The sequence below is a fragment of the Phacochoerus africanus genome, chromosome 5 (assembly GCF_016906955.1).
Source record: "Phacochoerus africanus isolate WHEZ1 chromosome 5, ROS_Pafr_v1, whole genome shotgun sequence".
NCBI lineage: Eukaryota > Metazoa > Chordata > Mammalia > Artiodactyla > Suidae > Phacochoerus > Phacochoerus africanus.
The window spans coordinates 22,600,451-22,671,409 of record NC_062548.1 but is presented as its reverse complement, the minus strand read 5'-3'; the positions used below and the strand labels follow the sequence as shown (position 1 = coordinate 22,671,409).

The window sequence follows — 70,959 nt, the reverse complement described above, 5'->3', positions numbered from 1 at the left end:
ACAAGTCATAGAAGGAACCTGGATCCCTAAGGCTTCGTCATGCCCCATGGCCTGGAGCCTTCTCTACGTCCCTAGGAATATGAGCAAGTTGACGGTGAGACAAACAGGTCTTTACAACTCAAGCCAAATCGAGCTGGGCTTCTGCTACTTGCAGCTTAAAGCATCCTAAGTGATATCCTAATAACACAACCACTTCCACGTTGCTTGCTAAGTAAGTCCAAACTTAAGACGTGGGGCCGGAGGGGGGCATATGCTGGATGTCACCCATTAGGCTGTCAGCTCCTCGATGCACACATCACATCCTTCCTTTCCTTTTCCTCACATCCAGCAACAAGGCTTCCTGCTGCCTCGACTGCAAGAGGTGCTCAGTTTGGTACAAACACATCAACCCCTCCCCGCTCCAGCCTCTCCCATCCATGTTTGCACATCCATACACAACCCAGGAGGAAGCAGGCATGTGCAGCTGCTCAAGGCAGCAACTCGACACAGCCACACACAAAGGACTCACTAAAGCACACAATTCACTACAAGCCCAGGCTAGGCTGTCCAAGGAGAACAGAGCACACCTGCTCCCTGGTCGAAACAGCGCTTCTCAAACAAGGAGCTGGGACTCATTCATATCCTAAAATCCCGGTAGCTAACTGGAGCTCCACAATTAGTATAAGCAGTGTAAGTGCCCCAGATTCCCCTCTTCTTTTGAAGGTATTTTATTTGGCTAGTCCAGATTCTTGCATTTCCACACACATTTAGATTCGATTGCTAATTTCTTACAGAAAAAGAAAAGACAGCTAGAGTTCTGACTGGGACTAAACAGCTAGTCTTCTGTAATGCTATACTGTAAACGATATTTCAAATTCTCATTTTCCTGTGCATGCACAGCTATTCACAAACACAGGTGTCGCCACAAAGGAGTCCTAGCCAGAAGGTATCATGACCTCTAATAAGGTGAAACCAACGCGATCACCAGCAGCAACAATGGGCAAAGGACTCCAACAGTCCATTCGCAAAAGAAGATGCAGAAATGGCCAATAAGCACCTGAGAACGTACGCACTTGTCACCAGGGAAATGTCACTTAAGACCCAAATGAGATGCTAGTTCACATCCCACTAACAACAGTGAATGAATGTTTAACAAGGATATGGAGCCACTGCAGTTTGGATACATTGCGAGTGGGAAGTGTAAACTGATAGACCACTTTGGAAACTCATCTGGCAGCTAAATACATACCCACCCTATGACTAAGCAATTCCACTCCTAGATATCTATCCAGGAGACATTTCAGACTGCTACTACAATGTTCCCTGCAGCCTGTTCACAATGGCCCAAACACTAGATCCAACTCAAATCTGCACCACCAGGTGAACAGAACCAATCGTGTTCTGTTCACACAACAACACAAAAAGAAGCACGTGATTTGACACGGACCACGATTTCTCTCCCCTGACCAACCTGTCCCTGCCTCCTCTGAGCTGCTCCTCCACTAGACCTCTGCCCGGGCTTAGAAGGATAAAGGCCTGAGCAAACACGAACGCAGCTCAAACCGCTCAAGGCCACATCACCAGGATGACTCCAGTTCCCCCTTAGAGGGCTTGCTTGCTTGCCTGAGAAAACTCCAGGCTGCCAAAAGAACTTTACTCTTTGCTCCAGGTAACACCCTGTTCCCCCAGTAGCAAAGCCAGATGCTTTCACGTGGACCACCCCCCTCTTCCCCATGTTCCGTGCTTTGGCTCTGACTCCAAAGAATCCCTGCTTCCCCCTCCTTCCTCCCTCACTCCCTCTCCTTTAAAACACTCTCTCTACAAACTGGAGTTGAGCTGAGTTCATGCTGGATTCTTTTCTGCATGCAATCACTATTACTGATTAAAATCTAACCTCACAACTTTAACGAGTGTCCAGCTTTGTTCATCGCTGACAACGGGTGTTTTATCTTTCGGACAACGTGTGAAACATGGATGAATCCCCAAGAACATGTTGAGTGAAAGAGACACAAAAAGAGATGCACTGCTGCATGATCCATTTACCTTATACTCGAGAATGGGCAAATCTATTCAGGGTAGCCAAAACCAGAAAATATTGCTTAAGTAAGGGTAAGGAGACTAACTAGAGCTAAAAACGGAACTTGCTGGGTTTTTAGAAATACTTTATATCCTGTTTTGGGCAGTGATACACAAAAACATTCCCACTGTCAACACTCATCAAACCGACCTTCATATTCTGTATAAATGATCTCCCCCTCTCTCCCTCACACCTGCCACCTCTCCCTCTCTCTTCTGTCTTAAGAATACCTGAGCGGGAAGTTCCCGTTTTGGCTCAGCGTGTTAAGAACTCGATATCGGGGAGTTCCTGTTGTGGCTCACTGGTAACAAACCCGACTACGACCCATGAGGACAGGGGTTCAATCCCTGGCCTCGCTCAGTAGGTTAAGGATGCGGCCTGCCATGAGCTGCAGGGTTGGCTCACAGACACAACTCAGATCTGGCTTGGCTTTGGCTGTGGCACAGGCTGGCAGCTACAGCTCCCATTCCACCCCTAGCCTGGGAACTTCCACATGCCACAGGTGTGACCCTCAGAAGACCCAAACCAAAAAAGGAAAAGGAAAGAGAGCTTGACCTTGTCTCTGTGAGGATGCCTGTTTGATCCCTGACATTGCTCAGTGAGTTAAGGATCTGGCCTTGCCACAAGCCTTGGCATAGGAGGCAGATGTGGCTTGGATCCAGTATCGCCATGGGGGTGGCAAAGGCCTCAGGTGCTGCAGCTGATTCCACCCCCCAGCCCTCGGAACTTCCACATGCCACAGGTAGGACCTTAAAACAAACAAACAAACAAACAAACAAAAACAAAAACAAAAAAAAAACCTGAGGAAATTCTAGATGGGGGAAAAAAAAGATGAGGGATGTAGCAAATCCTCCCAGGTCCCTTCCCAGCTCCCAGTCCCTCTTCTTCCCAGGAGGACCCCGATTTTGTCTGAGGCATCCATCTGCACTAGGAGGAAGTCTTACCTCCCCACACTGTGCTCCACTCAGGAGTGGGGCCGTGTGTCCTAACTCTGGCTAAAGAGCTCTTAGTTCACAGAAGTCTTCAGGGCAGGGCTCCCCAGAAAGCTCCTGCTCTCCTGATGAAAGGGGGCACACTCAGACACACACGCCTCTTACTAGTATCCCCTCCTTTGCTTTCCTCCTGGAGCGCAGCTGCTCACACGGTGCTCCAGGAAGCACAGCCTAAAAACAATTCTGACATCCCTGCAACAAATCCGTTTTTAACCTGCAAAGCAAGCTTGCGGAGCCTTGAATCCATTCACAACGGAGCAACTTTCTAATCAGAAGTTTTCAGACAGTGGAGTTCCCTGGTGCCACAGCAGGTTAAGGATTCAGCACGGCCACTGCTGTGGCTCCCGCTCCAGCCCTGCACCAGGCACTGGAGCATGCCATGAGTGTGCCCCCAACCAAAAGAAAAAAAAAAAAAAACAATGTGTGTGACCAGACAAAAAATACTCCGTCTCACTCTTGATTTAGAAAAACAAATCCTCTTCCACCTCACACCAGTCACAACGGCCATCGCCGACTGGGCCATTTTGCTGTACAGCAGAAATTGACCCAACATTGTAAATCAACTATAATAAGAACATGTTTTAAAAAAGAATGGCCATCATGAATAAGTCTCCAAATAACAAATGCTGGGAATGTGTGGAGAAAAGAGAAGCCTCCTACCCTGTTGGTGGGAATGTAAAACTGGGGCAAGCAGTACGGTGGGCCCTCAGAAAACTAAACTCAGAACTACCATATGCTCCAGCAATTCTACTCACAAAACCTGCATTCAAAAAGATCCATGCACCCCTATGCTCACTGCAGCCCCAGTCCCACGCGCCAACACAGGGAAACCACCCAGAGGTCCACTGACAGATGAATGCATCAAAAAGACATGGCACACCATACACAATAGAAAACTACGGAGCATAGGAAAGAACAAAATAATGCCACCTGCAGGCAACATGGATGCAACCAGGAATTACCATACCAAGTGAAATCAGAAAGACAAATACCACAGACATCACTTCTAGGTAGAGTCTACAATACGGCACAAATGAACCCACCTATAAAACAGACACTCTGTGGTTGCCAAGGGAAGGCGGGAGGGAGTGGGATGGACTGGGAGTTTGGAGGTAGTAGATGCACACTCCTACACTTAAAATAGATCAGCAATGCGGTCCTGCTGTGTAACGCAGGGAACCCCGTCCAGGCTCTTGGCACAGACCATGATGGAAGATAGGACGAGAAAGGCAACATAGGCAGGACTGGGTCACTGGACTGGATGGTAGAAATGGGCACATCGTAAATCAACTCTACTTTAAGGAAAACATTATCATCCACCTGCCAGTATTGTTACACACAAAAGCAGTACATCCCATCAGAAGAGTTCTAACTTCTGGATTGTAGGCGGGATGATGGAGAGGAGGAGGAGGAGGAGGACAAAGGGGGTGGGGATGATAACAAGGACTCATTCTGAACACCTACTATGTGCCAAGCACTGTGGGAAGGGCTCCACCTTTAATCTCTCAGCTACCCTCTGAGACAGATAACGGTATTTATCTTGCACAGGAGGGCTCCTTACCAAAGGATGCAGCAAATTCAAGCAGAAATTACAGACCTAACTCAGGAGCTAACTGGCTTTTGAAACATGATTTGTAGGGACCTTAGACAGCTGTAACTCAGCGGGGCAGGAACCACCTGACTCGCAGCTACAGCAGTGACTTCAAACAAATAATATTCAGGCTGCGGGGAAATCAAAACCACCAATAAGAGGAGTTCCCGCTGTGGCGCAATGGGGTCAGGGACACCCCCACAGTTCCAGGAGGCAGGTTTAATCCCCAACCCCACACAGAGTGTTAAAGGAAACTGGCGTTGCCAAAGCTGTGATCACAACCATCTGATCTGATCTAGGCTTAGGAACTCCATGGGCCACAGGGTGACCAAAAATAACCCACTGATTAATTATTTTAAAAAACTAGCAATACGCAGTCATCGAAGGCTTCGCTTAGGGCCAGATCCTGTGCTAACCTTTGCATGGATCATCTCATTGGATTCTCACATGCAAAGGGCACGCTACCATTATTACCCCCAGTTCATTTTGTTTTATTTTATCACATGTTATTTTATTTTGTCCACACCTGTGGCAGGCAGAGATTCCCAGGCTGGGGATGAAACCCGAGCCACAGCTGTGACAACTCCACATCCTTAACAGCTGGGCCCACCACGAACTCCTCTTAGAGCCATTCTACAGACGAGGAGGAAACAGAGGCAGCAAGAGATAAAATAGGCCTACCATTCTGCAAGGAGTCCCCAGTCAACAAGATGACTCTGTGACAAGCCGTAACGGTTTAACATGTTCCCCTGAAGCTGCAGAAGAACCACAGAACTTGAACGTCACTGGTCCTGGACAATGTCCACAGTCACTCACCTGACGACTCTCACCATCTCTTTGCCTGGTTTGTTCACATAAGAGAAAACCCGGGGCAAACAAGCTTGGATGCAATGCATCCAGGGGGCAAACAGGTCCGGGTTTTATGGCCCAGAAACCTATGTCAGAAGCTTCTGATTCGGCATCTTCAGGATCCAGAGCAGGCCCTGAGCACCTCTGCACTTCTTTTCAAAGTCCCACAGGCTATGCCGATCGGGCACTCAGGCCTGGCAACGAGATTCCCCGCAGTGGCCAAACCCTACCTTCCCCCACAATGGGAAGCGGTTCTCAGGACACGCGGGGCCTTGCAAACTGAGGCAGAGAAGAGCTCAAATTATGACAACTCTCCAACAGAGGGTCAAGGAAAGGCAGGCCCGCATTACACTATTTCTCCGCACTGTTGAGTCCGAACTATTTTATACCAAACTTGCCCTGTTTTAAAGTAAGCAACGTAGCCAAAATTGTTACCAGCAACTTTTTTTCTCTCTTTTTTTCGCCGAGCCAGCAGCATGTGGGGGTTCCCAGGCCAGGGACTGAACCCCCTGTCACAGCAGTGACCTGAACCACAGCAGTGACAAGGCCATATTCTTAACCCACTGCACCCCCAGGGAACTCTACCCAACAAATATTACAATAAACCAATCTTGCCAACACAAACGGCCAGTCCCTTAGGTGGCCCCAGCTTCCAGGAACGTCATTCAGTTGCTCTAACAGTCCACACTCCCTCCTGGCTCTGCCACAACACCCTCCTACATCCCTGTTTCCTTTCACCCTCCTGTCTTTGCTCTCTTCCTTCCTTCCTTTCTGCTTTAGGTCTTCTCTTCTCACACAAACATCATCCACTCAATTACAAACTCCAAGAGCACGTTGTTTTCTCAGCACTCAGCACAAAACTGTAACTACGGTTGCTATCCCGGTAATTGTTTGCTTTCCTGGCCTTTCCAACTGGAGTGAGTTCAGACACCACCTCAAACTTGCTTGTTACCGGTTCTCCATCACAAAACACCACAACTCGCCAACTGAAGGGCCTGGAACAAATTAAACTCTGAATTGTTGTTGAACGACAGGACGAGTGGAGGACACTCAAGTGTCATGCTTTCTTTTTCACGCCTTCAGATCCATGACACACACCTGTGCTCACACGCACACCCACCCCCCCTCACCACCACACACACACATAGCCTCCACCACACTCCTAATTCTAAACTCCCTTAGCAAAACCCAGAGCTCTGGAGAATACAGGCTCGCATGCAAATATGTGGCCCTGGACAGGCCATTCCCTCCCTTAACTAGCCTGGGTTTCAGGAGCACGACGGGGATCATGACAACTCCCAGGGGAATCTAACTTATACAAGAGCAAGAACCTGCATTTCTCCTCCGAACCCATCAAGGCCGCAGTTTATGACTTGCTTTCAAGTGTGTGTCCAGACCAAGTCCGCGCCCACTTGTTCCACTGCCTTATCCCAGTCAAGGCATCCCCAGGCTTGTACTGTGTCAGGCACACAACAAACGTTACATATTATTAGTGAAGTAAATGAGTCCCTGCTCTGAGCAGGGGTCACAGATGGCCCACAAGGGAACGCGTACCTTTTGGGTAAAAGCCCACTCGGAGACACAGGCCCGCCTCCCACCTAGGCCCCACCACCCAGGGGAAACCGGCCCCTAACCCCGCGCCGCGCCAGGTACCGCTTGCACAAAGAAGCTTCTTCGCAACTGCCACGCACGCCCTCGTCCTCCGCGTCCGGAGGGGAGGAAGACAGGCGGTAAAGACGGCCCTCCTCAGGCTAGTGGCCATGGGCGTGGAGGGTGCGGAGGGCTGCATCCACCGGGGGCATGGAAAAGGCTCGAGGGACGCCTGGTGAAGAAGCGAGCCGCAGAGAAGGCAGGCGAGAGGAGCAGGGCTGCACCTGGCTCCCGCTGGCGCGGCTCAGTGACGCCACCCCTCCACAGCTGCGCCAGCAACCTACCAGGTCTTCGTTTCTCCACGGAGGGGCTCCTTGGACAATTTCCCCGCCCCCTCAGCCCAGGGAGGCGCCCATTGGAGAACTCCTTTGGCCCGCCACACACAACCCGGTAGGTCAGGCGGCGAGGGGGGGCGGGACCTGAATGGGACGCAATGTAGCACTGCAAGCCCTTCTGGGATCGAACTCCTAGCGCTTGGGAAGCCAGCGGGTTACTCAGGGCAGGTTATGAGCTTTAGAAGTGCAGTTAACTCAGGGCGGGAAGAGCTGGCAGGATCCTCAGCGTCGGGGCAAGGGCAGAGAAAGCATCTGCAAAAACAGTGCAGTGATGGATGCAGTCGGAGCTGGCTCATTCAGCGGGAAGAAGGCAGGGGACCTGCCACACCAGCAGAAGAGGGCTTCCTAAACATCTGCTGGGAGGACATATCTATTTTCCCCAAACTGAATCCTTTGTGGATGACATCTGTAAAATACAATAAAAGATTCTTTGCAGAGTTCCTGAGTGGCTCAACAGAGATGAAGGACTGGTGGCTGCGGATTTGATCACTGGCCTCACTCAGTGGGTGACAGATCCTCCAATGTCATAAGCATGGCAAAAGTCACAGATGTTGTTGGTTTGGTGTGGCTGTGGCACATATGCTTCAGCTGCAGCTCCAGTTAGACCCCTAGCACAGGCACTTCCAGATGCCACACGTGTGGTCATGTGAAGAAAAAGGAAAAAAAAATGATTGATAGAAAAATAACATGGGAAAAGACATGCAGAATACAATACCGAACTTTCGGGGGGGGGATTTTTTTTGGTTTTTTTCCTTTTTTTTTTTTTTCTTTTTTTTTGTTCACCATTTAAGGGCCTCACCCTCTGCCTATGGAAGTTCCCAGACTTTGGATTGAATTGGAGATACACCTCCTGGGCCTACACCCACAGCCACAGCAATGCCAGATCCCAGCCTCATCTTTGACCTTGGCCTATGCCACAGCTTATGCAATGCCAGATCCTGAACCCACTGAGCAAGGCCAGGGATCAAACCCATGTCCTCATGGATACTAATGGGATTCATTTTTGCTGAGCCGTGTGAGCCACTCCAAGCCCAACTTACTTTTTAGTAGATTCACCAGACATAAAATCCCTCTGCCCACCTGCGGTAAAAGTGTCCAAATTCTACTCTCAAATGTCATTCTACAAATGGTCACCGTTGAGCAGCAGGCCTTCCTAACAGACAGACTCTGTCTTCCCATACCCCTTCAGTGTTTCCCAGCTCCTCTGTCCCAGCTCCCCTGACTCCAGAGCTTAACAAGGTCAGTCATTAGGCCACCACTGGCTTGTGTCTCCCCTCCCCATGTGATGCCACCTTATCCACACAGAGGCTCTAAGCCAGACAGGATGGGAGTGAGGGGAACATGGTAAAAAGTATGGCTTTCTTTGCTCTGACATCCATCTGCCCAATTTCCTAGATCACCAAATGGTATTTTTTCATGTGCCCTCATGATGTTGAGTTTCGCTTATTTATTTACTTATTTGTTTATATATTTATGTATTTATTTATTGCTTTTGAGGGTCACACCTGAGCATTCCGAAGTTCCCAGGCTAGGGGAGGAAGCAGAGCTATAGCTGCCAGCCTACACCACAGCCACACCAACATGGGACCTGAGACATATCTGTGATCTACACCACAGTTCAAGGCCATGCCAGCTCTTAACCCAGTGAGTGAGGCCAGGGATTGAGCCCCAGTCCTCATGGATACGAGTCGGGTTCATTACCACTGAGTCATGACTGGAAGTGCAATTTTGAGTTTGCCTAAAATACTGAGTAGATTTCACTAAAGCCTCAAAAAAGTACATCTCCAAGAGGAACATCTAGATCAGATATTTTCACAGAAACCGTTGTGTTTTCCTAAGTAGCAGTATAGGACATTGTATTTTTCTTAAGCTCATTAGTTCCAGTCTTAAGAACTGTACTCATTTGGTTAGGGCACCTGTTTTTTTTTTTTTTTTCAATAATAGAAAGGGAGGGAATTCAAAGTCATTAATTTTCCTGGAAGCCTCCAGATAAATGCTGACCCTGAAGAAGGGCAAAGTGTGTCTTGCTCTCCTAGCACAGTGGGCTCTGAGGGATTACTTCAGTGTCACGAGTGATCCGTTTGCTTCTCTGTGTTTCTAGGATATTTTGCTCACATCCACAGCGTCAGTCAGCTTATCAAGGTGTTTCTAGACAGGATGCAACTGTCAAATTCTAAACCTTGGGGCTGGCATGGATACCACCTTGGAGCTTAAATTTCTCCTCTTCTCTCCCAAGTGGTTTAAGCTTTTGAAATTACCTGGCTCAGAAACTTATATATATATAAACATGGTGCATGTCAGCCTGTCCCACCCCTGTTTGAGGCCACCCACCCCCAACACACACCCTCAGCCCTGTCCTTGAACTCACCAGGGCCCTAGTGGAGACATGGGGGTTGTTTCCACCTTTTGCTGCTACAACCAGGGTTCGAGTCACAATCTTTGGGCACGTTTTTCTCTGTGTCTATGGCAACATAGCAGGACAAAAAGTTCTACCAGTGAAGGAACTGCTGACACAAGGAACATGTGTGTTTGTCATGAGGACTATAATGCAAGGTTTTATTGTCCTCATAATAGTCTTCGGTAAGATTTGGTGATTTGCAGGGCTGGGTAATGGTTGTATGATGCAAAGCCCCTTTGGAGTCATTATCTCATGGCTTTCCTCCACTGCACCATTAGGGTTCAAGGGCAGGTGTAATGACCCTCACAGGAAAGAAAGCCTGGGGGTAATTAGTGGCAGAAGCCAAACACCAAGGTTCTGGTGTTTGCTTCCTGGGCTGGAAGTTTATGGCCAAAACTTCTCCCTACAGGTATCATACTCACTGCATTTTCCCTTCCTTCCTTCCTCCTTTCTCTCTTTCTTTCTTTCTACAGACTTTTCTTAGTCCTTCTATCAGCTTAGACACTTGACCATAATGGCTACATGCACTTCTCCAGATTTCTTGCAGACTTAGACCAAGAGAAATGGTATAGTGTAGAGGCATGTAGGCATAACTCGCCCTGCAGTAGCTATTCTGTCCCTCATCAGCTCACCGGATAAGAAGGTCTTTGTCCATCAGAGACCCCTGCCAGATGGGGCTGGAGAGTACAGAGAGCAGGTCCAGTCCTAGGAGGGCAATGCTCTGTGGGTCCCTGGGGCCTCCAAATGGTGGGAGCAGGGAGGTGCAGCCCCTCCTCATCCAGAGGGTCTCAGGGACCAAGCAAGGGCCCAGAGCCAGGTGCCCAGCCTTATTCTTTATCCCAGCCTGGGACCCTCTGGCTCAGTGAACTCCCCTGCCCACATTCTGGTTGGCCAGCAGCTTCATGTGGTGGAAATGCTTCTTCTTGGCTGAGGCCCACCAGGCCTCTGCTGTGCAGAATAGGGGCATGGGGGAGGTGGGGTTAGTGCCTGGAGCTCCTACATCAATCACTGGCCAAGGTGGCAGTGGGGGCTCCCCAGCACATGGCCCAAACCTTGTCAGTTCACTTGCAGCTCACCTCTTGCACTGACCATCCGACCAGGAGAAACTGGCACTGTGAGGCCACTAGCCAGGATACTGCAAGCCCGACCCTCACCTGGAGCCCCTCAATCCCCCAGTAGGTTTGCTTGACTCCCAAAGCTTAGAGGATCAAAGCCAATGGGCCACTCACTAGATGACCTCCATGTCCTTCACTCAGCAATTGCCTGTTCCAGTGATATTTAACTCACTTCCCGGGTGACATCTCAAACGCAAAGTGAAAAAAGCAGACACAAATATGTAGATGGTGGGAAACCCATACATGACGCCCAAGAACCGCCAAAACTCCTCCGTGGGACTAGACCCCCAAGTAGGGTCAGATGGGGGAGGAGGGCAGACTTGGAAGTGGAGAGGTGCTTTGGGGTGATGGAAAGAGTCAATGTCTTTATAAGGGTCCACACTGATGCGCAGGTGTAGACTTCTGTCAAAATGCACTGACTTTACTCTTTACAGGGATGCAGGTCACTGTGTGCCTTTGACATTGACTTAAAAAACGCTGTGGTGTGAGACTCACAAGCTGCAGGACAGGGAGGGCCATATGATTCCACTTAGTAAAAAAGGGAAAGGGAATTAATAGCTACAGAGTATACTGTATAAAATAGAGAAACAGCAAGTTCCTACTGTGTAGAACAGGGAACTATACTCAGTAGTTTGAAATAACCTGTAAGAGAAAATACCCTGAAACAGGATTTCTACCTGAGTGTGTGGGGACATATATCTATGTATAGAACACAAATCACATTTCTGTACACCTGAAACTAACACAACATTCTAAATCAACTGGACTCCTGTTTTATCCAATTAAGTCAAACTTAAAAAAACAAAGGCAAGGAGTATTTTCTGTGAACACACACTCAGAGATGGCGCCTTCAACAGGGCTGGGATGCTGGACGCAGGTCCAGGGAATCCAAGCAGCACAGTGGCACCAGGAGAACCACACAGGTGGGGAAAAGGCCCAGGCCCTGGGCTAGAAAGTCATGGGGGTGAGCCTGGGGGCAGGGGTGGGGGGACAGGTCCCTGGAGTCAGGCCCTTGGTGAGGTCTCAGGCCAGAACCTCGTTGCCTAGAAACCACTCATTGTGATTGGATTCTTAGCCTTGCGCTGGCAACAGTGCAGGGACATTTTGCGGGACTGTCCGACGGCAAGGGACACTTTGTACGAGTGGACCAGGTCTGTTCCATGACCCGCTGTAATGGCCACCTGGTTTGGGACCCTTGGCTCCGGCTTAGGGAATTCCCTGGGGCAGCTGGGTGGTAGTGTGGCCTCCCTCACAGGCCACATCTCAAATGCGACAAAAGTGGTGTTGGGCAAGGGAAGTGAGCGGGGACCTCAAGACGTACCTCAATCCATGAAGAAGGAAGGTACGTCTTCTTCCTTGAAATCGGGGGATGAGGGGAAAGAGGGTGCTATTGTAAGTGTCGAGAACAAGGTTCTTCCACAGACAACATCATGGAAAGACGTAGCCAAAGATCAGCCAGCACAGTCTGCTGCTGACAATGAGATCATAACACTAGACAGTTTCAACAAGAACAATAGTGCCATGGAAGAGAACTTGAACCCTGAAAAACCAGCCCAAGGTATCGATTTGGAGATACAATGTCTTCCGAGGAACTTATCCTCTGAAGCCTCCAGCCAAGAGAACACACAGGTTCATCTCCAAGTACAAGCATGTGCTTGGGAAAGAGACCAAATCTTAGCTGTTTTAGAGGAGAAAACTCGAGAAAACAGCAATCTGAAGAGAGAAAACTTCCACATGATGGATGTACTTGTTGCCAAAGAAGTAGACCTGGTCAGACTTCAAGAGGCAAATACAAAACTCTGCACTCAATTTGAGAACAGTGGTCAGCACATGTTTCAAGATACGCTTCAGCATTTATCCCACCTCATTCGAGAAAAAGACATTGAAATCGATGCTTTAAATCAGAAATGTCAGACGTTGCTGACAATCCTGCAAACCTCCAGGGACGGGGATGAGGTGACCGGAGTTGGTAGGAGTCAGGTGGAGGAGCTGCTATGGCAACGGGATCAGTTCCAACAACAAGTGAAGAGGATGCAAGAGTGGAAAGAGCACGTGATGACCTCGGTGCAGAATATGCAGCAGGAGGCAACCCATCTCCAGAGAGAGCTGCAACAACTTCACGTACAGGATTTAATTCACAAGGATAAGAATGCTAAACAAGCCAAGTACACGGACCCGATCCAAGACTGGGAAGGCAATGAAATCAGACTGAAAAACATGGGGAAGCAAGTAGCACAACTTCAGCTCAGCCTAGAGCAGCTCTGCCATTCCAGAGATCTTTCTGAAGGGGAGTTTGACTTTACTGTACCACAGCCCTCCACCCAATCTCTCCCTTCCGAGTCAGCGGACTCTCTCAAGGACAGGAAATCCGATGTGTTGACTGAGTCTTCTCAATTGCTCGAACAAGACGGAGGAGACTTAAGAAAAGTATTGGAGGAGAAAGATGCCATGATTAGAACCCTCCAGGAAGATAAGCAGAGACTGGCTGATTCCATCGCAGCCAGCGCCGACCTTGAAAGGAAACGACGAGAAGAGACAGATTCAGAAATGAAGCAGCTCTGGAATAAACAGGATGAATTCCAAATGTTACTGAAGGAAAAAGAGCTCATCATCCAAGCAAAAACCAATGATATCCTTTCTTTGAGTGACAGGTGCACGAGTGAAGTGCGTGAAAATGAACTTTTGAGGCAGGCCGTGATCAACCTCAGGGAAAGGGTTGTCCATTTGGAAGCCGATGTGTGTACACTGCAAGAGGAAAAGGGAAAAAGAGTAGAAAAGTGTAAGGAGCGGGAAATGGAAACTCAAGCACTGCAAGAGACCAATGTGCAGCTCTCCATGATGCTGAGAGAAAAGGACTCAGAGATTGTCACCATCAAGGAGAGGGCCCTTGCTCTGGAGCATCTTCTGAAAGAGCAAGAGCACGGCAACACAGAGCAACTGAGCCAGATTTTAAATGCCCTGACAGCCACACAGGAGAAGACCGTTTTGACTCAGAGAGAGAGAGACGAAGCCATGCTGCTCTTGAAAAGGAAACAATTGGAAAACGCTGCCCTCCAGAGCCAGGTTCAACACTTCCATGAAAAAGAACTCAGTTTCAAGAAGGACCTGGAGAGATTGAGTCACCAGGCTGTCCACTCGGAAAAGTCCTATAAACTCCAAACATTGATGGCCGAGGAGAGAGCTGCTCAACTGGATATGAGAGTCAGCACCTTGGAGGAAAAGCTCCTTCTGTCCTCCAGGGCCCTGGAAGAGGCCAGCCAGCAAGCGAGCTGGCAGAGAGAATCCCTGAAGGAGCAACTGCATGTCATCTGCAAGCAGAGCGAGGACACTCAGCTGCAGCTTTCTCTCTCCCAACAGCAAGAGAAGCAAGCTGTACAAGCCCTAGCGAACATGAAGATGGTCCTGGCTGAATGGATGGCAAAGGCAGACCACCTCGAAGGCCAACTCCTATCGGCTCACAAACTTCAGGAGAAAGCACAGGCGGCTTTGCATGGGAAGGAAGACCAAATCAGAGATCTGAAGAAGCAAACCGCAGTCCAACAGGAAGTGCTGGATAACCTCCAAGAGAAAGTGATGAACTTAAGAAGTGACGCAGAAGGCAAAGTCGATAAAAGCCTCATGAAGAATCTCTTCATGGGCTATTTTCAAACACCCAAAGCACAGCGCCCTGAAGTGTTCCAGATAATCGGAAGCACTCTGGGCATCAAGAGGGAAACCATGCAGGTGCTTCTGAATGAAGAGAAAAGCAGTGGTCCCAGATGGATGACCAGGTGGCTGGGATCCAAAAGTGGCCCCGGGACACCTCTGGAACCAAATCAGCAATCAGCAATGCCCAAGACGTCGTTCTCAGAACTTTTTGTTAAATATCTAGACACAGAATCTCATCACACTTTGCCACTACTCAAACCCTCTGCTTCTCGTGTGAAACGTTCAAATGCAACAGGAAGGAAACAACCAGCTCAGAACATCCGACGCCATCTTCAAACTACCCTTGGATCCACACCCAAAAAACCAGAGGTGAAAGTTGGCTCTCTGTCTCTCTCTCTGGTTAACCCTCCAGGACCTGAGCCTGGTGGGTCCGGGCATCTTCTTTTAAATGCTATTACTGATGTGGCGCCCACATACCCACCTTTGCTGCTGCCAACTGGCAAGAATGCTGGCGCTGGGCTGAAAGACCTTTCCAAGCAACGGACGGTTCTCCAGCCAGAGAAGAAGCCAGCCCTTCAAAGAAACCACAACATGGCCTTTTAGGAAAAGCCATGCACTGTTCCCCCCCCCCCTTCAGTTTTTCTCCGTTAAATAAACATATAAATTCCTTCAAAAAGTGTGTTTTAAGGACTTTGACACCGTCATCCCAATTAATACAGTGGGTATTTACTTCTTTATTCATTTATTTTGGCATTTAGGGCCACACCCAAAGTGTATGCATGTTCCCAGGCCAGGGGTCTAATCGGAGCTACTGCTGCCGGCCTATGCCACAGCACAGCAACGTGGGATGTGAGCTGGGTCTGAGCCCTACACCACAGTGGACAGCAACGCTGGATCTCTTAACCCACTGAGCGAGGCTGGGGATCACACCTGCATCCTCCTGGGTACTGGTTGGGTTTGTTACCACTGAGCTACAGCAGGAACTCCCCATGCAGTGGTTCCTTCTTCTGTGAGAGGGTGATGGTGGGATTCCAGGCTGTGAGCAAAGGGTACTTCCAATAGTATTTCTAATCCTATCATTTTGTGTTTGGACTGCACCCAGGGCAGAGAGCTCATCTATGCCACCCATAGCAGTGACAACGCAAGTTCCTTAACCTTCGGGGCCACCAGGGAACTCCATGCCTTCATTGTTTAAAATGAGTAGGTATTGATGTATTCCATAGGGAGTGAAAACTCTAACTTGTGTTAACGTTCCAAATGATAAAATACACACGTGCACACTCCTTGTACAAGAAAAAAAGGTGAAAAGCACAAAAGTACAAGATGGGTGCTGGAAACTATCCATTCAGCCTTTTTCCAAGACCTCAATCCATTTATTTTCCATCCTGCTTTTGCTTTAGCCTCTTTCCTAAGCGGAAGGCTGCCCACATCTCTACAAGCAAACACTTCTCATTGTCCTCATGCAGCAGCAGATATGTTCAGATATGTTCTCTCGGGGACCATGGTCTGATATGTGTCTTCTCCTGTACCCTGTGGTCTCAGGGGAAGCTCCTCCACTCCCCTGACTTGACTTTCACGTGGATGCCAATGACCTGAATGCCCACCTCCCACCTCACCCTTCTCCTGACTCCACACTGATTTATCAGAGTGTCTGCTGGATGCCTCTACCAGGTTCTTCTCAGGTTTCTCAAAATCCACATGGCCTAAGGGAGCTCAGGACCCTCCCTTGGAACTTGCTTCCTCCTCCTTCATCCTTTTGTCATCTCAAAACCTCTGTCCATCTTGTCACCCAAGCAAGAGCCCTCAGAGCCACGATGGCTCTCTGTCTCCCCCACTCTATATCCCATCAACCACCAAATCCACCTCATTTCCTTCCCTTCCTGCCTCTTCCATGGACCAGAAGAGTGGACTCCTCCCTGCTCTGGCTGGTTCCATCCCTGGGCTTCCCTGAGTCCACATTGCTCACTGCTAAGAGAGTGAAACTGCTCACATGGAGATCTGATGTTACTTCCCTGCTTGAAGTGGCTGTCGGGTCCCCACTGCCTTGAGTCCCAGCTTGAATCCAGTAACCAGGGCCTTTGGAGCCTTTCTGCCTGCTTGTCATCCCCACACAGGCCACCCTCCAGCCACATATGACTTCTTGCAAACTCAAACAGACTCTTACCCCAATAACTGCCAGTCAAATCATATCAGGACCATGCCTTCCAAAAAGTGAGGATCAGGAATGTGCAATTTCTCTCCTCTTCACCTCTTGGGGCAGGAGTATTTCCACACAAAACTTATGGGGAGGGCCAAACACTAAATGGATGAGCCCCATGGCATTTTCATAGTCTAGGGGAAGACACGGTGACACTATGCAGGGCCACACGGAGTCTTCCCTTGGGCCTGGACTGAACAAGCAGGTCCTGGAGTGGGCCGACTTTGGAGTCATAAGACAGTGGAGGTGACTCTGGTTCCCAGCAGGAGGGTGTGGTTTGCTTGTTTGAAGAATTTCCCAGTCTGGCAGGGAACTGGAGGTCCTCCTTGGGGACTTGGGGATAAGTTGTGCCTGGTCTCTGGGGTATGGAGGGTGGTTGGACTAGGGGCCCTTACCTGTGGGAGCAGAGGGAGGGCGTTTGGGCCATTGGAGGCCCTCTGATTTTACCAAGTGTCAAGGCAAGACTTCCCACTGAATCTGGATTTCAGGGGTTATACCCCAAAGACTCTGAGATACCTTGACACCAATGTGAACCTTGGTGATGATACAGCCTTTAGGCAGGAGGTGAAGTCCTGCCCCAGGAAGTGAAGCTGGCACTTGACCGAGAGGGAGAGGGGGTCTTCAACCACATGAAGTGTCTGAGCCCTAAGTGATGTTCACTCCGTGGATTCCAGAGGCTCTGGGGGAGGGCTGACATCATCAGGCTCAGTGGCACCTGACCATGGACTGAAGAAATGGGAAGCCAGGCCACCTACAGGTAGGATGTGCCAGAGGGCCCGGATTCAGCTCTGTCCTCTAGCAAGGAGGCCTTAACGATCACACTGAGCTTGTGGGGTGTGGCCTCCATGACTCAAGGAGTACTGGGCAGCTGGGTATTGGAAGCTCAGGATCTGTGAGAGAGACTCTATTTCAGCAAAGCCTAGGGCATGGCGAGCAATTCCTGCTCTGATGATATGTGAGGCAGGGCCAAGAGGGGGAGTTTCTTGCATCAGAAGCCCACAGATATCTGACGGACATCACAGGTGGTCCAGAGACCCAGGAAGCAGGAGAGGAAGCTGCTAATACCTCTTCATGGAAGCCATCTCCAAAGGCACTAAGGGGAGCCCCTGTTGATTTCAATCTAGGCAGATTCCAGGGCCAGTTGTTAGAAGGGCCCGACCCAAGGGGGGCTAATTTAAAGTAATAGCATAGGAGTTCCCACTATGCCCAAGTGGGCCATGAACCTGACCTGATCTCCTTGAGGATGTGGGTTTAATCCCTGGACCTGCTCAGTGGGTTATGCATCTGGCATTGCTTCAAGGTGCAGAGTAGGCTGCAGATGCAGCTCGTCTATAGTGTCACTATGACTCTGCCAAGGGATGGAGGCAGCACAGGACACAGGCAATGTCACCAACTTAGCTGTACCGTAGTGGCTCAGGAGGCAATCAGGGGGCCATTTTTCAGTCTTCTTGGGTTTGTGACATCCTGCCTTTGCCAGAACAGCATGAGGGGTGACTTCCAGGCCTGTGCTGGGGGTAGTTTCCTAAAGAGAGTCCACCTGCTTACACAATGCAGCCAGTGATGGAAATCAGGATAGATGCAGTGACCAAAGTCCTAGCCTCACACCTGGGAAATGGAACTCAAGCACCCACGACTCAGGATGTTGGGTTGTCACTGGTCTCAGGCAGGATCCTCGGGGGACCTCCTGTTAGACACAAGGCACACTGATGTCACCTTGCTTTGGGACAAAGTGAATTGAGAGAAGCTTCTGGAGTTCCCAGGAGGTTCAGGGGATTCAGAATCAGTCATTATCACGGCAGTGGCTTTGGTCACTGCTGTGGTGGGGGTTCCATCTCTGGCCCAGCAATTTCCATGTGCTATAGGAAAACAAAACAAAAGAAGACACAATAGGTTTTGCCTAAGTGGCAAGAATGAGCCATTCGGGTGGGACAGATGGCAACAGCCATTGGAGACAAGAGATCATGAGCTAAAGCCCAAGCTGGCCAGCCAATGGCACTCACATCCCAGATAGTAATGCCTGCCTTGCAAACCCGTTAACTAGCAAAGGAGTGGGTAGTTAACAGCTGACCCGGTATCCTCACTTGAGGTCAGGGCATCCTGTTTGTGAAGCCAATTGCTTTTCTCATCTCTCCTTCAGTCTATCCGAGAAAGGTTCCCACTTAGAGTTGTGGGGTTGGCTGAACACAGGACCCTGGACACCAAAAGATGGGATGGACAGCAGCTTACAAGTCACACGGACTCGCAGCCCAGGGGAGGACACTACACAGCATGCAGGGCTATCAATGAGCTCTTGTTCCTTCATTGAATACTCAGCCAGCATTTGATAACTGATCTTGCCCCACCATATGAGTGCTGGGTTTTTGTTGTTTCTTCATGTTCCCTGTGTGTGTGTAACCCTTGGTTCTTCAAGTTTGAGAACATCCATTCCCTGCTTCTGAGAGATAGTGAAATAGAGAATACAAACAGAATTTTATTTAGAAGATTATTTATAGTAAGTCTAGCATAAAGTCTATGCGATGAACATCTTGCAAATGCGTAATCGTGAAACAGATACAAATGAACTCACATCACCTTGAGAAATTATGGACGTGTCTATGGACTTCTTCCCCATTCTTTTTCACTCCAGTGTGCTACCTTCTCCACTGCCTAAAGGGCACACATAGCCTAATATCTGATTTACCCCTAGGTCCTACACTAGTCTGTAATATTATTTGACCATCTATACGTGTTTTTCTAAATAACATTACTTCTGCTTTGATTGAATTTTACAAACATGTTTTTTTTTTTTTTTTCACTGAGCATTATGATTTGCAATTCAACTACGGATGCTTTGAAGTGGTAGCTCTAGTTCACTCGTTTTCACTGCTGCACAGTTTTCACGGTATCCCTTTTCCACACGTTACTTTCTTCATAACATTTCCGAGGTGACTTTGCGTGCAAAGCTCTTCCCCCAGTTCCTGCCACAGAGTCAGCACTCAGTAAACATATACTCGACGGCATCACTGCACTTGTTTTTGCAGATGGCTTCTCTGCCCTTTGCCTCAACGCTGAGGATTATGCCAGCTCTTCCGCCCTGAGTTAACTGCACTTCTAAAAGCTCATAACCTGCCCTGAGTAACCCGCTGGCGTCCCAAAGCGCTAGGACTTCGATTCCCAGAAGGGCTTGCGGTGCTCCCTTGCGTCCATTTCAGGTCCCGCCCCCTCGCCACCTGACCTTCCGGGTTGTGTGGGCGGGGCCAAAGGAGTTCTCCAATGGGCGCCTCCCTGGGCTGAGGGGGCGGGGAAATTGTCCAAGGAGCCTGTCGGACGAAGAAGCCGAGACGCTGGAAGGTTGCTGGCGCAGCTGCGGAGGGTGGCGTCACTGAGCCGCGCCAGCGGAGCCGGTTGCAGCCCTGCTCCTCTCGCCTGCTTTCTCCGGGGTCGCTTCTTCACCAGGCGTCTCTCGAGCCTTTTCCATGTCCCCGGTGGACGGAGCCCTCCGCACCCTCCACGCCCATGGCCACTAGCCTGAGGAGGCCGTCTTTCACCGGCTGTTCTTCCTCCCCTCCGGACGCGGACGACGAGGGCGTGCGCGGCACTTGCGAAGATGCTTCTCTGTGCAAGCGGTACCTGGCGCGGCGCGGGGTTAGGGGCCGGTTTCCCCTGGGTGGTGGGGCCTAGGTGGGAGGCGGGCCTGTGTCTCGGGAGTGGGCTTTTACCCAAGAGGTACGCGTTCCCTTGTGGGCCATCTGTGAACCCCTGCTCAGAGCGGGGACTCATTTACTTCACTAATAATATGTGACGTGTGCTGTGTGCCTGGCACAGCACAAGCCTGGGGATACCTTGACTGGGATAAGGCAGTGAACAAGGTGGACGCGGACTTGGCCTGGACACACACTTGAAGCAAGTCATAACTGCGGCCTTGATGGGTTCGGAGGAGAAATGCAGGTTCTTGCTCTTGTATAAGTTAGATTCCCTGGGACTTGTTATGATCCCCCGTCGTGCTCCTGAAACTCAGGCTAGTTAAGGGGGGGAATGGCCTGTCCAGGGCCACATATTTGCATGCGGAGCCTGTATTCTCCAGAGCTCTGGGTTTTGCTAAGGGAGTCTAGAATTAGGAGTGTGGTGGAGGCTATGTGTGTGTGGGGGGGGGGGGGGTGTGTGTGTGCGTAGTGAGCACAGGGGTGTCATGGCCCTGAAGGCGTGAAAAAGAAGGCATGACGCTTGAGTGTCCTCCATTCATCCAGTCATTCAACAACAATTGAGAGTTTTGGCGAGTTGGTGGTGTTTTGTGATGGAGAACCGGTAATGAGCAAGTTTGAGGTGGTGTCTGAACGCACTCCAGTTGGAAAGGCCAGGAGGCAAACAATTACCGGGATAGCAACATAGTTAAGAGTTTTGTGCTGAGTGCTGAGAAAAACAACGTGCTCTTGGAGTTTATAATTGAGTGGATGATGTTTGAGTTGAGAAGACCTAAAGCAAGAAAGGAAGGAAGGAAGAAAGCAAAGAAAGGAGGGTGAAAGGAAACAGGGATGTAGGAGGGTGTTGTGGCAGAGCCAGGAGGGAGTGTGGACTGTTAGAGCAACTGAATGACGTTCCTGGAAGCTGGGGCCACCTAAGGGACTGCCGTTTGTGTTGCCAATATTGGTTTATGTGATATTTGTTGGTAGAGTTCCCTGGGGGTGCAGTGGGTTAAGAACATGGCCTTGTCACTGCTGTGGTTCGGGTCACTGCTGTGACAGGGGTTCAGTCCCTGGCGTGGGAACCCCCACATGCTGCCGGCTCGGCGAAAAAAGAGAAAAAAAAATTGTGGGTAACAGTTTTGGCTACATTGCTTACTTTAAAACAGGGCAAGTTTGGTATAAAATAGTTCAGACTCAACAGTGCAGAGAAATAGTGTAATGCGGGCCTGCCTTTCCTTGACCCTCTGTTGGAGAGTTGTCATAATTTGAGCTCTTCTCTGCCTCAGTTTGCAAGGCCCGCGTGTCCTGAGACCGCTTCCCATTGTGGGGAAGGTAGGGTTTGGCACTGCGGGGAATCTCGTTGCCAGGCCTGAGTGCCCATCGGCATAGCCTGTGGGACTTTGAAAAGAAGTGCAGAGGTGCTCAGGGCCTGCTCTGGATCCTGAAGATGCCGAATCAGAATCTTCTGACATAGGTTCTGGGGCCATAAAACCCGGACCTGTTTGCCCCCTGGATGCATTTCATCCAAGCTTTGTTTGCCCCGGGTTTTCTCTTATGTGAACAAACCAGGCAAAGAGATGGTGAGAGTCGTCAGGTGAGTGACTGTGGACATTGTCCAGGACCAGTGGCGTTCAAGTTCTGTGGTTCTTCTGCAGCTTCAGGGGAACACGTTAAACCGTTACGGCTTGTCACAGAGTCATCTTGTTGACTGGGGACTCCTTGCAGAATGGTAGGCCTATTTATTCTCTTTCTGCCTCTGTTTCCTCGTCTGTAGAATGGCTCTAAGAGGAGTTCCGTGGTGGCCCAGCTGTTAAGGATGTGGAGTTGTCACAGCTGTGGCTCGGGTTTCATCCCCAGCCTGGGAATCTCTGCCTGCCACAGGTGTGGACAAAATAAAATAACATGTGATAAAATAAAACAAAATAAACTGGGGGTAATAATGGTAACATGCCCTTTGCATGTGAGAATCGAATGAGATGATCCATGCAAAGGTTAGCACAGGACCTGGCCCTAAGCGAAGCCTTCGATAACTGCGTATTGCTAGTTTTTTAAAATAATTAATCAGTGGGTTATTTTTGGTCACCCTGTGGCCCATGGAGTTCCTAAGCCTAGGATCAGATCAGATGGTTGTGATCACAGCTTTGGCAATGCCAGTTCCTTTAACACTCTGTGTGGGGTTGGGGACTAAACCTGCCTCCTGGAACTGTGGGGGTGTCCCTGACCCCATTGCGCCACAGCGGGAACTCCTCTTATTGGTGGTTTTGATTTCCCCGCAGCCTGAATATTATTTGTTTGAAGTCACTGCTGTAGCTGCGAGTCAGGTGGTTCCTGCCCCCCTGAGTTACAGCTGTCTAAGGTCCCTACAAATCATGTTTCAAAAGCCAGTTAGCCCCTGAGTTAGGTCTGTAATTTCTGCTTGAATTTGCTGCATCCTTTGGTAAGGAGCCCTCCTGTGCAAGATAAATACCGTTATCTGTCTCAGAGGGTAGCTGAGATTAAAGGTGGAGCCCTTCCCACAGTGCTTGGCACATAGTAGGTGTTCAGAATGAGTCCTTGTTATCATCCCCACCCCCTTTGTCCTCCTCCTCCTCCTCCTCTCCATCATCCCGCCTACAATCCAGAAGTTAGAACTCTTCTGATGGGATGTACTGCTTTTGTGTGTAACAATACTGGCAGGTGGATGATAATGTTTTCCTTAAAGTAGAGTTGATTTACGATGTGCCCATTTCTACCATCCAGTCCAGTGACCCAGTCCTGCCTATGTTGCCTTTCTCGTCCTATCTTCCATCATGGTCTGTGCCAAGAGCCTGGACAGGGTTCCCTGTGTTACACAGCAGGACCGCATTGCTGATCTATTTTAAGTGTAGGAGTGTGCATCTACTACCTCCAAAGTCCCAGTCCATCCCACTCCCTCCCGCCTTCCCTTGGCAACCACAGAGTGTCTGTTTTATAGGTGGGCTCATTTGTGCCGTATTGTAGACTCTACCTAGAAGTGATGTGTGTGGTATTTCTCTTTCTGATTTCACTTGGTATGGTAATTCCTGGTTGCATCCATGTTGCCTGCAGGTGGCATTATTTTGTTCTTTCCTATGGTTCCGTAGTATTCTATTGTGTATATGTGCCATGTCTTTTTGATGCATTCATCTGTCAGTGGACCTCTGGGTGGTTTCCCTGTGTTGGCTGGTGGGACTGGGGCTGCAGTGAGCATAGGGGTGCATGGATCTTTTTGAATGCAGGTTTTGTGAGTAGAATTGCTGGAGCATATGGTAGTTCTGAATTTAGTTTTCTGAGGACCCACCGTACTGCTTGCCCCAGTTTTACATTCCCACCAATAGGGTAGGAGGCTTCTCTTTTCTCCACACATTCCCCAGCATTTGTTATTTGGAGACTTATTCATGATGGCCATTCTTTTTTTAAAACATGTTCTTATTATAGTTGATTTACAATGTTGGGTCAATTTCTGCTGTACAGCAAAATGGCCCAGTCGGCGATGACCGTTGTGACTGGTGTGAGGTGGAAGAGGATTTGTTTTTCTTTCTTTTTTTTTTTAATTTATTTATTTATTTATTTATTTTTTATTTGTTGTTGATGTTGTTGTTATTGCTGTTGTTGTTGCTATTTCTTGGGCCGCTCCCTCGGCATATGGAGTTTCCCAGGCTAGGGGTCCAATCGGAGCTGTAGCCACTGGCCTACGCCAGAGCCACAGCAACGCGGGATCCGAGCCGCGTCTGCAACCTAGACCACAGCTCACGGCAACACCGGATCGTTAACCCACTGAGCAAGGGCAGGGACCGAACCCGCAACCTCATTGTTCCTAGTCGGATTCGTTAACCACTGCGCCACGACGGGAACTCCATGTTTTGTTTGTTTGTTTGTTTTGTTTTTTAAGGTCATACCTGTGGCATGTGGAAGTTCCGAGGCTGGGGGTGGAATCAGCTGCAGCACCTGAGGCCTTTGCCACCCCCATGGCGATACTGGATCCAAGCCACATCTGCCTCCTATGCCAAGGCTTGTGGCAAGGCCAGATCCTTAACTCACTGAGCAATGTCAGGGATCAAACAGGCATCCTCACGGAGACAAGGTCAAGCTCTCTTTCCTTTTCCTTTTTTTCGTTTTAGGTCTTCTGAGGGTCACACCTGTGGCATGTGGAAGTTCCCAGGCTAGGGGTGGAATGGGAGCTGTAGCTGCCAGCCTGTGCCACAGCCAAAGCCAAGCCAGATCTGAGTTGTGTCTGTGAGCCACACTGCAGCTCATGGCAAGGCCGCATCCTTAACCTACTGAGCGAGGCCAGGGATTGAACCCCTGTCCTCATGGGTCCTAGTCGGGTTTGTTACCAGTGAGCCACAACAGGAACTCCCCGATGTCGAGTTCTTAACACGCTGAGCCAAAACGGGAACTTCCCGCTCAGGTATTCTTAAGACAGAAGAGAGAGGGAGAGGTGGCAGGTGTGAGGGAGAGAGGGGGAGATCATTTATACAGAATATGAAGGTTCGGTTTGATGAGTGTTGACAGTGGAATGTTTTTGTGTATCACTGCCCAAAACAGGATATAAAGTATTTCTAAAACCCAGCAAGTTCCGTTTTTAGCTCTAGTTAGTCTCCTTACCCTTACTTAGCAAATATTTTCTGGTTTTGGCTACCCTGAATAGATTTGCCCATTCTCGAGTATAAGATAAATGGAGTCATGCAGCGTGCGTTCTTTTTGTGTCTCTTTCACTCAACATGTTCTTGGGGATTCATCCATGTTTCACACGTTGTCGAAGATAAAACACCCGTTGTCAGCGATGAACAAAGCTGGACACTCGTTAAAGTTGTGAGGTTAGATTTTAATCAGTAATAGTGATTGCAATGCAGAAAAGAATCCAGCATGAACTCAGCTCAACTCCAGTTTGTAGAGAGAGTGTTTTAAAGGGAGAGTGAGGGAGGAAGGAGGGGGAAGCAGGGATTCTTTGGAGTCAGAGCCAAAGCACGGAACATGGGGAAGAGGGGGTTGGTCCACGTGAAAGCATCTGGCTTTGCTAACTGGGGGACAGGGTGTTACCTGGAGCAAAGAGTAAGTTCTTTTGGCAGGCTGGAGTTTTCTCAGGCAAGCAAGCAAGCCCTCTAAGGGGAACTGGAGTCATCCTGGTGATGTGGCCTTGAGCGGTTTTGAGCTGCATTCGTGTTTGCTCAGGCCTTTATCTTCTAAGCCCGGGCAGAGGTCTAGTGGAGGAGCAGCTCAGAGGAGGCAGGGGACAGGTTGGTCAAGGAGAGAATCGTGGTCCGTGTCAAATCACGTGCTTCTTTTTGTGTTGTTGTGTGAACAGAACACGATTGGTTCTGTTCACCTGGTGGTGCAGATTTGAGTTGGATCTAGTGTTTGGCCATTGTGAACAGGCTGCAGGGAACATTGTAGTAGCAGTCTGAAATGTCTCCTGGATAGATATCTAGGAGTGGAATTGCTTAGTCATAGGGTGGGTATGTATTTAGCTGCCAGATGAGTTTCCAAAGTGGTCTATCAGTTTACACTTCCCACTCGCAATGTATCCAAACTGCAGTGGCTCCATATCCTTGTTAAACATTCATTCACTGTTGTTAGTGGATGTGAACTAGCATCTCATTTGGGTCTTAAGTGACATTTCCCTGGTGACAAGTGCGTACTTCTCAGGTGCTTATTGGCCATTTCTGCATCTTCTTTTGCGAATGGACTGTTGGAGTCCTTTGCCCATTGTTGCTGCTGGTGATCGCGTTGGTTTCACCTTATTAGAGGTCATGATACCTTCTGGCTAGGACTCCTTTGTGCGACACCTGTGTTGTGAATAGCTGTGCATGCACAGGAAAATGAGAATTTGAAATATCATTTACAGTATAGCATTACAGAAGACTAGCTGTTTAAGTCCTAGTCAGAACTCTAGCTGTCTTTTCTTTTTCTGTAAGAAATTAGCAAATCGAATCTAAATGTGTGTGGAAATGCAAAGAATCTGGACTAGCCAAATAAAATACCTTCAAAAGAAGAGGGAATCTGGGGCACTTACACTGCTTATACTAATTGTGGAGCTCCAGTTAAGCTGCCGGGATTTTAGGATATGAATGAGTCCCAGCTCCTTGTTTGAGAAGCGCTGTTTCAGACCAGGGAGCAGGTGTGCTCTGTTCTCCTTGGACAGCCTAGCCTGGGCTTGTAGTGAATTGTGTGCTTTAGTGAGTCCTTTGTGTGTGGCTGTGTCGAGTTGCTGCCTTGAGCAGCTGCACATGCCTGCTTCCTCCTGGGTGTGTATGGATGTGCAAACATGGATGGGAGAGGCTGGAGCGGGGAGGGGTTGATGTGTTTGTACCAAACTGAGCACCTCTTGCAGTCCAGGCAGCAGGAAGCCTTGTTGCTGGATGTGAGGAAAAGGAAAGGAAGGATGTGATGTGTGCATCGAGGAGCTGACAGCCTAATGGGTGACATCCAGCATATGCCCCCCTCCGGCCCCACGTCTTAAGTTTGGACTTACTTAGCAAGCAACGTGGAAGTGGTTGTGTTATTAGGATATCACTTAGGATGCTTTAAGCTGCAAGTAGCAGAAGCCCAGCTCGATTTGGCTTGAGTTGTAAAGACCTGTTTGTCTCACCGTCAACTTGCTCATATTCGTAGGGACGTAGAGAAGGCTCCAGGCCATGGGGCATGACGAAGCCTTAGGGATCCAGGTTCCTTCTATGACTTGTCATTTGTCCTCAGGCTGGTTCCACTCATGGTGGCAGGAGACTTTCAGGGGCCAGCTGGGCCTCAGCTCCCCAGGTTGGAACACTCTCGCTTTAAATCCTGGTAGTGTAGAGGAGGATAGAGTTTGGGCTTCTTTAGCATTTCCCAAGTTGTAGCTGCTTTGTGTAAGTGTTCCTGGTTTCCCTCCTTGGACCTGCTTAAGGGTCCAAATCCGGAGAAATTCCTTGGGAGTTATTAGTGATGTTGGCCCACTATTTTGGGATCTCCCTTCCCCTGGAAACCACACTCTTGGTGGATGAAATGGCTGTGATCAGCTCTGGCCAGCGCGTTTGCTGAGTGAGTACACGGTTGCAGGTCTTCTGAGTGGTGTAGGACGTGGGGTTACTTGATGTTCCGGGTCCTGGGAATGGAATGTGTGATCTGAGGGAAGAAACGAGCATGGTGGGCACTGTGAGGGGCAGCGTCTGGGAATAGAAAGGTGGATGGAGAAGGCTGTTTATGCTGGTGCTGGGGCACTAGGTGGGACTTGGCCTTTGAGGTGAATACATTATTTCTTGTGGCTCCTTTACTTGGGTCCTGGGAACTTGGCCGTGGAACCTGGCCTGACCTACTCTCCTCACCTGCTTCTTTTTCCATTGTTTCCAGATTTGCGGTGAGCATTGGCTACTGGCAGGACCCTTACATCCAGCATTTGGTGAGACTGTCTAAAGAGAGGAAGGCCCCCGAAATTAACAGAGGCAAGTGACCCTCTCCCTCCCCCGCATCTGCTCATCAGCTGAGAGGTCTGAGGTTTTAGGGATTAGGGATTCCTTCTTGGTTGTTATTGCTGTTGTTGTCGTTGTTTTTTAAGTGCCTGCACCCTCAGCATGTACGCTAGGCATCAAACCTTTACCACAGCAGTGACCTGAGCCACAGCAGTGATAATGCCAGATCCTTAACCTGTTGAGCCACCAGGGAGCTCCTAGGGATTCAGTCTGAAAAAGAGAGTGCTTTCGTGCACACTTTCCAACTTCCTCACCAGCATGGTGCCTTAGGAAATTGTATTTTTTGGCCATACCATCAGCACATGGAAGTTCCTGGGCCAGGTATTGAACCCGCACCACAGCAGTGACAGCAATGGATCCAAGATGTTAGGCCGCCCGGGAACTCCTTTCTTAGGAAACGTAATCTTTGTCCGTCTGATATATGATAAATGTGCACTCTTTTTGTTTTCTATTTCTCTTGGGGTGAGGTTGAAAATGATTTTTATATGCTTAGAAGCCATTGATCTGTCTTTTACTCTGAACTGTCCACATAAGGGATTATTGTTGTCGTTGTTGCCACCTTGTTAAAATGTTCATAACACTCTCAGGTTCTGCAAGTAATGTCTTTCTTTTTCCTTTTCTAGGGCCACACCTGGCATATGGGCGTTCCTGGCTAGGGGTCAAATCAGAGCTGCAGCTGCCAGTCTACACCACAGCCATAGCAATGCCAGATCCGAGCCTTGTCTGCAGTGTACCCCGCAGCTCTCAGCAGATCCTTAACCCACTGAGTGAGGCCAGGAATCCAGTCCGCATCCTGATGGATCCTAGTCAGGTTCTTAACCTGCTGAGCCACAACAGGAAGTCCTCGGCATGTAATTTCCATCAGTGAAACGGAAGGATTTGAGACAGGAGTGTGACTTTGTTTCAGCCGGGTTGAGAAACTGACCCAGGAGTGTAGTTCCTGGGTGTGCAGGGTCGCTTGGCCCTCATGATGGGTCCTGTAGGTCAGTGGTGTATTAAATGCAGAGAAACTTCTCAATGGTGACTCCTGAGAAGAAGGGTGTGGTATTTACTTTGAGCTTCGGGTGAATCCAGGCATCAGTTAGGTTGGGCAAGGCCTGGCTACGAGGCCTGCATCCTCCCGCCTGGGCTCTGGAGGCAGATTGCCTCATGAATGGTCCAGAGGCAGGGACCCTCCATGGCCAGTGGCTGAGTGCCCCCTTCCTTCGTCCTCTCCTGGGTTTGCATCTGGAGATCGGGGACCTGGAGCCCAGCAGGAGAGGGCTTCCCAAACATCTGCCCTGAGGACGTATTCCTGTCCCCAGAGGGAATCCATTGTGGATGAGGTTCTGTAAAATACAGCGAGAGATGCTTTGAAGGGTTCCCGTTGTGGCTCAGTGGATTAAGGACCTGCTGTAGACTCTAGGAGGATGTGGGTTCAGTCCCTGGCCTCAGTCAGTGGGTTATGGCTCGGGTATTGGCCAAAGCTGGAGTGTAGGTCACACATGTGTCAGGGTTGCGGTGTGGCGGTGGCTGTGGCATAGGTTGGCAGCTTCATCTCTGATCTGATCCCTAGCCTGGAAACTTCGAGATGCAGCTGCAGAAAGAAAAAAGAAGAAACAAAGACTTGCTAGCAAAATGTCATGAAAAGACATGCAGAATAGAAGCCTAACTTATTAGTAGCTTCAGCAGATATAAAATCCCTCTGTCAAGTGCAGTACAAGTTTCCAAATGCTGCTCTCAAGTTTTACTCTTGACGTGGTGACAGTTGAGCAGCAGGCCTTCCGAACAGGCAGAAGTCTGTCTTCCTGTCCCCCTTCGGTGTTTCCCAGCTCCTCTGTCCCAGCTCCCCCTGCCCCAGAGCTGAACAAGGCCAGTCTCGTTAGGCCGCCACTGGCTTGTGTCCCCCCTCCCGCCTGTGATGCCACGTTATCCACACAGAGGCTCTAAGCCAGACAGGGCGGGAGCGAGGGGACCGCGATAAGAAGTGTGGCTTTCTGTGCTCTGACGTCCATCTGCCCAATTTCCTGAGCCCAAAACATTATTTTCCATGTGCTCTCACAAATTTGATTTTTATCACAGGACTGAGTCCCTTTCACTAGAGCCCGAAAAAGCACATTTCCAAAAGGACCGTTTAGATCAGATGTTTTGCCAGAAAACATTTTTCCTAAGTAGCAATATAGGCCATCTTATTTTTCTTAAGCTGGTTAATTCCACCCTTAAGGAGCTCATACTTGTTTTGGTTCCAGTAGTTTTTTTCGTTCCTTGTTGTTGTTGTTGTTGTTGTTGTTGTTTTGCTTTTTCTATGGCTGCACGTGGAAGTTCCCAGGCCAGGGGCCCAATCGGAGCCACAGCCGCCGGCCTACGCCAGAGCCACAGCAATGCCAGATCCGAGTCGCGTCTGCGACCCACAGCACAGCTCACGGGATCCCTGTCCCACTGAGCGAGGCCAGGTATTGAACCCACAACCTCATGGTTCCCAGTCGGATTCGCCAACCACTGGGCCATGATGGAACTCCTGTTGTTTTTTTTTTTTTTTTTTTTTTTAGGGAGAAAGGAAGGAGATTTGAACATCATTTCTCCCAGAAAGTCTCCAGATAAATGCTGACCCTGAAGAAGGATAGCGTGTGTCTTGCTCTCCTAGTGCAGTGGGCTCTGCAGGGATTACTTCCTGGGTCACCGAGTGATCGTTTGCATCTCTGTCTGTCTCTAGGATATTTTGCTCGTGTCCACGGCGTCAGTCAGCTTATCAAGGCATTTCTACGGAAGACAGGATGCAACTGTCAAATTCTAAACCTTGGGGCTGGGATGGATACCACCTTCTGGAGGTTAAAGGTACATGAAAATGTCCCCTCTTCTCTCTCCAGGGGATTAAACTTCGTTTTGCGAAATTACCTGGTTAGGAAACTTGAAAAATATGTATGTATATTGAAATGTATATACAAAAAGGAGGCAGTGTCACCCTGTCTCCACCCTATTTGAGATTCCCCACCCCCAACACCACCCATCAGCCTGGTACTGGATCCCAGCAGGGCCCTAGGGGAGACATGTGGGTTGGTTCTCACCTTTTGCTCTTAAGCCGCCCTGTTAAACGGGGTTATAACACACATCTTTGGGTGCATTTCCCTCGGTGTCTGGGGCACTACATCAAGAGAAGAAATTCTGTGCCAGTGGGAGGAACTGCTGAGACCAGGAATGTGCGTTTGTCCTTTGGACAGTAATGCAAGGTTTTTGGTCATCATAACAGTCTTCCCTAATATTTGGCGCCTTGCAGGGCTGGGTAGTGATTCCACGATGCAGAGCCCCTTTGGAGTCATCTGCCAACTTGTTTCCTCCACTGCACCATTAGGGTTGAAGGGCAGGTGTAATGACACTCCCAGGAAAGCAGCCCTGGGGCCGGTTAGTGGCAGAACCAGGATAAGGTTCTGGTGTTTGATTCCTGGGCTGGAATTGTATCACCAAACCTTTTCCCTGTAGATATGTCACTAATTGCATTTTCTTTCTTTCTCTCTCTTTCCTTCTTCCTTCCTTTGTGTGTGTGTGTGTGTGTGTGTGTGTGTGTGTGTGTACAGATTTTTCTTGGTTCTGTCAGGTCTGTGACGTAACAGTAACAGCCACATGCACTTCTCCAGATTTCTTGCAGACTTAGACCAAGAGAGACTGTAGAGTGGAGAGGCACGTAGGCGTGACCTGACCCACAGTATCTGTTTTGTCCCTCAGGAGCTCACTGGATAGGAAGGTCTTTGGTCATCAGCGCTCCCAACCTTTTCCTTCCTTGAGAATCCGTAGCCTCGACGTGGCCCTAGTGTTTACCGTTTGCCTCTGCATTCTTCCTTCTGGAGGAGATAACTAGCACGTAGGAAGTGCTTTTACACAGAGGACCTCCTGAATTAACCCGAGAGCTGTTGTGGTGCGGAGGGGGGGCAGCGGCCAGGCACTTACACATATGCGGGAAGTGGGGCTTTGAAGGTTTGTGTCTTCCCCCAAATTAGACAGCCCTCGGTACTGGGACGTGAAGCAAACGCTGCCCTCTGCCCATCAAACTGTGGATTCCCTTCTTTTTCCTCTGCCCTCAGCCCTGGGGTTGTTAGGGGTGGGGTGGGGTGGGGTGGTCTTTTCTGTGTCTCAGCTGTGTCTCTACGTCGTGCCCCTGGTGTGGTGGAAGCATCTGGAACAGAATGCGGTGTAAGAGTGTGTGCACTGCTGGTGTTAAGAGGGCCTGCTGGAGAGCTCCTGCCTATGGCTGACACCCTATGGATGTGTTCATGTGGTTTGCTTTCCTACCCCCATCTTGGAGGTGGGTTAATAACTCTAAGCGTGAGACTTTAATTTCTGAGCAAGGTACATCGGGGCAAGGTGCCCCTTCCAAGAAAAAGCTTGTCAGAGACAAGGGGAATAGCTTAGGGCCTCAGAGTCCTTTGTGGAACTTTTTTCTTTTGTTTGATGATTATTTTAATCTGAGATGTGTTTTTTTGTGTTGTTTTAGGACGCTATCCACAGCATATGGAAGATCCAAGGCTAAGGTTTGAATCAGAGCTACAGCTGCCGTTCTATACTACAGCCACAGCAGTGTGGGATACAAGCCACTTATGTGACCTCCACCATAGCTCATGGCAATGCCAGATCTTTAACCCACTGAGGGAGGCTAGGGATGGAACCTACGTCCTCACGGTTCCTGGTTGGGTTTGTTCACCAGTGAGCCACCAAGGGAAATCTTGAGGTTTGGCTTTTTTTTTTTAATTTAAAGTTTCTCCCCCTGTCTCTCCCTTGCTGTCTCTTTTTTTAAATATTATGCTGGCTTGCTCTTTTATTTTTCTTTCTTTCTTTATTTTTGTCTTTTTGCCTTTTCTATGGCCGCTCCCGTGGCATATGGAGGTTCCCAGACTAGGGGTCTAATTGGAGCTGCAGCCGCTGGCCTACGCCAGAGCCACAGCAGTGCAGGATCCAAGCCAAGTCTGCGACCTACACCATAGCTCATGGCAATGCCGGATCCTTAACCAACGGAGCAAGGCCAGGGATCGAACCTGCAACCTCATGGTTCCTAGTCAGATTCATCAACACTGTGCCATGACAGGAACTCCTGGCTTGCTGTTTTAGAGGAGAGGCAGCACAGGCCAAATCCAGCCCACCCTGTATTTTTGTAAATCATGTTTTATTGGAATGTGGCCACTCCCATTTACGTACACCTTATCTGTGGCTGCTTTAGCACTCGGACTGCAGGGCTGAGTAGCTTCCACAGAGACACCCCCCCCCCAGCCTACACAGCTGAAATGCTTTCTAGTTCTTTCCAGAACGTTTGCTAAGCCCTGTCTTAGAGCTTTATATCTCTATAAAAGGGCAGGGAAAGTCTGTCCGTCGGTCCAGTTGCCTCACACTTCTTCCCCCTGGGGTGGCCCCCCAGCTGCACCTGGAGAGGCTTAGCCCAGAGTCACAGGCTTTCAGGGACCATGACCTTGAGAGCTTGTTCTATCAGATCCCAGGGGTCCAAGACTGGAGTTCCCATTGTGGCGCAGCGGAAATGAATCTGACTAGGAACCATGAGGTTGCGGATTTGATCCCTGGCCTCCTTCAGTGGGTTAAGGATCTGGCGTTGCTGTGGCTCTGGCACAGGCTGGCAGCAACAGCTCCGATTAGACCCCTAGCCTGGGAGCCTCCATATGCTGTGGGTGCGGCCCCATAAAAACAAAAGCCAAAAAAAAAAAAAATGTTGACCAGGAGCCCAAGACTGCCAGTTCAAGACCCCCATTTCCAGGCAGCAACAAGAATGGGGCAAAGAATAAAGGGTGAGTGAAACCCTTTAAGGGGCCTCAGTTCTCGTGTCCCTTGAAGAACATTTCTGTGCAGCCATTTGTGCAGCCAAAGGATCCAGAGCCCAGGGGATGCAGTCTCTGCTTGGGGGCCTTTGAAGCGGGTGACCACCTTGGGTCTTTGTCTCAGGGCCACCCTTCCTGGTGGCTGTTCCTGGCCGCCCCCTGGTGGCTGTGCTTGGCCTTGGCTGCCTTCCCAGCCTCAGGTGCCCTGCCAGCTCCTCAGAGGGGAGAGTCAGAGGAGCCGGAGAGAATCACTGAATCCGATGTTGAGGCATCCCTTGCCACAGCCTTTTTGCCCCTTTCTCAGGGCTGACAAAGAGGACGTCTGCATCTGAGCAGCTCCAGGGGTGCCTTTTGGAGGCTTCCTTCCACAGGGATCCCCCCCTCAGAGCTCTGATGAGGAGCAAGTGTGCACGTGCCCGGGCAGGCCCCTCAAACCGTTAGGCATCCTGTGTGGGATGTAGGATGCTGTGCTGTCCTTCTCGGGGTCTTTGGGGTCTCCTGGAGTTTTAGACCCTTCTTAAGGCTCCATCCCTTGTGAGTGAAAGCTCTTGAAAGGTGTTACAGGATTTCTTCTGTCGGCCAGGTTGTGGAGCACGAGGTTCCTTGCTAAGTGTTAGAGCTGTGGGGGCTGCTGCAGGCAGAAAGGGGTGGTGTTTCAGTCTCCACAGCTGGTGAGGGGGCTGAGGAGGAGAGGATAAGTTTGGGAATAGGCAGTGGGGCTGAGCAGTTTTTTGAAAATTGCAATGTATATGATATGTAATTTTATTTTTATTTTTTCTACATAATTTTATATTTGAATAGAATTGATTTACAACGTTGTGTTAGTTTCAAATGTATAAGACAGTGATTCAGTTATTTGTGTGTGCATATATATATATTTTTTTTTAATATTTTTTTCCCTTATAGCTTATTCCAAAATATTCAGTATAGTTCCCTGTGCTATAGAGGAGGTCCGTGTTGGTTATCTGTTTTACAGGTATTGGAGTGTATCTGTTAATCCCAAACTCCTGATTTGTCCCTCGCCATCCCCTTTCCCCCTTGGTAACCATAGGTGTTTTGCTGTGTCTATGGGTCTACTCCTGTGTTATGTTTGAGGCCATTTGTATCTTTTGTGTTTTTAGCTTCCACAGAGAAGCGATAGCCTATGATTGGACGTATTGTGTTAGTTTCAGGTGTATTACACAGGGATCTGACATTTGCATACATTCAGGGCTGAGTGACTGATTGGACAGGGAGGAGACGGGAGAGTTCTGTCATGACCAGCAGGGTTCTAGATGTGGGTGTGGCCAACGACCAAGCTAGGAAAAGCAGTAGGGGAAGCAGTGCCATGTGTGTGTGTCTGTGTCTGTGTTATTGGGTGTGTGTTAGTGTCACACTTTTGTTAACTGAGGTCACAGGGGAAAATTACTGTGCGTCCCTAGCCAGGACCTGCGTCTACGTACCTGTGTCTGTAAATGGTAGAGGCACACACATGATGCCCTAGTCTGTGTGTCCCTCTCCTATTTCCTCATTAATCCTCACAACCCCATGAGGTGTTACCAGTTTCTCTCCTTTTCCAATGAGGAAACTCTGGCCCAGGAAGTTCGTGACTTTCCCAAGGCCTCCCAGCAAACAAGTGGTGGAGCTGGGATTTGAACCCTGTCTCCCCAGGCCCAGCGAGCCTGCTCTTTCCCGCCTCTCTGTTCTCCACCATTCTGGAAAGAAATCCGTGTATCACAAAATAATACTCACCTCATTCCCTGGATGCTTTTGGATATGTGCCGTTTCTCTGTTACCCCAACTGCTGGTCACAATCCCCCACATTGATGTCTTGACTCTAACAGGTCTCAAGCTGCCTTCTGGGAAATCCTGTGATGTCCTGCTTCCAAACCAGCTTTCAGCCCCTCCCTTCGTCCCTGCCAGTGGCCACTTACCCGATTCAGGCTCCTCATCGCTTCTTACCTGGATCACTGCAATAACCTCCTTTTCCCCTCCATCCATTGTTTATGCTGAGACCAAAGTAATTTGGAAAGTACATTTCTAACCATATCATTCCCCTGATTTAAAATCCTTAAGTCCCCCCATTGCTCTTGGGGGTCTAGTACTTGGTCCATGAAGATGATCGCTAAAGATGTGAGTTTAAATAACTGTATAAGGATTTCTGTGTGTGTTTTTTTCAGGATGAAGATCTTCTACCAAGTAAATATTTTGAAATAGACTTTCCAATGATCGTCACGAGAAAACTGCATAGCATCAAGTAAGTGTGGCTTTGGCCGGAAGCCAGAGCCCAGTGAAATCAGAACCAGCTCCTGGGAGTTCTCGTCATGTTGCAGCGGATACAAATCCGACTAGGAACCATGAGGTTTCGGGTTTGATCCCTGGCCTCGCTCAGTGGGTTAAGGATGTGTGAGCTGTGGAGTTGCAGACGCAGCTTGGATCTGGCGTTGCTATGACTGTGGTGTAGGCCAGCAGCTGTAGCTCCAGTTGGACCCCTAGCCTGAGAATGCCTCGAGTGTGGCCTAAAAACCCAAAAAAAGAAAAAAGAACCAGCTCCTGGTAGGGTGAATGCAGGAGACCTAGGCACTGCCTTCCTTTCCTGGCCTCCTCCCTCTCTCCCTGGCCCTGGACCCTCATTGCAGTGTGTCCAGAAGTCTTCAAAATGAAATAGACCCTCTCCTGGGACCTTTCTGTCCAAGAATGTAATTTCTCTATCATTGAAGCAAATGACCTGTCGTAGTTTAGTGATCTGAATTTTTATGTGTATTTGGCTACGTCTTCACCTCCAGGGCACAGAAAGGTGCCTGGCTCAGACTAGTTGTGTTGTAAATATTTTTGAATGAATCCGTGGGGGGCTGAGGTGAATCAGTGATCATATCTGAGATACTGGGGGGGTTTGCATTCTGAGTCTAGTCTTCAAGGAGTTTGCCAAGCTCTAAGTGGTGAGGTTGCTGCTCTTTGCCGAGAGCTTTCCTGCCGAGTCCCGTGGTACGTGCCTCATTTGCATTGTCTCACTCAGTCCTCAGAGCCCACTCGTGGAGTAAGTGCTGTCATTAGCCCCTTTTACAGTGAGAAAACTGAGGCTCAAAGAAGTGCAGTGAATTTGCCTCTGGTCACCTGGCTAGAAAGGGGATGGAGGAGAGAATTAAACACTGACCTCCAGACCAAGGTTAAGGTTTCCCAATAGTTGTTTTTTTTTTCTTCTTCCTTTCTTTCTTTCTTTTTTTTTTTTTTTGTACCCTTGCAGCACATGGAAGTTCCTGGGCTACAGGTCGAAAAGGAGCTGCAGCTAAGGCCTACGCCACAGCCATGGGAATGTGGGATCCAAGCTGTATCTGCAAAGTGCACCTCAGCTTGCAGCAACAGCAACGTTGGATCCTCAACCTACTGAGCAAGGCCAGGACTAGAACCCACATCCTCACGGACACAGGGTCGGGTTCTTAACCTGCTGAGCCCCAATGGGGAGCTCCGGTTTCCCCAAAATTTAACCTACGGTCACTCCCCCCTTTTTTATATTAGTCGTCTCAGTAAAATTCTAATTCTCATATTTCACAGAGTTTTTAATAAACATTAAGCTTCAGCTTGCTCTTTAGAGATGTCTGATTCTCACACACTGGAGGTGATTTTCAAGCTTTGTTTTTTTTTCCAGTTTGTCCTGTGACAGTAAGCTTTTTACCCTTTCCAAATATAAAATCGTATCATTTACCAGATAGGCTTTGTGGATGCTAGATGGTAACTCTGATGCTCCGTGAACTACAGTGTGTGACTCAACTTGTCTGAACTCTGAGAGAAAGCAGAGCAAGTAGCCTCTGCATTTAAGGCCAGGGCTGGTTTCCTGGGGTGAATAACGCGTTGGCCTTTGTGTACGGTTGTTGGAATATTGAACTTGGCTGGCCAACTTCTGATTTTTTGCATATTCTTATTAGGGAACTTATCACAAAAGTGTTTCAAAACTTTAGGTGTCTAGTAAGAATCAGTTTATTTGTAAGACGTCTTAAAAGTTTTGTTTGAGAAGAGGGCAGGGCACTAGTGATGGCTTGAAAACCACTAGGACGTTTGGAAAATTCTTCCGGCCTGTCTGTAGCTATATCTAATTAATTATTTCATGATCTCCTTGTAATCTGATATCAGATTCTCAGGGTAAAGCTTCGCTGACCTAACCCGAGATGTGTATCCCCTGGATTTTACTGCGTGTGCCCAGGGTCAAATATAATTAAACAGAAGCCCCTGCAGAGTGGATGGTTCTTTGAACAGTAGTGATATCTACTTACCGTGTCTGAGGTGGGTGTCTGCATTTTTGCAGTAAGGGCGTTAACTTGACTCATCCTTCTTTTTCTCATCTTCCTGTAGATTGAAACCTCTTCTTTCAAAACCCATTTTAGACCTACATTCAGAGGACACACTTCAAATGGGCAAGTATCCTTAACCTCAGTATACAGCATGGGCTATGTAACAATTTTTGCTCTTTTTCCCCTCTTCTTTTTAAAGATGCTGTGTGTGTGCATGCACGAATACACATGTTCTTCTGCTGATGCATTTTTCACATCCACTGCAGTTACTATGAAAGATTTTTAAACAGGTTTTGGTGTGATTCTTCTTAGATGTCCATACACAATCCTAAATCTTTTTTTTTCTTCTTCTTCTTTTTTGGCCACACTTGCAGCATATGGATCAAATACAAGCTGCAGCTGGGACCTATGTCCCAGCTGCAGCAACACCAGATCCTTAATCCACTGTGCTGGATTGGGAATCAAGCTGATCCCTCCTCAGAGACAGGCTGGATCATTAATCCACTGCTCCACAGTGGGAACTCCAATCCTAAAACTTTTTGTTGTTGTTGTTGTTGTTGCTATTTCTTGGGCCGCTCCCGCGGCATATGGAGGTTCCCAGGCTAGGGGTTGAATCGGAGCTGTAGCCACCGGCCTATGCCAGAGCCACAGCAACGCGGGATCCGAGCCGTGTCTGCAACCTACACCACAGCTCACGGCAACGCCAGATCGTTAACCCACTGAGCAAGGGCAGGGACCGAACCCGCAACCTCATGGTTCCTAGTCAGATTCGTTAACCACTGCGCCACAACAGGAACTCCAATCCTAAAACTTTTAAAATAGAATTTAAGTTGGGAGTTCCTATTGTGGCTCAGGGGTAAGGAACCTGACTAGTATCCATGAGGATATGGGATTGATCCCTAGCCTCACTCAGTGGGTTGCCATGAGCGGTGGTTTAGGTCATACATGTGGCTGAGATCTGGTATTGCTGTGGCTGTGGTGTAGGCTGGCAGCTGCAGCTCTGATTCAACCCCTAGCCTGGGAACTTCCATGTGCTGTGGGTGTGGCCCTAAAAAAAAAAAAAAAAGAATTTAAGTTAGTTGCCAAATTTCGAAAGTAGGGGTTTTTTTAAAGTCTTTTTTTTTTTTGTCTTTTTGCTATTTCTTGGGCTGCTCCCGTGGCATATGGAGGTTCCCAGGCTAGGGGTCGAATCGGAGCTGTAGCCACCGGCCTACGCCAGAGCCACAGCAACGCAGGATCCGAGCCCCGTCTGCAACCTACACCACAGCTCACGGCAACGCGGGATCGTTAACCCACTGAGCAAGGCCAGGGATGGAACCCGCAACCTCATGGTTCCTAGTCGGATTCGTTAACCACTGCGCCATGACGGGAACTCCCTTTTTTGTTTTTTTAATTAATGTATAGTTGATTTTCAGTGTTGTGCCAATTGCTGTATAGCAAAGTGACTGAGTCATACATGTGTATGTACATTCTTTTTTTAACTGTAAATACAAGGTTTATTTTTTATTCTTTTTTTTGTCCTTTTTTTAGGGCTGCACCCATGGCACATAGAGGCTCCCAGGCTAGGGGTCGAATCGGAGCTGTAGCTGCCAGCCTATGCCAGAGCCACAGCAATGCCAGATCCAAACCGTGTCTGCGACCTACACCACAGCTCACAGCAACATCGGATCCCTAACCCACTGAACAAGGCCAGGGATCAAACCTGCAACCTCATGATTCCTAGTCGGATTCGTTTCTGCTGCACCACAATGGGAACTCCAAGATTTACTTTTTAAAATGTAAATGAGACTTTTATACCAAAAACTTCATTTGTTTATGCCGCTGCCTACACAAACATTTCTCTCTTTTTTTTTTTCTAATGGCTGCAGATGCAGCATATGGAATTTCCTGGCCTGAGCCAAGTCTGACCTACACCACAGCTCACAGCAAAGCCAGATCCTTAACCCACTCAGTGAGGCCAGGGCTCCAACCCACATCCTCCTGGATACTACTTGGGTTCATTTCCCCTGAGCCACAATGGGAACTCTTTGTTTTTTGTTCTTTGTTTTCTGTTTTTTTTTTTTTTTTTTTTTTTTTATTACTTTTCAGGGCTACACCTTCGGCATATGAAGGTTCCCAGGCTAGGGGTCGAATCGGAGCTGTAGCTGCCAGCCTACCCACAGCCACAGGAACTCAGGATCCAAACCGAATCTTTTACTTACACCACAGCTCATGACAACATCAGATCTTTAACCCACTGAGTGAGGCCAGGGATCAAACCCGCATCCTCATGGATCCTAGTCGGGTTTGTTAACCACTGAGCCATGAAGGGAACTCTCGGGAACTCATTTTTTAAAATTTTCTATTAAGATATAGTTGATTTATACTGTTCCTTCAATTTTAGCAAAGTCACTCAGTCATTCATATATATATATATATATATATGTACATACATATACACTTTTTTTTTTTTTTGGCCTTTTTAGGGCCACATCCATGGCATATGAGGTTCCCAGGCTAAGGGTTGTATTGGAGCTGTAGCTGCCAGCCTATGCCACAGCCACAGCAATGCCAGATCCAAGCCACATCTTCGACCTCTACCACAGCTTGCAGTAATGCTGGATCCTTAACCCACTGAGCAAGGCCAGGGATCGAACCCACAACCTCATGGTTCCTGGTTGGCTTTGTTTCCGCTGCGCCACAAGGGGAACTCCTGTTTATCCATTCTAAATGGAAACATCTACTGACCCCAAACTCCCAGTCCATCCTACTCCTTCCCCCTCCTCCTCGGCAACCCCAAGTCTGATCCCTATGTCCATGAGTCTGTTTCTGCTCTGTAGATAGGTTCATTTTTGCCCTATTTTAGATTCCACATGTGAGTGATATCATATGGTATTTGTTCTTCTCTTTCTAACCTTAGTAGGATACTTCACTTAGTAGGATAATCTCTGGTTGCACAGATGAAATTCTTAATTTTCCGGTTTTGTTTGGAAATCTCAGCTCTAGCTCCTACACTACCTTAATCCAGCAGTGGCTGCCTCATTTGGAGGGGTTGTGCCTTCTCCAGTTCTGTCCCTGCCACTCACTTTGGACTTAAACCCGACATGTTTCCTGGTTTATGTCACCTCTCTGGTCCCTGCAGTCAAGTTTTCCCCTCAAATTTTGGTTGTGAGTGTTTTTACAACACTTTCCTCATTTCTTAGCCTTTCAAATTATGGTAAAACTCTCCCAGAATCTTCCATTGTTTTCAGTCTCTGTTGGAGAAGTTCAAGGGCCTTAATTAGTAATTCAGGTTAGAAAACCTGCTCAGAGCTCTCCTTACGGCACAGTGGGATTGGCAGCGGTGTCTCTACCTCTGGGATGCAGGTTTGGTTCCTGGCCTGGCACAGTGGGTTAAGGATCTGGTGGTGGTGCAGCTGCAGCGTAGGTCACAGCCAAGGCTCGGATCTGATCCTTGGCCTGGGAACCCCGTGTGCTGCAGGGTGGCCGGAAAAGAAAAAAAAAGAAAGAAAATGTGCTCCGAGAGAATGGCCTTCGTGAATAGTCGACGCAGCTATCACAGCAAACATCATAGGAGGTTAGAGAAGCCTCCTCTCTTGCACAACCGCAGGGCTTCAGTCATCCTCCTCGTGATCAGATTCCCAAGAAAGTCCACAGAAAATAATATCTCCCCCTTCCTTTGACTCTCTCATACAGACTGTAGCTAGAAGCCATTCAGACTTTGCCCTTTGCTGGCCTATTTGCTTTCTCCACAGTTTTGCTACCATAATTTTCTGTATATTTGGTTAACACTTGTGTCAGAATGATGTGTATATTTATAATGAACAAGCCAGTACTTTACTAGGACTTTGATCCATCAGTGATGTAGAAATATACAAAGGAGAAAGTAAAGACCTTCCATAATCCCCTCCAACCCAAGAAAACCAGTATTCAGAGTATTTTCCACTGCAGATGAACAGCATACCCAGGGAAAGGTAAGTATCACATAGTACACATATGAATATAATCCAGTGCCTGGCGCATAAGAGTTTCAATAAATTTTCGTTGAATGAATGCATGTACACCTTGAATAAATATATGTTGTAGTTTAACATGTATTTGTTGAATGGATAAATCTGTACTTCTGTGTATAAATATAGCTTTATATATAATTTTAATAATGTGAATAATTTATGCATGTTACTTGTGACTGGCTCTTTTCATGTCCTAGCAAATCATGGTTATCATTTCTCGTCAGCATATATAATAAGCCTGCTTCGTTTTTTTTCTGATTGCTTTATAGTACTTCTTTGCGTGGAAATTCCATTTTATTCAATCTACTCCCTACTGATGGTCCTTTAGATTGCTGCCTTTTTTTGTTTCTGTCTTCAACAATTTGTAGAAAACATGTGTATATAGGCATATTTGCAGGAATTATTAGCTTAATGAAGTGTAGATTATGAATTTTTTTTTCCTTTTATGGCCACACACCTGTGACTTATGGAAGTTCCTGGGCTGGAGCTCAAGTCGGAGCTGTAGCTGCAGCCTATGCCACAGCCAGACCAACACCAAATCTGAGCCATATCTGCAACCTACACTGCAGCATTCAGCAATGCTGGACCCTTAACCCAATGAGCAAGGCCAGGGATTGACCCTGCGTTTTCATGGATACTAGTCGGGTTCATAACCTGCTGAGCCACAATGGGAACTCCTCTGCTGGAATATTTGAAAGGAAATGTTATTTTATTTGTGAATACTTTAGTACGTAAACATTTTTAAAATTTATTTTATTGAAGTATAGTCGATTTACAGTGTTTTTTTGCTGTACAGCAAGGTGATTCAGTTATTATATATGTATATATAAACAGATATATATTCTTTTTTTTTTTTTGTCTTTTTGCATTTTCTAGGGCTGCTCTCATGGCATATGGAGGTTCCCAGGCTAGGGGTTGAATCGGAGCCGTAGCTACCAGCCTATGCCAGAGCCACAGCAATGTGGGATCCGAGCCGCGTCTGCAACCTACACCACAGCTCATGGCAATGCCGGATCCTTAACCCACTGAGCAAGGGCAGGGATCGAACCCGCAACCTCATGGTTCCTAGTCGGATTCATTAACCACTGCGCCATGAAGGGAACTCCTATATATTCTTTTTCATACTCTTTTCCCTTATAGTTTATCACAGGATATTGAATATAGTTCCCTGTGCTCTACAGTAGGACCTTGATGTTTATCCATTCTGTAGATAAGAGTTTGCATCTACTAACCCCAAACTTCTAGTTTATCCCTCTTCCAGCCCCTACCCTCTTGGCAAAAATGAACTATTTTCTTTTAAACATAGTACCTCACAAACCAGCAAGACCTTTACAGAGCAGCCAGCCATGTTTAAATAGGCTTCCTCTTTGACCTTGAAATTCCACTCACTGTAACCTAGCCCAAGTGGATACTCCATGGTGTATGTAGAAGGATGTCCTTGCAGCGCCTGAGATAGAGTGACCTTGAAATGCTGCATGTCTAACAGTGAGTAGTTGGCCAAGGTGTTTTATCCACTCCCTGGAGCACTGTGAGGTCATCCCAGAGAGTGATGTCCCTGACACCTGTTGTTAAATAGGAAAAGCTCTCAAAAGAAGTATCGAGTGGCCCCATTTTCTTTTTTTTTTTTTGTGTGTGTTTGGAGAGAGAGGATGTGTCTGTCTTATGCCCACAGAGGAAGAGCTAGAAAGCTATACACTAAAATGCTAACAGTTATGCCTGGAAAATGTGATTTTTTACTTAATTTTCACCCTCTTCTTACCTGTTTGTTTTTTTTTTCCATAATGAGCGTATATTTTTATAATGAAGCAAAACAATAGATTTACTTTAGTTTTGAAAAAGCCACATCTATTGAAATTATCATCTCTTCTCCCTTAATTTTTCATGAAATTGTAATTTCTTCCACTTACAGATGGGCACACATTGGATTCAACGAGATATGCCATCATTGGAGCCGATCTCCGAGATATTCCTGAACTGGAAGAGAAACTAAAGAAATGTAACATGAATACACAGTGAGACTTTTTTATTAGCCTCTTATATTTGTGATTTCTTGCTAATATGAAATAAGGCCAGTTGGAAGTACAGGGTGATACTCGTACCATTTTGTTTCCCTGTAATCTTTATCATTGTCATTGCTATTAAGCTTAGTTTTCTGAACTTTTTTAAAAGCAAGCTTCCTCGAGTCTGCTTTCCTATGAGAATCACCTGTGTTGCTTTTGTAAAATATGCCCTAATATTAATACCTAATGTTATAAAGGGAAGATAGTTATATGCACAGAAACATATAATCGTGACATTAAAGAAAGGATTGGCATCCTGAATACATAAAGAATAGCTTTTTTTCTTTTTTTTAAAGCCCCATAGACAAATGGGCAAAAGAGAGATGTCAGGCAGCTCAAAGAAGAAACTGGCTAGCATATGAAAATGCTATTGAACTTCAGTAGTTATCAGATGAAATATTTTACTCCCACCAAGTTGGCAAAAATGTAAAAGTCTGACATAATATCAAGGATTGGCAAGGATTTGGGGGGAAGGGCATGGTCACGTACACTGGGTGGAAGTGGCTTTGGTACAGTCCTTGCCAGGAGCAATCTGGAACAATCTAGTAGAATTGTAACTGTCTGTACCATGGGAAATTGCAGGTCACCATTGGGCACGTCCCCCCCAAAGGTCTGCACGTATGTACAAGGAGGATGATCGTTGCAGCCTCTGCTTTTAGTCTCAGAAAATTGGGAACAGCTTAAATGTCCATCAGAGGGAGAATGGATGAATGTAAAATGCAAGACTTTGGGGAGAACCCAGAAGCTTAATGTTGAGTTTCTAAAAATGAAATTTCAAAGTAATGTGCAGAGTGAGATACTAAATGTGTAAAAGCAAACTCCCCAAACACTGTATTTTCATGATTACCTATAAACATTACAGAAGTATTTTTAAAATGGGTCAGAAAGATTCACACCAAATTCCTGAAGGGGGGGTACCTTTGAGGAGCAGAGGAAGGGAGTTAGGTGTGTGGGGTTTTTTATGTTATTTTTTGGAGGGCTGCACTGGTGGCTTATGGAAGTTGCTGGGCTAGGGGTCCAGTTGGAGCTGTAGCTGCCGGTCTGCACCGTAGCCACAGCAATGCCAGATCTGAGCCGTGTCTGTGACCTACACTGCAGCTCACAGCAACGCTGGATCCTTAACCCACTGAGTGAGGCCAGGGATCGAACCCAAATCCCCATAGATACTAGTTGTGTTCATTACTACTGAGCCACAGTGGGAACTCCTGAGGTGTGTGGTTTTAGCACAGTGATGCTGGTCAAAATAGATTGGAGTTAAAGAGCATGGTCATTTTGGCACTATTCACAATAGCCAAGACATGGAAACAACCCAGATGTCCATCAACAGATGATTAGATTAGGAAGATGTGGTATATATACACAATGGAATACTACTCAGCCGAAAAAAAGAACAAAATAATGCCCTTTGCAGCAACATGGTTGAAACTAGAGACTCTCATCCTGAGTGAAATGAGCCAGAAAGAGAAAGACAAATACCATATGATATCACATATATCTGGAATCTAATATAGGGCACAAATGAACCTTTCCACAGAAAAGAATATCATGGACTTGGAGAACAGACTTGTGGTTGCCAAAGGGGATGGGGAGGGAGTGGGGTGGACTGGGAGCTTGGGGTTAATAGATGCAGACTGTTGCCTTTGGAGTGGATCAGCAAGGAGATCCTGCTTTAGCACTGGGAACTCTGTCTAGTCACTTTTGATAGAGCATGATAATGTGAGAAAAAAGAATGTATACATGTATGTGTGACCGGGTCGCCATGCTGTACAGTAGAAAAAACATGCGTTGGGGAAGTAACAATTGGGAGGAAAAGGCACATCTCCATGGTGTATTCTAAGTGAAATGACACTTTTTGGGAATTTTCTCATGTCACAGTGGTTTAAGGATCTGGTGTTGTCACTGCCTCCAGCATCTTGGGTTCAATCTCTGGCCCAGGAACTTCCACGTGCCATGGGTGTAGGAAAAAAGACGACACTTTCAGGAATATCTGAAGTAACTCAAGGGAGAGGTTTGAAAGGAAGGCAAGGGACAGGGAAATGAGGGAAGTCCATCAGAAAGAGAAAGACAAATACCATATGATATCACATCTGGAATCTAATATATGGCACAAATTTTAAAGAATAGACTGAAGGCAAAGAATCAGTGGCAACAATGAAAGCAATTAGCAACTAGGGGAATCCTTGCTGGAGGAGAGTGGACTGGGGTGAACCAGCCTTTGAGGGAAGGAAAACACGCTCCTCTCATCCCCAGCATTCTTTTAAGAGGGAAAGAAAGCAGGTAAGGACGGGTGCAAATACAGATAAGCTTTGGGCGATGGAGGGGAGGGAAGCATGGGGGGTTAAAGCATGACCTTCCTAACACATCCATGTGAGTATGGCTGTTAATCTCTCTCTCTCTCTCTTTTTTGGTCTTTTTGCCATTTCTTGGGCTGCTCCCGCGGCATATGGAGGTTCCCAGGCTAGGGGTCGAATCAGAGCTGTAGCCACCGGCCTATGCCAGAGCCAGAGCAACACAGGATCTGAGCCATGTCTGCGACCTACACCACAGCTCACAGCAATGCTGGGTCCTTAACCTACTGAGCAAGGCCAGGGATCGAACCCGCAACCTCATAGTTCCTAGTCAGATTCATTAACCACTGAGCCATGACGGGAACTCCTAATCTCTCTATTTTGAAGTTCATGCTTACATATTTAGTCTAGAATCATCAACCAGGTCGTCATTCTTAGGATTTATATCTCCACAAGCTCAGAGGTCAGGGACAGCTCTCCTTGACCCAGTGCTGTCCCTCCAGCTTTATTGTCTGAGTTCGTCCCACGGCGTGTTCAGAGAATAAGGGCTGTAATACTGTGTCACAGGTATTTATGTGCTTTTTTCCTTTGGGGAGATGCTTCAGTGGTTCACACATTGTAGTGGGTAGTGTGCTTCCTTTTAGCAGAAGGCAAGTCTTGACTTTCCAGGACAACACTGGCTCTGTCGGGGGCACGTGGGTGCGTGAAGGACAGCAGGAGGGGCCTGGACTCCTTCCAGAACAAGGATAGCACATTGTCCTGGGATCTCACCCTGGGTTCCCGTCTCTTCTTTCCAGTTGTTTCATGAGGGACGGTTTTGTTTTTTTGTTATTTTTAAAAATCTCTTTGGGCCTTTGTTTCTTCTTTTACGAACTGGCCTAAAAACTGATCTCATGAGGTGATTTTTTTTTTTTTTCCTCTCTCCATGCTGGCTTTAGGCCTCTATTCAGATAATTTGTCCTTTTTTAAATTTATGCTAGAGTTGATTGACAATGTTAATTTCTGCCATACAGCAGAGTGATTCAGATGTACATATGTACACATGCTCTTTCATACTCTTTTCCATTATGGTTTATCATGGGATGCTGAATATAGTTCCCTGTGCTCTGTGGTAGGGACTCATGAGGTGGTTTAGAAGTAACACGTGTGAAAACAGTTGAACAGAAGTCGGCACGTAACAGGCCCTGAGTCAGTTGCATCTTGACTCTGACTCTGGCTGTGAAAAGCGAAGGTTCTGGTACATGTGCTGAAAGATGAAGGATAATCAGGTAAAAATCGGGCTAGCTCTTGTTAGGGACGTTGGCCTCTCGCTTTTGGAGAGCTACAAAATGGGCCAAAAACAATTGATGTAACAAGTTTCAGAACTGTGTATTTTTCCTTGTGGCTTCATTTGTGTTTTCTGTTTTCCTTTGTGGGCCGTCTTGTCTTTGCTTTTCTTTCACTTATAATTTGGAAAGTATGACTCCTGTTTTTAATATTGCTCACGGCTGCCTCTTACAAAAAAGATGGTAGAAATGTCTAACTTTTCATTTTCAAATAATTCAAATCTACCAAAAAAAGTGCAAAAAGAATATAAAAATATCCCGTATAGCCTTCTTTGCCTGGCTCCCCAATACGGTAATATCTTACGTAAATAATGGTTCATTTTTGCATTAAAAAGATTCTTGTTTGAAACGGTGTTTCTTTATTTACCAACCTATCAGATGAGGTTTTGGAACTATTTTTCTTTTTCTTATTTTTTTTTTTCTCTTTTTAGCTATTTCTTGGGCCGCTCCCACGGCATATGGAGGTTCCCAGGCTAGGAGTCCAATCGGAGCTGTAGCCACCGGCCTGCGCCAGAGCCACAGCAACTCGGGATCCGAGCCGCGTCTGCAACCTACACCACAGCTCATGGCAACGCCGGATCGTTAACCCACTGAGCAAGGGCAGGGACCGAACCCGCAACCCCATGGTTCCTAGTCGGATTCGTTAACCACTGCGCCACGACGGGAACTCCAGGAACTATTTTTCATTCATTCACTTTTTCTAATCATTTTTGTTGGTATAGTCTCGAGTTTTAGACTGACAGGATGTTACTTTTAAAAAGCACTTTAATGTTTTTCTTTCTGATTTTCAACTTTGAAACTCAAACTTAGACTTAATTCTTTTTCCTTTGGGTTATTGTCCTCGGTTTCTTTGTGCCGTATCAGGTTGAGACTAGAGAGCCTTTTGGAGATGTATTTTTTTTTTGTCTTTTTTGTTGTTGTTGTTGTTGTTGTTGCTATTTCTTGGGCCGCTCCCGCGGCATATGGAGGTTCCCAGGCTAGGGGATGAATCGGAGCTGTAGCCACCGGCCTACGCCAGAGCCACAGCAACGTGGGATCCGAGCCGCGTCTGCAACCTACACCACAGCTCCTGGCAACGCCGGATCGTTAACCCACTGAGCAAGGGCAGGGACCGAACCCGCAACCTCATGGTTCCTAGTCGGATTCGTTAACCACTGCGCCACGACGGGAACTCCCTGGAGATGTATTTTTAAAATAAAGTTATGTAACATTTCACTGTCAAAAAAATAACAACAAAAAAAGAAAATCCAGACATGCAAAACAGGGGGATAGTTGGTTCTGTCAGGTCAGAGCCAGAGTTTACCTGTGGATGGCCTTTCTCTCGACTGGCAGACAACATGTGTCCACACAATGAATCCACCTGGGCCGGTTTTAATTCTGATGGGAGCATACACTAGACCTTGACCTTGGACCTCTGTACATCTCAGTTTCCTCCTTTGAAAAGGGAGACTAATAACAGAACCAAGAAAATGTTAGCAGGTGATGGTGTTGAAAACCTTTTTTTTTTTTTTTTTGTGCCTTTTCTAGGGCTGCTCCCATGGCATATTGAGGTTCCCAGGCTAGAGGTTGAATCGGAGCTGTAGCCACCGGCCTACGCCTGGTGTAGCAACTTGGGATCCAAGCTGTGTCTGCAACCTGCAGCACAGCCCATGGCAATGCCGAATCCTTAACCCACTGAGCAAGGGCAGGGACCAAACCCGCAACCTCATGGTTCCTAGTCGGATTCATTAACCACTGCACCACAACGGGAACTCCCAGTTGAAAACCATTTTTTAAAAAAACTCTGAGCAGGGAGTTCTCACTGTGGCTCAGCAGAAGCGAATCGGACTAGTGTCCATGAGGGCGCAGGTTCAATCCCTGGCCTTGCTCAGTGGGTTAAGGATCCCATGAGCTGTGGTGTAGGTCACAGACAAGGCTCGGATTGGCATTGCTGTGGCTGGCTATAGCGTAGACCAGCAGCTACAGCTCTGATTCAGCCCCTAGCCTGGGAACCTCCGTATGCCATGGGTGTGGCCCTAAAAAGACCAAAAAAAAAAAAAAAGTCTCTGAGCAGTCTCGTTCATTTCTGTAGTTTTAGCTGTTGCTAGTGGTTCCCTTGGTTCCTAGAAGAGCAAATATAAAAAATAATTCCTAGTCCTACTACTCAGAGGTAACTACCTTCACAAATTTTATATCAAAAAGTAAATATTTTTTCTTTAAAATGTGATCATGCTATGCACATGATTTTAGAACTTTTAAAAGAATCAAATCTGTCTGTATGTATATGTATATATATATCATGTACTGGCAGTCAATTATTTATTCACTCCATCAAGTAGTTGTGGATCTACTGTGTACACTAAAGTCACGAATAAAACAGCTTATATCATGGTGTAGGAAAAAGAGACATTAAATAGCTAATTACAGTTGACTAATTATTCTTGAGGTACCTGCTTTGAAAAAGTGTAGGGGGAGCACATAAAGAGGCCATTCTTGTTTTTTTTTTGTTTGTTTTGTCTTTTTGCCTTTTCTAGGGCCGCACCCGCAGCATATGGAGGTTCCCAGGCTAGGGGTCGAATCAGAGCTGTAGCTGCCAGCCTATGCCAGAGCCATAGCAACACCGGATCTGAGCCGACTCTGTGACCTACATCACAGCTCACGGCAACCCCGGATCCTTAACCCACTGAGCAAGGCCAGGGACCGAACCTGCAACCTCATGATTCCTAGTCAGATTTGTTAACCACTGAGCCACGACAGGAACACCCCTAGACGCCATACTTGAATCTGAGGACCAACCTTGGATAGTGTTCATGTCAACAAATGCAGTTCTTTTTTTTTTTTTTTTTTGGTTACACCCACGGCATGTGGAAGTTGCTGGGCCAGGGATTGAACCCATGCCTCAGTTAGGACCTGCGCCACAGCTGTAACAACAGCAGATCCTTAACCTACTGCACCGCAGGGAACTTCCAATACAGTTCTAACACATCACCCTTACAAGCTGCTGAGCCGTCCTTTGGATGGATGTGCCATGTTCTTTCCAAGTAATTTCTTGTTGAGCATTCGAGTTTACACAATTTATTCTAAGACTGCCACCAATAAAAACAGACAAAAACAACCCACTTGCTTTGTGGGAGAAACTGGAACCAGCCATGAGGACCATCGATACATAGGGGCAGAGAGTGAAAAGAGGATCCAGTGAAGAATTCGGAGAAGGTCTAGTAATTACTGAGCCAGGAGTAAACCAATGGTGCTTACATAATGTGGGGATGCCAGGGCTTCCTTTCAAAGATGAGGGCTTTTAGGGAGTTCCTGTCATGGCTTAGTGATTAATGAATCCGACTAGGAACCATAAGGTTGTGGGTTCGATCCCTGGCCTTGCTCAGTGGGTCAAGGATCTGGCGTTGCCGTGGGCTGTGGTGTAGGTCGAAGATGCGGTTCGGATTCTGTGTTGGCTGTGGCTCTAGCGTACCAGCAGCTACAGCTCCGATTGGACCCCTAGCCTGGGAACCTCCGTATGCCAAAGGAAGTGGCCCTAGAAAAGGCAAAAAGACAAAGATTAGGGCTTTTAGATAGTTCTGTATGCGTTTATTGCTTTTCCTAGTTCACAATTTGTTCATTACTTTGGGTCTGTAAATCAGAGTGCCTACTAACTAATAATGTAATTTCCTGACTGTTCATGTTGTTTTCATTTTTTTCCTCTTTTTCTTTCTGTTTTGGCCACCCTGCTGCATATGGAGTTCTCCGGACGGGGGTCAGATCCAAGCCGCAACTGCGACCTATCCCACAGCTGCAGCTGTACCGAATCGTTTAACCCACCGTGCCAGGCTGGGGATCGAACTTTTGTCCTGGCGCTTCAGAGACGCTGCCCATTCTGTTGTGCCATATCGGAAACTCCTGTTTTCAATTCTTGATAGTAAAAGCTTTTATAAGAATTAGATTCTCGGAGTTCCCGTAGTGGCGCAGTGGTTAACGAATCCGACTAGGAATCATGAGGTTGCGGGTTCGATCCCTGGCCTTGCTCAGCGGGTTAAGGATCTGGCATTGCCGTGAGCTGTGGTGTAGGTCGCAGACGCAGCTCGGATCCCGTGTTGCTGCGGCTCTGGCATAGGCTGGTGGCTACAGCTCCAATTAGACCCCTAGCCTGGGAACCTCCATATGCCGAGGAAGTGGCCCAAGAAATAGCAAAAAAGACAAAAAAAGAAAAAGAAAGAAAAGAAAAGAAATAATGGCTGCAACTTTCACAAATTCAATTTGGCCAAAAAAAAAAAAAAGAATTAGATTCTCTTTAGTGAATATCAGTATATCTACATTATATCAGTTCATTTTCGATGTGTAACAAATCCTTCTAAACTCTGTTTTAAAACAACCCACAATTCAGTTGCTCAGGATTGGGCTGAGTTGACAGTTTGGGCTGGGCTTAGCTGGGTGGTTCGTCTGCTAGGGCCCCACTGTAGCTGATGTCTCTGGGGTTTACTCACACGTGGACAGCAGGCAGGTTGGCCAGGCTGCCTCATTCTCATCCACAGGGCCCCCCCTTCCAATGGCCATGGTGGCTTCAGGTTGCCACGTGCAGCAAGAGAGTGAGCACCCGTGTGGAAGTCATTTCCAAGCTTCTGCTTGTATCATGTTGGTTGCTGGTCCATTGGCCAAAGCCAGTGACTACCCCAGATTCCAGGGGGAGGGAAATAAACCCCACTCTTGAGTGGGAGCATCTCCAGTTTCCCGTGACCCCAGGGTGCTCACTGGGGAAGAATTTGGAGCCATTTTCACATCCTGCCTCATATTTAATGATTTCCACCAGCAGGACAAAAATCATTGCTGATTGGCCACCGTGTAAAACGGGTCGTGATGCACTGACGGTCGATGTGAAAACCCGTACTTGTGGTTTTCCCAGGGGCACGAACTGCCCTGCCAGTGCTGCCACCTGAGTACAATCAGAGGGCCCCATTTTGCTGAAAAAGTATTTATGTGTCTTTTTTTTTCCTTCTCTTAGATTGCCCACCCTCCTTGTGGCTGAATGTGTGCTGGTTTACATGACTCCGGAGCAGTCTGCAAACCTTCTCAAGTGGGCCGCCAACAGTTTCGAGACTGCCATGTTCATAAACTACGAACAGGTAAGAGGAAGCAGGAGGAATGTGCCTTCTGCACGGGACTCCAATGGTGGCTCTCCCTCCCTGCGCACCCTCGGAACAGGCTTTGTCTGATTCTTTTCCTTCTGCTCTAGCTGCTTACACGTCTCCTTTGTTCATTAAGTCCAGCAAACCTGGTATTCCTGAGTTCTTGACTTCCTGCAGACTTGTAGCCGGAGTTTTTGGAAACTCCTGTCTTGGCCCTCAGGAAAGCTTTTTGGAGTTCTCATTTTGATCCATCAATAAGATGTTTACTATAAAGTCATAGATAGTGATGGAGGAAATTTTGGCTGCCATCAGGGTAGGGGTAGCAAACTCAGATGCCTTCAGAGGCAGGTAACGATGCAGGTGGAGGAGGTTGGCCTGGTGCAACATAGAGTGGAGTGGTGGGGATTGTGGTAAACTAGGGCACCTGTGTCCTGTTTCATGGGATGCCCACTGTTTGGTTCTAGCCAATTGTCACCATGTGGGGTGAGCTTAGAGTTGCCTGGACTCCCAGTTTTTCAAGAGAAGTTAGAAATGCAGGATTTTAGCAGTTCCCATCATGGCACAGCGGAAACAAATCACACTAGTATCCATGAGGATGCAGGTTCGATGCCTGTCTTCGCTTAGTGGGTCGGGGATCTGGCATTGCCATGAGCTGTGGTGTAGGTCACAGACATGGCTCCGATCCTGGTTGCTGTGGTGTAGGCCAATGGTCGTAGTTGCGATTTGACCCCTAGCCTGGGAACTTGCATGTGCCATGGGTGTGGCCCCCAAAAGGAAAAATAAATAAATAAATAAAAAATAGAAAAAGAAATGCAGGATTTTAATGGGAAATTTCCTATTTCTAAAATCACTGAGTTAGGCCCATTGCCTTTTTTTGTCTCTGATCTAGTGCTGAAATTGGTATGTTTTAGAGTTTGGGACTAATTCGGCTTGCATCTGAATCCTGGCCCTAACTCTTAATGTTGGCTCTGTGACCTGAGGCAGACTTGCTTGGTGGTCAGGAGTCCATGTTCTGGAGGCAGATTGTGGGACCTGGACAAGTTACTTAACCTCTCTGTGCCTGTTGCCTCATCTGAAAAATCTGAAAAATGAGGATAATAATATCCCAACTTCATGGTTAATAAGTGGGTTAATACGTACACAAGCATTTCTGGCATTGCCCAGCTATTAAGTAAGCTATTAATAAGTTAGCTATTATTTAGATCTTTCTGAGCCCCAGATCTTTGGGGGGTTTTTTGTTTTTGTTTTTCTTTTTTGGGGTACACCCACAGCATATGGAAGTTCCCAGGCCACGTATTGCATCAGAGCTGCAGCTGCTGCTCTACACCATAGCCATAGCAATGCCAGATCCAAGCTGCGTCTGTGATCTGTGCTAAAACTCACGGCAACACCAGATCCTTCACCCCCTGAGCAGGGCCAGGGATCGAACCCACATCCTCCTGGATACCACTTGGGTTTGTTATTACTGAGCCACAACGGGAACTCCACCCAGTTCTTTGTTTTTAAAGGGATAGACTTACCTCTCAAGTCTAAGTAATTCAGACTAAATTTGGCAGCAACGTGGATGGGCCTAGAGATTATCACACTAAGAGAAGTAAAACAGAATGACAAATGTCATATGATGTCACTTATATGTGGATCTAAAAAAAACGATACAAATGAACTTATTTACAAAATGGAAACAGACTCGGAGACTTTGAAAACAAACTTACTGTTACCAAAGGGGAAAGATGTGGGTGGGGGGGGACAAGTTAGGAGACTGGGACTAATATATACGCACTACTGTGTATAAAATAGATGTCAACACGGACCTACTATATGGCACAAGGAACTGTACTAAGTACCCTGTAATAATTTATATGGGAACAGAATCTGAAAAAGGATGGTTATCTGTATATTTATAACAGAATCATTTTGCTGCACACCTGAAACCAATACAGTATTGCAAATCAACTATAATCAATATAAAATAAAAATGGAATTTTAAAAACACTGTTGCTATTACAGCAAAACCCAAATTGGACAAGTGCATGTGTTTAAAAAAAAAAAGTGCCTTCCTCTCTGGATTATTATGGGAATTCATGAGATGTTGAACAGCAGTGGACTGATGGTTAAACACTGAATACATGTTAGCTGCTTTTATTGTTCATCTTCGTTTGAGTTTATTGGTTTTATTATGTTTTGTTTTTAAATTTTATTACAGATATAGGCAGTAAAAGGGCCTTGCCCAGCATTACCTCTGGGCAAGGTCTGGGGCTAGACCTTGGTCTCCTGGCCTCTTCCCCGCCCACTAAGTCCAGGTTCCTGTGTAGGTGCTTCTTGGTTTGGTTGGTTTTCTTTCCTTCCCTCTCTTCAGCTGGAGGCGTTCCTCAGACTCAGACTTCTGTTCTGGTGAATGGATATAGTGGCGGCTGGCCTCATCCATCCTCGCCTTTGATGTGGATAAATTTCGGTGACCTGTCTTTGCTTTCAGGACGCCAGACCTGGGGATAAGGAATTCCACTTCCCACGTTCTCACACATTTCAGATGTTTGCTTCACTGATTTTCTGCATCTCTGTATTCTTTCATTCAATTCAACAAGCTGGGTTTTTTTGTTTTGTTTGTCTTTTTAGGGCCACACCCGAGCATATGGAGGTTCCCAGGCTAAGGGTCAAATTGGAGCTGCATTTGCCAGCCTATGCCACAGCCTAGCAACGCAGGATCCGAGCCTCGTCTGCGACCTATACCCACAGCTCACGGCAGCGCTGGATCCTTAACCTGCTGAGCGAGGCCACAGATGGAACCCTCATCCTCATGGATACTAGTCAGGTTCTTAGTCAGCTGAGCCGTGGCGGGAACTCAACAACCCTTTATTCGACATCGCACAAGAGACCATGGGTTTTTGATCAGAGACCCTGTCACTTTGGAGCAGGCCTGGGAATGTGCCAGTTTTCAGTTTGTTGACCACAGCTGTCCCTAGATGGGACTCACCACTCACATTTTGTGAATAATAGGCTTTTAACATAGTTCACTATTTCCTAACAAATACAGAATCAGCAGCAGCCCCACATTTGTCCATTGCTCACGTCTTACATTGTTTTTTAATTAGTAAAATGGCAACACCACATGGATAATGATTATTTCAGTAATGACAATGATTGCAAATTCTTAGAATTTGATTACTTAGGTAGCAGACACATTAACTTCTATAACTGCTACAGCAACCCAAAAGGTAGGTACTAGTTCTATCCTAGTTTTCCAGTTGAACCAAGGGATTGCTGTCTTCCTCACAGCCTCATAGCCGTCAAGCCAGGATTCAAATTGGGGCAACAAAATGACGGCGGTTGTGCTCACAAATTCACGTCTATCCTGAGTGAATAGCGCACAGTCTGTCATTAGTGTCACATAAGCCTCAGGCATACCCCCAGCCCAAATACCATTGGTTCTTGTCCTGCAGTGTTATCATATGACACTGGGAATCATTTTACGTATTGTTGAAGTGATGAATTTTTGATACCTTATGTGTGACAAAACAACAGTGTGCATAATGATTTGTTTTGTGACAGTTGTGCATGAATGTAGATGATGAGGATGAGTTTTGCTTTTTAGGGCCGAACTTGCAGCACATGGAAGTTTCCAGGCCAGAGGAAGAATCCGATCTACAGCTGCCAGCCTACACCACAGCAACGCTGGATCTGAGCCGCATCTGCGGACTACACCACAGCTCACAGTGGCTCACGGCAATCCTGGATCCTTAACCCACTGAGCGAGGCCAAGGATCAAACCCGTGTCCTCATGGTTACTAGTCTGGTTCATTACCACTGAGCCACAGGGGGAACTCCATGTACATGTTCTTTTCTACCTCACTCTTCAAGAGTTTATCTTAGCAGTCATTTCATATCTGTCTTTCTATCTTCCTTTCCTGTTTTCACAGCTATAACGTATTTCATTATATGAACATGCTAGAATTTATTTAACCCCAAATGATGGGGCCCTTAAGTTCTTTATTCTTCCTATTGGACTTAATGCTGCAGTAAGTGTTCTGGAATCTTTGCATATGGTGTGAGTCTATGCATAGGAGAGGTTGCTGGCAGTGGTGGGCCCCGGGCTGAGTGTCTGCAGTGGATGGTCCCTGCCCAGTTGCCCTTCGAGGGGCTCTCCCCGTTTATGCTCCCTCGGCACCACGCTCAGGATTCCGTGACCTGCGCTGGGTATTATCAGCTCTGACTGGCCAGAAACCGACTGCTGTTGCTTTATTTCACGTATTTAAGAAACAGCGCCCCCTGTGGCGGTGCCCAGCCCCGTCTCTCCCTTCCCAGGTGAACATGGATGACCGGTTTGGGCAGATCATGATTGAGAACCTGCGGCGGCGACAGTGTGACCTGGCGGGAGTGGAGACCTGCAAGTCGTTAGAGTCACAGGTCAGCGGGCCGAGACCGGGACGTCCTCTTGTGCCCACCGAGGAAGGGCAGCCTCCCTTCCCAGAGAAGAGAATGGGTGAATCCCTCACGGGTGCCGGCCCGCAGGCAGCAGGGCGCTTGTTAGCCCCCGTGCATCGTGCTGGACACCCAAGCCCTCTGCTGCCATCTTGGGGTGGAAAATGGAAACGTACATTTCCTAGCCCTGTTATTTCAACTTTTCATCACGCCATTTTTCAAACAAATAAAAGTAGAGGGAACAGTAAAATGAATACCCATGTCCCATCAGCCAGCTTCAGAACTTAATAACATTTTGTCATTGTCTTTTTTTTTTTTCTTCTTTTTCGGGCTGTATCTGTGGCATATGGAAGTTCCCAGACTAGGGGTCAGGTTGGAGCTGCAGCTGCTGACCTAGGCCACAGCCACAGCAGTGCCAGATCTGAGCTGCATCTGCCATCCATGCTACAACAGGTGGCATGGCCAGATCCTTAACCTACTAGCAAGGTCAGGGATGGAACCGCATCCTCATGGATACTCATCAGGTTCTTAACCCACTGAGCTGCAGTGGGAACTCCTCATGTCATTTTGTTTACCCTCCCTCCCGCAGTTTTTGTTGGTATTGTTCTTGTAATATCTTAAGGCAAATCCCAGCCAGTAGGTCATTTCCCCCGTAAATACTTCAGTCTGAACCTCCTGCCAGTAAGGACCTTCCCCCTCAGGATAACGATAATACCATTGTCACACCTTACAGATCGACACCACCCCTTCGTAGGAGCATCTGACCCAGCTCACCTCCAGTTTTCCTCAACCATCTAAAATGCATTCGTCATTAGTGTATTTGAATCAGGATCCAAACATGGTTCCCAATTTGTACTTGACCGATGGGTCCCTCCAGTCTCTTGGAATCTATCATTGTTCCCTCCGCCTTCTGCCCCCTCCACCTTTTATAATTTGTTGCTGAAGGGACACGTCCCACTCCTGCCCGCATTTCAGTAGGTTATTTTTCACACGGCTTATGTCATGTTATCACTAGGGCACTTGAAAAACACTGTTGCTCATGGGACGGTTTCTTCCTTTGTTCCTCTTTAAATAGACTTCAGTGTCTTTCCCCCAAGTCCCGCATCATAACAGCACAGCTTCTGTATAGAAAATGGAACAATAAGAAGGAGAAAGATGGTGGGGGCCAGAATGGGCTTTAGAAAGGAGTCCTCCGAGGGGAGCTCTGGTGCCTGTGCAGAGTGTCCTGCGTCCCACGACAGCATGTTGTCATCTCCGTTTCTCTCCACTGCATGTTTTAGAAAGAACGGCTCCTGTCCAGTGGGTGGGAATCGGCTTCAGCCGTGGACATGATGGAATTGTACAGCAAGTTACCTCGCGCGGAAGTGAGCAGGTATGGGATTGGCAAAGAGTTCGCTCCTTGTTAGGTAATGAAAGGCGTAATTGTCTGCATCCTTTAACGATTTGTTTTTTTTTTAAAACCCTGAACTAGACTTATTTTGTAGCAAGTTAACCTACTGCTAGTGTTGATTAAACATTGATAACACCTCAAGAGTAACTCATTAGCTACTAACCAAGATAAGGTTTATGCCTGGATTATCTTAGTGGAAATAAGCAGTTCCACCTCGGCTGTGGAAATCTTGCCTAATCCCTGTGTTTTGGAAGAGGAGGAAAACGATGTTGCTCAAGAGCTCCTAAGAGGGAAAACGTCTGCTTAAGGATTTTTAAATGGACTTTCCCCTCATTATAAACGAAATACATGCTCATTGTTCTGAAGCAATTTTCAAGCAGTGTAAAGTATAAAACAGTTGTGCACCCTGTAGCTGCTGCACTCTCCAGAGACGGTTGCTGTGAATAAATTGGTGTGTATCCTTTTTCTTTGGGAATGTGGAGATAAATATTTCTTGACATCTAGATGTGTGTTTTTTGAATCAGTAGGTTGATGTGATATGTATTGGTCTGTAAACCACCATCCTTTTTGTGGCCACGCCCATGGCACTCGGAAGTTCCTGGGCCAGGAATTGAATCCGTACCACAGCAGTGACCCGAGTCACAGCAGTGACAGCACTGGGTCCTTAACTGCTGAGCCGCCAGGGAACTCCCTCACCATCTTTTTTAAAAACTGAACAATCAATCTTATTTATCTCTGCATGTCCAGATGTTCAGGGTTACCACACCCTGTTTAGTGCTGCCCGGTGTTTGTGTCGATGTGTGGATACATATTAAGGGCAATAAATTTTAAAATCGAGGCACAATTGACATACAAGATTAGTTTCACGTGTACAACATAGTGATTCGGTATTTGTACATATTGTAAAATGATAATAGTAAGTCCAGTTACATCCATCGTCATGTGTACAGAATTTTTTTTTTTTTTTGGCTTTTCCCGAGGCATGCGAAAGTTCCCAGAGTAGGGATCTAATTGGAGCTATAGCTGTCGGCCTACACCACAGCCACAGCACCGCCAGATCCAAGCTGCGTCTGTGACCTACACCACAGCTCACGGCAATGCCACATCCTTAACCCATTGAGTGAGACCGGGGATCGAACACACATCCTCGTGATCGGATTCATTTCCGTTGAGCCACAACAGGAACTCCCAGAATTTTTTTGCTTGTAATGAGAACTTTTCAGATTTACTCTTAACTCTCAGATAGGCACTTAGGGTTATTAACTATCGTAACCACACTATACATTACATCTTCATGATTTAACTTATTTTATAACCAGGCATTTGTATCTTTTAACCCCATTCATATATTTTGCCTGCCCTCCACCCTGGAAACTGCCAAGCTGTAGTTTTTTTTTTTAATTCTACATATAAGAGAGATCACATGGTTATTTGTCTTTGACTTACTTCACTTAGCATAGTGTCCTCAACGTCCATCCATGTTGTCACAAGGGGCAAAATTTTTCCTTCTTTTTTTTAATGGCTAAATATTCCATTGTATGTATACATATATATTCCACATTTTCTTTATTCATTCCTCCATTGGTAGACACTGAGGTAGTTTCCTTGATAATAATAATTTTAAAGTAATCAAAGAGTAATGTCTCTAGCTGGGCATTTAGTTGTGCTGTCTTGTCTTTGGTTTGCTTTTAATTTCCCTGTTAGAAATAGCCCTGGAGGGAACCTTACTTTATACATCTCTGGACAGTGTTAACGTCAGCTTAGATCTCTTTTTATAATTTCTTTTGTACTTTGTGATTTGTGCCACCCCTTGCCCCTGGGGGCAGTTTTGGGTCTCTTGCGAGATAATAGAATTTTTGCTCTTGCTTCTCCATTGAACTTCCCATTAACATTTAGAAATGTCACTATTATTTTCCAAGAACATATATCAGAGCCTTGAGGTCGTGAAAGGGATGTGTCCATGTGATCAAGTTAATGCTTCGTGTATTCTTCTAGAATTTTCCTTTCCCACAGGCTGGATTTCATTTGCCACATGGTGACTGTTTCGAATAGCCCTGGTCTGGCATCTGTAATGCAAAAGCTCTAGCTACTCTCGAGAGACACAGGGAGGAGTTGAATTCGCATCACCTTGAGGGGAGCAGGTTTTTTCTAGGCAGTTGTTTGTCCTGTGTTGCCACAGCCTTTCACAGCCCGTGTCATGTCTCGACAGAGGCAGGTCATGAGGCAGGATGGGCTTTGGTCTGTCCACCCCAGGCCGACCGGTCCGCCCAGTTCTGTGGACGCCTCATAGTTTGTGTCTGCACCTGCCTAGGGCTTTTGCCGGATCCTCCGTATAAAAGGAAGTCAAAAGCCAGGCCTGTTGGTGTAACAGACACTGAGCACCTCCTATGCGCTGTGTACTTTTCTAAGCTCAAGGGATGTCGCCCTGAGCAGAACAGGCCAGAAGCTGCACCTGCTTGGTGAAGTTCACCTTCTAGAGAACAACTTTCATGGGCTAGTGTCTCCTGATAGCTGAACTTGGTCCCAGCCGTCCTGGCGCCCTCATCTCGGGGCTGGTTTCTTCCTTGCATTAAGAAACCTGCCTTGGAGTTCCCATTGTGGCGCAGTGGTTAACGAATCCGACTAGGAACCATGAGGTTGCGGGTTCAATCCCTGGCCTTGCTCAGTGGGTTAAGGATCCGGCATTGCCATGAGCTGTGGTATAGGTCACAGACACAGCTCGGATCGCGCACTGCTGTGGCTCTGGCGTAGGCTGGTGGCTACAGCTCCGATTCACCCCCTAGCCTGGAAACCTCCATATGCCGCGGGAAGGGCCCAAGAAATGGCAAAAAAGAAAAAAGAACCTGCCTTGAGGTCCTCTGCCAAGATTAGCTGGGAAGCCGCCAGAGTGCTTCTCGGAGAGTCCTTACTTGGCATGTGACCCTGCGGCCTACGCACCAACATGGGAGAGAAACACAAGTACAGAAACATGCATGAGCGTGTACATCTGTTCACCTGTGCGTGCAAGCACGCACGCCCACACACAGCCCAAACACACGGCACTATCAGAATGTTGACAGTGGCTCTTGGCATAGTGGGCTATGGATCCTCTTTAATTTTTCTTCCTTACTCTTTTTGGAAATGCCTGCATGGTCCTGAGTGCCCCACTGTGTGCCTATCTTGAAAGAAAACATTTTAAAGAGCTATTTTCAGGGAGTTCCCACTGTGGCACAGTGGAAACGAATCTGACTAGTTATCCAGGCGGATGTGGATTCGATTGCTGGCCTCGCTCAGTGGGTTAAGGATCCAGCGTTGCCATGAGCAGCGATGTAGGTCACAGATGCGGCTGTGGCATAGGCCAGTGGTGAAATTCCATAAGCCACAGGTGCACAGGTGTGGCCTTAAAAAGACGGGGGAAAAAAAAAACCCTGCTATTTTCATACATTCATGCCTATTTCTCTGTGTGTATGTATTTAAAAGTTTACATTTAAAATGATTTCTTTGGAGTTCCCGTCGTGGCGCAGTGGTTAACGAATCCGACTAGGAACCATGAGGTTGCGGGTTCGGTCCCTGCCCTTGCTCAGTGGGTTAACGATCCGGCGTTGCCGTGAGCTGTGGTGTAGGTTACAGACGCGGCTCGGATCCCACGTTGCTGTGGCTCTGGCGTAGGCCGGTGGCTACAGCTCCGATTCAACCCCTAGCCTGGGAACCTCCATATGCCGCGGGAGCGGCCCAAGAAATAGCAACAACAACAACAAAAGTAAATAAATAAAATAAAATAAAATGATTTCTTTGTCTCTTTAGGGCTGCACCCACAGCATGTGGAGGTTCCCAGGGTAGGGATCTAGTTGGAGCTACAGCTGCCAGCCTGTGCCACAGCCACAGCAGCATCAAATCTGAGCTGCATCTGTGACCTACATCACAGCTCACGGTAGCGCTGGATCCTTAACCCACTGAGGGAGGCCAGGAATTGAGCCCACAACCTCATGGTTCCTAGTTAGATGCATTTCCACTGCGCCACTGTCGGGAACTCCTAAATAAGTTTTAAAAGTTGTTTTTACTAATGTGTAACAGCTCTTATATAGCGAGGAAATCTACAAACATTTTTTTTCTAGTTTGTCCTTTGTTGTTTTTGACTTGGTGTATGGTATTTTTTTCTTCTTTTCAATAAAAATAAAATGGGCTCACACCATGCATGCTCTTTTATAGTGTACTTCTTTTCAGGTAGTATATCCTGAACTTCTTTCCAGGCCTGGACATACAGGTCATCACCTTCATTCTTCTGAAAGTTTATTTTTCAGCTGTACCCATGGCATATGGAAGTTCCCAGGCCAAGGAATCGAATCAGAGCCAGAGCTGTGACCTACACCACAGCTACAGCAACGCCTGATCCTTAACCCACTGCATCTGGCTGGGGATTGAACTGGCACCTCCACAGAGACAAGCCGGATCATTAACCCATTGTGCCACAGCAGAAACAACTATCACCTTAATTCTTTTTTTTTTTTTTTTTTGGCTTTTTAGGGCCACCCCTGCGGCATATGGAAGTTCCCAGGTTAGGGGTCCAATCGGAGTTACAGCTGCTGGCCTCCACCACAGCTCACTCGATGCCAGATCCTTAACCACTGAGCAAGGCCAGGGATCAAACCCGCAACCTCATGGTCACGAGTCGGATTCATTTCTGCTGAGCCACAACGGGAACTCCTCACCTTCATTTTGAATCGCCTGTATTTGTGTTGTCTATTTCATTCTCTCTGCAGAATAGAGTCCCTTGAATTCCTGGATGAAATGGAGCTTCTTGAGCAACTCATGCAGCATTACTGCCTTTGCTGGGCAACCAAAGGAGGCAGTGATCTGGGTAGGTGACTTTACGTTTGTTGATTTGAGCCAGAAATGGGAACTTTGGTCTCCAAGGAACGTACGACACGACTGGACCTTTCGACCAGGAAAACTAGAGGGTTGTGTGCATGGATCCAAGAGCATAGCCAGAGAATTAGCTGACATAGCCTCTGTGTTTTCATAGCACAAAACCCTGAAGAACTGTTTAAATACACCACATGTCTCAAAGCAGACCAACCCACAGCCCTTAGGAGATTGACTGTGGAATTTACTCAGCTGGACGGTAAAAGACCTTGAGGCTTGTAATAATCTTTATAAAAGGAACCAATGTTTGTCTTTGTAATCAACTTGTAACCAGGTTTGCTAGACGTTAAACACACAGATCTTTATATCTCTCTAACACCCCCCTGCAGCTGCAGGTTGAGTTTCTCCGTCTTACCTTCTCTTATATTTAAGGTAAATTTCCCTGGCCTGGTAGAGGAGGGCCCCAGAAACACAGCATGAAGCCTTGACTCAGTGTATCCTGACCCGGTTCATCCTTCACAGCTGCCCCATATTGAGCTCACTTCCCTGTGGGCAGCTTCCTAGCCGGGGGAGGGGGGACCAATTTAGATCCCAGTCCTGGCCTCTAATGTCCTAGGTGCCCCCAAGCTTCCTACAGATGTGTCTGACATATGACCTCAGGCAGGTAGTCAATACAACACAAAGACCTTGTCAGAGTCAAGGATTGTCTGCTGTGTGAAAATTCCAGGTCGTTAATCATCTCCCTTGGGCTTATCTTTCCGCTAGTTTATAAATTTACCCAGGTGGGCAGTTTTGCCCACAGGATCCTTTTAAATTATTTTTTATTTTAAAAATCATCTCTTCAGTGTATTTTTGTACTGCCGTCCTCTCCCATTTTTAAAAGCAATGTAACTTTTAGTAACTTTCTAAAAAAGTACAGCAAAGAAAAAAAAAGTCACCCGCGTGCCCACCACTCAGAGATAACATTTCTGGCAACTTTTTCCCTTCCATCTTTTTTCTAGCTATTGTCTTGTTTTTAGCAGAGTTGAATTTATTTATGTAACCTTGATTCCTGCTTTTCACTTAAGCTTAGAAGCATTTCCCCTTCCTGGGAAAAACTCTGCCTGAGCATAATTTTAATGGCTTTATCACTAGTCAGTTATGAAGCTGTGTCTGATTTTACTTAGCTTTCCCACATTTTAAAAAATATTTGGGAGTTTGTAATAATATCAGGTTAATTCCCTTTTTTTTTTTTTTGGTCTTTTTAGAGCCTTACCACAGCATATGAAAGTTCCCAGGCTACAGGTTGAATTGGAGCTGCAGCTGCTGGCCTGCACCACAGCCACAGCAATACTAGATCCAAGCCGAATCTGCAGCCTAGACCACAGCTCACCGCAACACCGGATCCTTAACCCAACTGAGCAAGGTCAGGGAACTCCACAGAGTTCATTGCGGTTTTTGTAAAGCAACAGTGTATTGAGCACTTTATGTTAAGGGGCCTTCCCCCCCACCCCCCAACTTTCTGCCTGGCCACTTGGTGATACCGGTACTTATGTGTTGGGGGGCGGGAGGTGAGGGGGGGAACTGTCTGATTCAGTCAAGGTTCAGCATTTAAGGGATAGACTTTTGGGTTTATTGCAGAGAGCCCATAAACCATCATAATCGTTCTTAATCTATTTTAAACCTTCCATAAACATAGTCTCATTCAGCCTCTTGCTTCCTTGTGAAATCTCATCTTCGGAGGTCAAGCTGCAGTCATGGGGACGGGAGGAGGGGTGCTGGTGGCAGTGGCCGGTGCCTCCGAGGCTGGTCACTGGGGTCCGGGGGTCACATTCTCCCACCTCTCTTTTCTCTGTCCCAACCCATGAGAATCTCTTCACGGCATTTGTGTGTTTCCTCCCCTCAGGTTTGAAAGAAATTACTTATTGATCTGTTCAAGATGCGTGCGGATCCAGAGCCAAAGCCACCACCCTCTCTGGAGCTGAGTCTCTGAGTTTCCCTGGCGGTGGTTAAGCCTCTGCTTCCAGTACCCCTGCCCTTGGCCGAGAGACCTCAGTTCCTGGGGTGTCTGTTCCAGTTCCTGTTCCTGTTCCTGTTGGCCTATTGTTGAAATAAATTTCAGTTGCCAGTCGCCCCGTGTGTTGGTCCTCTGCCATTTATCCTTTGCTCCTCTGGATGGATTGCAGTCCACCTCTGTGTCTGCTGAAACCTAAGGTTCTGAACCCGACCTTGACCCTGGCTCACCCCTTGTCAGGCAGACTCAGTTCCTGCCCCTGCATCAGTTTTGGGATTTATTCCCGTGAGCTCTTGTTTGCAGCACCTGGCCTTGCCATTGACACCTTGACCAGATGTTGGCACTCTGCTCTACTCCCGTTTCTGCCCTGGCCAGACTAGCCTGCTTAAGTCCAGGTCCTTCACCTTGGTCATTGTGGCAGGCTGGGTGGTGGCCCTCTAAAATGTCCATTCCTGATCCTCTGAACTGTGAATGTATTCACTTACATGGCAGAAGGGGCTTTGCACACATGCCTAAGGTCTTGAGATGGGAGATTATTCATGAGCATCCATATGGGCTGGATGGACTCACAAGTGTCCTTCCTTAGAAGGCCGGAGGAGTTCCTGGCATGGCTCAGCAGAAATGAATCTGACTAGTATCTATGAGGACACAGGTTTGATCCCTGGTCTCACTCAGTGGGTTAAGGATCTGAACATACTTTGTATGATCTGTGCTGTGGGTTGCAGATGGGGGCCAGATCTGGCGTTGCTGTGGTGTAGGCTGGTAACTACAGCTCCAATTCGACCCCTAGCCTGAGAACCTCCATATGCCATGGGAGCAGCCCAAGAAAAATGACAAAAAGACAAAACAAACAAAAAAAACCCCACCAGATCCTTTAACCCACTGAGTGAGGCCAGGGATTGAACCTGCATCCTCACGGATACCAGTCCAGTTCTTAAACCATTGAGCCACAACAAGAATTCCTGTAACCATTTTTAAAGTGTATAGTTCAGTAGCATTCAGTATATTCGCATTGTTGTGCAACCATCACCACTATCCATCTCCAAACTTTTTCATATTCCCAAATTAAATTCTTTACCCATCAAACACTAACTCCATTATTTCCATGATCAGCCCCCAGTAACCATCACATTACTCTCTGACTCCATGCATTTGCTTATTCTAGGTGCCTCCTAGAGATGGAATCATACGATATTCTTTGTCTCTGGCTTAGACTTTATATAATGTCTTCAAACATCCATGTAGCCCCAGATTTTCATTCCTTTTTTGAGGCTAAATAATATTTCACTGTATGTGTATACCACATTTTTGTTACTCACTTATCCATCAGTGGATATCTGGGTGTTTCCAACCACTGGCTACTGTGAATAATGCTGCTGTGAACATTGGTCTAGAAACACTTGTTTGACTTCCTGCTTTTAGGTCTTTTCAGTATATACCCCAAAACTGAACTGCTGGATGATATGGTGATTCTATTTTTTAAGTTTTTGAGGAACCATCATATTGTTTTCCATAGTGACGGCACCATTTCACAGTCCCCTCAATAATGTTCAAGGATTCTAATTTCTCTACTTCCTCATCCCACTTGTTGCTTTTTTTTTTCTAATAGGTATCCTAATTGGCTGTGAAGTGGTATCTCATTGTAATTTTCTTTTGCATTTCCCTAACGATTGGTGATGTTGGGCATCTTTTCCAATATTTGTTGGTCATCTGTATATTTATAATTTTAGATCTTACGTTGAGGTCTTTGATCCATTTTGAGTTAATTTTTATATATGATATTAGGTAAAGGTCCAATTTCATTCTTTTGCATGTGTGTATCTGGTTTTCTTAGCACAATTTGCTGAGATTGTTCTTTCCCCATTAAGTAGTTTGGGCATCCTTGTCAAAAGTAATTTGATCATTAATGCAGGGGAGAGTTTATTTCTGGGCTTTCTATTCTATTCCACTGGTCTATTTGTTTTTCTTTGTGCCAGTACCACACTGTTTTGATTCTTGGAGCAGTGTAGGAAGTTTCTAAATCAGGAAACATGAGTCCTCCAACTGTTTTTTTCAAGATGGTTTTGGCTATTTGGGGTTCCTTGAGATTCCATATGGATTTTAAGATGGATTTTTCTATTTCTGCAAAAAATGCTTGGGATTTTGATAGGTGTTGCTTTGAATCTGTAGATGTTGAGTGGTAATGACAGCTTGACAGTATTAAACCTTACAAACCAGGAATTGGGGATGTATTTCCATTTATTTTTTAAAGGCTTCTTTATTGATTTTTTTTCACTGCACCCAAGCACGTGGAAATTCCCGGGCCAGGAATCAAACCCGAGTTCCCATGGATACTAGTCAGGTTCGTCAACCACTGAGCCACGACAGGAACTCCATCCTTTTATTTTTTATTTTTATTTTTTTATTTTTTTGTCTTTTTGCCTTTTCTAGGGCCGTTTCCCATGGCATATGGAGGTTCCCAGGCTAGGGGTCTAATCAGAGCTGTAGCCACTGGCCTATGCCAGCGCCACAGCCATGCAGGATCCGAACTGCATCTGCAACCTACTCCACAACTCAGGGCAATGCTGGGTCCTTAACCCACTGAGCAAGGCCAGGGATTGAACCTTCAACCTCATGGTTCCTAGTCAGATTCGTTAACCACTGTGCAACGACAGGAACTCCTATAATTCCTTTAATATGCTGCTGAGTTTGGTTTGCTGGTATTTTGTTGAGGACTTGTGCATCAGTGTTGATGAGGGATATTGGTCTGTAGTTTTTGGTGGTGTTTTTTGTCTACTTCGGTAACAGGGTGATGCTGGCCTCATAGAATGAATTAGGAAATGCTCCCTCCTCTTCAATTTTCTGGAAGAATTTGAGGATTAGTGTTAATTCTCCTTTAAATGTTTGGTAGGATTCACCCTTGAAGCCATCTGGTCCAGATTTTTCTTAGTTGAGAGGTTTTTAATTACTGATTGAACCGCCTTACCAGTTACGAGTCTATTCATAGTTTTTGCTTCTTCATAATTCAGTCTTAGTAGTTTCTGTATTTCTAGGAATTTGTTCATTTCATCTAGGTTATCCAGTTTGTTGGTGTGTAATTGTTCATAGCACTCCCTTTTAATCCTTTTGATTTCTGTTAAATCAGTAGTCATGTCCCCACTTTGATTTCTGATGTTACTAATTTGAGTCCTCTCTCTTTTTTTGTCAGTGCAGCTAAAAGTTTGTCAATTTGGTTGATCTTTTTGAAGAATGGGCTTTTGGTTTTGTTTATTTTTTCCTTCTGTTTCATTCATCTCTGTTCTAATCCTTATCTCCTTACTTCCGCTAGCTTTGGTGTTTGTTCTTTTTCTAGCTCCTTAAGATGCTAAATTTAGGTTGGTGGAGTTCCCATAATGGCTCAGCAGTTAACAAATCCGACTAGCATCCCTGAGGACGTGGGTTCAATCCCTGGCCTTGCTCAGTGGGTTAAGGATCTGGCATTGCCATGAGCTGTGGTACAGGTTGCAGACTCGACTCAGATCCCATGTTGCTCGTTTCTGGCATAGGCTGGAGGCTACAGCTCCCGATTGGATCCCAGCCTGGGACTTTCCACATGCTGCAGGTGCAGCCCTAAAAAGACAAATTTAGGTTGTTGATTTTAGATTTCTTATTTTTAATGTACACTTTTACAGTTACAGATTTCCCTCAGCACTTATTTGCAGCATCCTGTAAGTTTCGGTATGTTATTTTTTTTATTTTCATTTGTCTCAAGGTATTTTCTAATTTCCCTTTTGATTTCTTCTGTGCCCCACTTGTTAAGAGTTTGTTGTTTATTTTCCACATATTTATAAATTTACCAATTTTCCATCTTCTTTTGGTTTCTAGTCTCCTTCTGGTGTGATAGGAAAAGATAATTTGTATTATTTCAATCTCTTTGAATTTATTGAGACTACTGTGAGAGCCTAACATAAAACCTCTCCTAGAGACTGTGTCATGTGCACTTGAGAAAAATGTGTACTTGGCTGTTGAGTGGAATGTTCTGTATATGTCTGGCAGGTGCAGTTTCTATCTCCTTATTGATCTTCTATCTGATTGTTCTCACCATAGGCTTTTGACCCCCAAAGCTTATCTCAAAGGCTGTGTCTCCTGGAGTTCCAGCTGTGGCTCAGCAGTAACAAACCCATGAGTACACAGGTTCGATCCCTGGCCTCACTCAGTGGGTTAAGGATACAGTGTTGCCATGAGCTTCAGTGCAGGTCGCAGATGTGGCTCAGATCTCGCATTGCTGTGGCTGTGGTATAAGCTGGCAGCTGTAGCTCCAATTCACCCCCTAGCCTGGGAACGTCCATATGCCGCAGGTGCAACCCTAAAAAGACAGCAACAACAACAAAGTCTGTGTCTTCCATTCTGCTTTTCCAGGTGCCTGTCTTCTCTCTCCTCTTTGGTGATTCACTAGCTCCTCAGAGTCAACATTTCTTTTTCTTTTTTTTTTTTTTTTGTCTTTTTGCTATTTCTTGGGCCGCTCCCGCAGCATATGGAAATTCCCAGGCTAGGGGTTGAATCGGAGCTGTAGCCACCGGCCTACGCCAGAGCCACAGCAACGCGGGATCCAAGCCACGTCTGCAACCTACACCACAGCTCATGGCAACGCCAGATCGTTAACCCACTGAGCAAGGGCAGGGACCGAACCCGCAACCTCATGGTTCCTAGTCGGATTCGTTAACCACTGCACCACGACGGGAACTCCTCAGAGTCAACATTTCTATTACCAAATTCATCTCTTCCCTCTCCTAAGTAGCTCTAAGTAAGCTCTGCCTTCTTTGCCGGTGAACCACTATTCCACTCAGAACCCTCAGAGCTCTGCTTTTTTTTACTAAATTTTTTTTTTCATTTTGAAAACATTTTTATTATGATTGATTTACACTGGTCTGTCAATTTCTGCTCTACAGCCAAGTAACCCAGTCATATATATATGTATTCTTTTTCTCATATTATCCTCCATCATGTTCTATCACAAGCGCTATGATATATAGTTTCCTGTGCTGTACAGCAGGATGTCATTGCCCATCCCCTCCAAATGCAAGAGCTTTCGACTCCTAACCCCAGACTCCCAGTCCATCCCAGTCCCTCACCCCTGGCCCCTGGCAAACATGAGTCTGTTCTCCATGTCCATGATTTTTCTGTTTTGTAGGTAGATCATTTGTGCCGTATTTTAGACTCCACATATAAGTGATATCCTATGGTGTCCTATGGTGTCTGTCTTTCTCTTTCTGACTTACTTCACTCAGTACGAGAGTCTCTAGTTCCATCCATGGTGTTGCAAATGGCATTGTTTTGTTCTTTTTTATGGCTGAGTAGTATTCTACTGTGTGTATATACCACATCTTCCTAATCCATTCATCCATCAATGGGCATTTAGGTTGTTTCCATGTCTTGGCTATTGTGAATAGTGCTGTGATGAACATACGGGTGCATATATCTTTTTCAATGAAATTTTTGTCTAGATATATGTCCAGGAATGGGATTGCTGGGTCATATGGTAGTTCTGTATTTAGTTTTCTATATGTAGTTACTGTTTTCCATAGTGATTATACCAATTTACAT

At 46.9% G+C, this 70,959-nt stretch overlaps 2 protein-coding genes across 4 annotated transcripts in view; one reads left to right on the top strand and one right to left on the bottom strand.

The window, feature by feature from the left end:
• Window positions 1-10,963, bottom strand: part of LOC125128394 (leucine carboxyl methyltransferase 1-like) — a 14,676-nt gene extending 3,713 nt beyond the window's left edge. The window contains exons 1-3 of the mRNA XM_047782752.1: window positions 10,948-10,963; window positions 10,752-10,819; window positions 7,142-7,239 (exon numbers count right to left, since the gene is read on the bottom strand). Coding sequence (XP_047638708.1) covers window positions 7,142-7,239; window positions 10,752-10,819; window positions 10,948-10,963 — 182 coding nt within the window. The remainder of the gene's footprint in view (window positions 1-7,141; window positions 7,240-10,751; window positions 10,820-10,947) is intronic.
• A 9,155-nt stretch (window positions 10,964-20,118) lies between these two features.
• LOC125127360 (leucine carboxyl methyltransferase 1) lies at window positions 20,119-65,514 on the top strand. Of its 3 annotated transcripts, XM_047780265.1 has the most exons (12): window positions 20,380-20,436; window positions 20,636-20,758; window positions 27,820-27,911; window positions 30,631-30,752; window positions 35,890-35,966; window positions 38,057-38,118; window positions 43,897-43,999; window positions 52,633-52,753; window positions 57,056-57,157; window positions 58,453-58,544; window positions 63,302-63,399; window positions 65,290-65,514. In XM_047780265.1, exons 2-12 carry the CDS (start codon window positions 20,736-20,738, stop codon window positions 65,310-65,312), a joined length of 915 nt encoding a protein of 304 aa, XP_047636221.1. In that variant the 5' UTR covers window positions 20,380-20,436; window positions 20,636-20,735; the 3' UTR covers window positions 65,313-65,514. The 3 variants fall into 3 exon arrangements, with proteins under 3 accessions (XP_047636220.1, XP_047636222.1, XP_047636221.1); XM_047780264.1 differs by lacking the exon at window positions 20,636-20,758 and having other exon boundaries at window positions 20,119-20,436; XM_047780266.1 differs by lacking the exons at window positions 20,636-20,758; window positions 27,820-27,911 and having other exon boundaries at window positions 20,119-20,436.
• Window positions 65,515-70,959: the final 5,445 nt, after the last annotated feature.

What these genes read in the sequence shown, in the direction of transcription:
- LOC125127360 (XM_047780264.1), top strand. Translation starts at nt 20,327, where the DNA reads ATGGCCACTAGCCTGAGGAGGCCGTCTTTCACCGGCTGTTCTTCCTCC. An exon ending in CCACCTTCTGGAGGTTAAAG is followed by an intron (nt 30,753 to 35,889) that starts GTACATGAAAAT and finishes TGTTTTTTTCAG; the next exon opens with GATGAAGATCTTCTACCAAG. An exon ending in AAATGTAACATGAATACACA is followed by an intron (nt 44,000 to 52,632) that starts GTGAGACTTTTT and finishes TCCTTCTCTTAG; the next exon opens with ATTGCCCACCCTCCTTGTGG.